Source organism: Bombina bombina, chromosome 4 (assembly GCF_027579735.1).
Source record: "Bombina bombina isolate aBomBom1 chromosome 4, aBomBom1.pri, whole genome shotgun sequence".
Lineage (NCBI taxonomy): Eukaryota > Metazoa > Chordata > Amphibia > Anura > Bombinatoridae > Bombina > Bombina bombina.
This window is the reverse complement of record NC_069502.1, coordinates 501,768,499-501,840,587: the sequence shown is the minus strand read 5'-3', so window position 1 is coordinate 501,840,587 and position 72,089 is coordinate 501,768,499. Positions and strand designations below refer to the sequence as shown.

General features: G+C 39.6%; 1 protein-coding gene across 1 annotated transcript; it reads left to right on the top strand.

Moving 5' to 3' along the window:
• Positions 1-17,156: 17,156 nt before the first annotated feature.
• LGSN (lengsin, lens protein with glutamine synthetase domain) lies at positions 17,157-65,768 on the top strand. The gene is made up of 3 exons (XM_053711978.1): positions 17,157-17,499; positions 26,532-26,722; positions 64,566-65,768. Exons 1-3 carry the CDS (start codon positions 17,157-17,159, stop codon positions 65,766-65,768), a joined length of 1,737 nt encoding a protein of 578 aa, XP_053567953.1.
• Positions 65,769-72,089: the final 6,321 nt, after the last annotated feature.

Below are 72,089 nucleotides of genomic sequence, written 5' to 3'. Positions count from 1 at the left end.
TTTATTTTGAATCTGGTTTTAATGTAATAAATGGTAAGGTAATTAATATTTGCAATAATCTTTAAGCAGAAAACGATGGTTTTGTAGAGTGACTTGGTTATGTATAAAAAAATTATGAACATTCAAATAATTGTGTCTTTTTATCTTGCTAAATTTTTAATTTAGAAAAAGATGGTTGATATGTTGAATAATTTTCCAGAAGTGGTATTGAGAAATACATTAATGGAATCAAAGGCTTTACTGATCAATACTAAATCCTACGTTTTTGTGAGATATATAGGCATTTTAGTTTAGTTTTCATCGGCTATATGAATGTTTGAGTTAAATATGAAAAATGTCCAAGCTTTTTAGAAATCCCTACGATGACAGACATAATTTTTTCAAATTTTTTTAAACATTGCCTCAGTTAAAATTATTTTAAAACATGATAATATTATAAAGAGACTGCATGTAAATATCATTTTAATATTAATGCACCACTTTACCCAAGAACCTAAAAAAAATTAAAAATTGTGGCATGATTATATTGATACAATTTTGTTTCCATAATTGATGATTTAAGTGATGGCAACTAGTGATGTTGCCGACTTAAAATTTTCCATTTACGAATGGCAGACTCAAACGTCCGCAACTGTTCGCGAACAGGCGAACCGCCATTGACTTCAATAGGCAGGCAAATTTTAAAACCCACAGGGACTCTTTCTGGCCACAATAGTGATGGAAAAGTTGTTTCAAGGGGACTAACACCTGGACTGTGGCATGCCGGAGGGGGATCCATGGCAAAACTCCCATGGAAAATTGCATAGTTGATGCAGAGTCTGGTTTTAAGCCATAAAGGTCATAAATCACCTAACATTCCTAAATTGTTTGGAATAACGTGCTTTAAAACATCAAGTATGATGTTGTATCGATCAGGTAGAGTAAGGGTTACGCCCGCTTCACAGTGACAGACCAAACTCCCTGTGTAATGCACCGCAAACAACCGCAAACAGTCCATTTGCACAACCACAAGATAGATAGATTTGATAGATAGATACATAGATTACATAGATCAGTAGATGCAATATACATTTGATAGATACGATTGATAGTTAAGATAGTTTTGATAGATAAATAGATACATTTGATAGATAGATAGATAATTTCCCAGACAGAGAATTACAAGACGTGCGGTCTGGGACCCATGGTAAGGTTCCCAGAGGCAGTTGTGGCACCAGGGGACATGTATATGGCATGGATTTTAGGAACCGGGAGATGGAAAAAGATGCTTGGTCGGTCCTCCTACTTCAAATTTGGGGCACTGCGTGTGCAATCATGGCCGGACTTTTAGCCGTCGGACATTTGTACGACGAACATTTGGCCGAAACACAAGTGGCTGTCACAAAACCGTCCGGCCACGAGATAGATAGATACATAGATTACATAGATCAATAGATGCAATATACATTTGATAGATTTGATAGATACATAGATTACATAGATCAATAGATGCGATATACATTTGATAGATATATTTGATCGATAAATAGATAGATTTGATAAATAAATATATAATTTCCCATACAGAGAATTACAAGACGTGCGGTGTGGGACCCATGGTAAGGTTCCCAGAGGCAGTTGCGGCACCAGGGGACGTGTATATGGCATGGATTTTAGGAACCGGGAGATGGAAAAAGATGCTTGATCAGTCCTCCTACTTCAAATTTGGGCCACTGCGCGTGCAATCTAATGTGCCACCAGATAGGAGTGGTGTGTTAAGTAGTACTATTCCTATCAGTTTAATCCTGTTAAGTGTCTGTCCTTTTTTTGGTTTTGTTTTTGAAGCCACAGTGCAGCACCAGAGGCCAGAAAAATTTGGCATGTACACAAGCCTGAAAAATTAGGTATTGTTGCAGCCGGCTGTAGCAGTGGCCAGAAAAATTGATGTTTGTTTCCCAGGCAGAAAGTGCCCTAAAACATTGCGGCTTGAACCCTAGTTGGTGGCGGATAAGTCACGCAAGTCATCCGGCATTTGAAGATAAAATACAGCAGCGTGTGGACCATTTTTAGCCCAAGGCAGCTCATGTCATCAGGCCTTTTTTACTCGAATGTATCGCCCAATGACAGTCCCCTCGGGATCCATCCCTCATTCATCTTAATAAAGGTGAGGTAATCGACTTTTTTGACCTAGGCGACTTCTCTTCTCAGTGACAATACCTCCTGCTGCACTGAAGGTCCTTTCTGACAGGACACTTGAAGCGGGGCAGGCCACAAGTTCTATGGCAAATTGGGATAGCTCAGACCACAGGTCAAGCCTGCACACCCAGTAGTCAAGGGGTTCATCACTCCTCAGAGTGTCGAGATCTGCAGTTAAGGCGAGGTTGTCTGCTACCTGTCGGTCGAGTCGTTCTCTGAGGGTGGACCCCAAAGGGCTGTGGCGATGCATAGGAGTTAAAAAGCTCCGCATGTCCTCCATCAACAGCAACACATCTGTAAAGTGTCCTGTCCTTGGTGGCGTGGTTGTGGGAGTCGGAGGATTACTTTCAGCTCTTCCCCTGTTAGATTCACGTTGTGCTGTGACATCACCCTTATACGCTGTGTAAAGCATACTTTTTAATTTATTCTGGAAATGCTGCATCCTTTCCGACTTGTTGTAATTCGGTAACATTTCTGGCACTTTATGCTTATGCCGGGGGTCTAGTAGCGTGGACACCCAGTACAGGTAGTTCTCCTTCATCTTTTTTATACGAGTGTTCCTCAACAGGCACGACAGCATGAAAGACCCCATTTGCACAAGGTTGGATGCCGAGCTACTCATGTCCCGTTTCTCATCCTCAGTGATGTCACTGAAGGTATCTTCTTCCCCCCAGCCACGTACAACACCACAGGTACCAGATAGGTGACAACGAGCACCCTGGGATGCCTGTTGTGGTTGGTCTTCCTACTCCTCAAAGCCACATTCCTCCTCTGACTCCTCTTCCTCAAAATCCTCTTCCAGCGTTGCCGCAGGTCCAGCAAGCGATGCTGATAAGGCTGTTTCTGGTGGTGATGGTGACCACAACTCTTCCTCTTCCTCTTTACGCTCATCTACGGCTTGATCCAGCACTCTTCGCAGGGCACGCTCCAGGAAGAAAACAAATGGTATGATGTCGCTGATGGTGCCTTCAGTGCGACTGACTAGGTTTGTCACCTCCTCAAAAGGACGCATGAGCCTACAGGCATTGCGCATGAGCGCCCAGTAATGTGGCAAAAAAATTCCCAGCTCCGCAGAGGCTGTCCTAGCACCCCGGTCATACAAATACTCGTTAACGGCTTTTTCTTGTTGGAGCAGGCGGTCGAACATTAGGAGTGTTGAATTCCAATGTGTCGGGCTGTCGCAAATCAAGCGCCTCACTGGCATGTTGTTTCACCGCTGGATATCGGAAAAGTGCGCCATGGCCATGTAGGAACGCCTCAAATGGCCACACACCTTTCTGGCCTGCTTCAGGATGTCCTGTAAGCCTGGGTACTTATGCACAAAGCGTTGTACGATCAGATTACACACATGTGCCATGCATGGCACATGTGTCAACTTGTCCAATTTCAATGCCGCCACTGATCCACCTGTGCGTTCAGGGCGGACAGGAGTGCTGGTCCGGTGTGACTCTCTGCTTTCAGGCAAGTCAACCCCAAGACGGCGTGACACTGCCATATCCGGGATGTGGAATAGTACCTGTGGAGCTGGGGGGGTGCCGTTGATGTGGAGCAAGACGCAGCAGCAGAAGAAAGAGGACTCAGCTGAGGAGGTTATGGAAGAGGATGGTGTAGGAGGAGTAGAGGAGGTGGCAGCAGGCCTGCCTGCAAGTCGTGGTGGTGTCACCAACTCCTCCTCTGCAGAGCCACGCATTCCATGCTTGGCAGCCGTCAGCAGGTTTACCCAATGCGCAGTGTAGGTGATATACCTGCCCTGACCATGCTTTGCAGACCAGCTATCAGTGGTAATATGGACCCTTGCCCCAACACTGTTTGCCAGACATGCCATTACTTCCTTTCGTACAATCGAGTACAGGTTGGGGATTGCCTTTTGTGAAAAGAAATTTCGGCCGGGTACCTTCCACTGCGGTGTCCCAATAGCTACAAATTTTTTGAATGCCTCCGACTCCACCAACTTGTATGGTAAAAGCTGGCGGGCTAAGAGTTCAGACAGCTGTCAGACGCCGGGCAAGGGAGTGACTTTGTGACATTGGCTTCTTATGCTCAAACATGTCCTTGACAGACACCTGACTGTGGGCAGATGAGCAGGAACTGCTCCAGAAGAGAGACAGAGTGGCGGATGGTTGAGAGGGGGCAAGGAGGACAGCAGTGGTTGATGTGGCTGAAGATGCTGGACCAGGAGGAGGATGGCGGCTTTAAGTTTGTGTGCTGCTTCTACTCATGTGTTGATCCCATAGGCGTTTGTGATGTGCGATCATGTGCCTTCGCAAAGCAGTTGTACCTAAGTGGGTGTTGGACTTCTCACGACTCAGTTTCTTTTGGCACAGGTTGCAAATGGCATCGCTGTTGTCAGAGGCAGACACACAAAAAAAATGCCACACTGCTGAGCTCTGCGATGACGGCATTCTGGTGGTGGCAACAGCATGCGTTGATTGGCGTGCTGTCTGGCTGACCCCGGGTGCCGATGCATGCTGTCTGACTGTGCCACTAGCTCCTTGTGATGACCTCCCCCTGCTTCCAACTCGTCTCCTACTCCTCCTCTCTGTCTCCCCATCTGAACTTCTTCTCTTCTAGCGGGCACCCACGTGACATCCACGGACGCATCGTCATCATCAACTGATTCACTTATATCTGACAAATCAACAAAGGAAGCAGCAGCGGGTACAACATCATCATCACACCATACGTCCATGTCTGTAATGCTGTCTGTAATGCTGCCTGACTGAGACATATCACTGTTATCTACATCCTCTGTCAATGATGGTTGCGCATCACTCATTTCTTCCAACTGATGTGTAAAAAACTCCTCTGACACATCAAGTGAAGCGGCTGTGGTGCTAGTGTTGGTGGTGGCGGCAGGCGGGCAAGTGGTGGTAACTTGAGAGGTGCCCGAAGATGAGCTGGAGGAGGATGGTGCGTCAAGGTTCGAAGCGGAAGCTATAGAAGATTGGGTGTCCTGTGTTAAGTCAATTATGTCCTCCTCAGAACTTTTCAAGTTCATAGGACGTGGCCTCTGAACACTGGGCATTATTCTACGGCCAAAGGGAATCACAGCACCACGACCACGACGGCACCTGCGGGGTGGCCTGCCTCTGCCTGTCATTTTTTTTTAAAATGTACACTTACACTACTATTAAAAAGATATGAGTGGTGGCACTGGGCAAGTGGGCACAGTATACGCTGTGAGCCTGGCACACACGCTGGCAGGCAGGCAACTGCAATTAGATTACACTACCAGACTGATGTTTCACAGTCAAAAAAGTTTTTATTTTTAAATTTACACTACTGTTACAACAGATATGAGTGGTGGCACTAGTTGGCAAGTGGGCCTGGCACACACCCTGGCAGGCAGGCAACTGCAATTAGATTACACTAGCAGACTGATGTTTCACAGTCAAAAAAGTTTTTTTTTTTTTTTTTTTAAATTTACACTACTGTTACAACAGATATGAGTGGTGGCACTAGTTGGCAAGTGGGCCTGGCACACACGCTGGCAGGCAGGCAACTGCAATTAGATTTCACTAGCAGACTGATGTTTCACAGTCAAAGTTTTTTTAAAAAAAAATTACACTACTGTTACAACAGATATCAGTAGAAACAGTTCAAAATCCAGCACTTCAATCCTTGATAGGGTGCATACTGCAATAGGATTACTGCAGAAATCCTCCAAGTAATATAGCACAAAAGTAGCAGTCGCACCACAATATCCTTAATCAGAAGTTATCTTTATTGCCACATACTGGGAGCCAGGAAAACAGAACAACGTTTCGGGCTATAAACCCTTAGTCATGTTCATAACTTGTACATCACACTTAATCACCTTAAATACCTACAACCAGGTAAAACCACACCTCTTTAATTTAACCATTTACAAGGCAAAAAAGGCCTAACATAGTGACCTCTAGTGGTTTACACCTATATAAAAAAATATTTTTTTTCACATTTTTTTAAAACATTTTTTGTAAACAAAAATACAAAGTTAAAAAACTCTAAACAGATGTCATAGCAAGTTTATTATACACAGAATTCAAAATAACAAAAAACAAAAAATCTCACTTAACTCTTAATGTTAATTCCTCTCTTAAAGGAACACACTCAAATCCAATTCTCTATTCATTCCATTGGGAGCTAATGTGTTTAATTTATTTATCCAAAAGGCCTCACATTTTTGCAGAAGTAGTTCTCTATTGCCACCTCGCCTAGGGCTTTGTACAAAATCTATTATTTGAAAACGCAGTTGTGCAATTGTATGGTTACAACTCAGAAAATGATAGGTGCATTTAAATTTTTTGTTCTAATATTGGATTTATGTTGAATAATTCTATTTCTGACCCTCTGAGTCGTCTCGCCAATGTAAATTAGTCCACACGGACATTTAATTAGATAGATTACAAAATTTGCATTACAATTGAAATAGCCCCTGATCTCAATATGGCTTCTAGATGTATCTAGTTTACCCTATCTTGGAGTGAAGAATCTATCAATTTCTTGGACACTAAAGTTTATAAGGATGGTTTCCTGTTAAAAACAGATTTGTATAGGAAAAAAACAGACAGGAATAGCCTTCTACACTTCTCTAGTGCTCATGCTCCTTCCCTAATCCAGTCATTACCATATAGCCAAATGCTTAGGGTTAAACGTATTGTTAAGGATGAAAATCTGGCCCTGCAAAGGTTAGAAGAGATGGGTTTAAGATTTGTTGAGCGAGAGAATCCTTATGATATGATACAGACAACTTGGAAAAAAGTTTTACAGACACCAAAGGATAGGGTCAATATGATGGATGTACAGAAGAAAAAGGACCCTAATAGATTGGTTTTTGTTTCAGAATACAGTGCCCGTAGTGCAGCATAACAAAAAATAGTTCGCAAACATTGGCATGTCCTCAAGGAATGCAATCCAGAAGTCTTAGCATTTCAACAGCCCCCTATGCCAGCATACACTAGATTACCTAGTCTTAGGGATAAATTGATCAAAACAGATGTTGGGTCTAATAAAAAATCAAAACAAGGCTTTATTACTTCAGAAAATAATGGTTGCTTCCCTTGTCTTAATTGTTCAAATTGTAACAACATTATAAAAGGTGATCTTTTCATACATCCCCAAACGGGTCAGAAATTTAGGATCAGGGGCTATTTCAATTGTAATGCAAATTTTGTAATCTATCTAATTAAATGTCCATGTGGGCTAATTTACATTGGCGAGACGACTCAGAGGGTCAGAGATAGAATTATTCAACATAAATCCAATATTAGAACAAAAAATTTAAATGCACCAGTAGCCTATCATTTTCTGAATTGTAACCATACAATTGCACAACTGCGTTTTCAAATAATAGATTTTGTACAAAGCCCTAGGCGAGGTGGCAATAGAGAACTACTTCTGCAAAAACGTGAGCCTTCTTGGATAAATAAATTAAACACATTAGCTCCCAATGGAATGAATAGAGAATTGGATTTGAGTGTGTTCCTTTAAGAGAGGAATTAACATTAAGAGTTATGTGAGATTTTCTGTTTTTTTGTCATTTTGAATTCTGTGTATAATATTCTTGCTATGACATCTGTTTAGAGGTTTTTAACTTTGTATTTTTTTACAAAAAATGTTTTAAAAAAATGTGAAAAAATTATTTTTTGTAAACCACTAGAGGTCACTATGTTAGGCCTTTTTTGCCTTGTAAATAGTTAAATTAAAGAGGTGTGGTTTTACCTGGTTGTAGGTATTTATGGTGATTAAGTGTGATGTACAAGTTATGAACATGACTACTAGGGTTTATAGCCCGAAACGTTGTTCTGTTTTCCTGGCTCCCAGTATGTGGCAATAAAGATAACTTCTGATTAAGGATATTGTGGTGCGACTGCTACTTTTGTGCTATACAACAGATATCAGTGGTGGCACTTAGCAAGTGGGCCTGGCACACACGCTGGCAGGCAAGCAACTGCAATTAGATTACACTAGCAGACTGATGTTTCACAGTCAAAAATTTTTTTTTTTTTTTACAAAATTTATACTACTGTTACAACAGATATGAGTGGTGGCACTAGTTGGCAAGTGGGCCTGGCACACACGCTGGCAGGCAGGCAACTGCTATTAGATTACACTAGCAGACTGATGTTTCACAGTCAGAAAAGTTTTTTTTTTACAAAATTTACACTACTGTTACAACAGATTTGAGTTGTGGCACTGCAGGCAGGCAACTGCAATTAGATTACACTAGCAGACTGATGTTTCACAGTCAAAATTACACAGGCAAAAAAAAAAAGAAAGATGTTCTAGCCCTAAAAAGGGCTTTTTGGGGTGCTGTCCTTACAGCAGAGATCAGATGAGTCCTTCAGGACTGTAGTGGACACTGAATACACTAGCCTAGCTATCAATTTCCCTATAAAATCAGCAGCAGCTACACTATCCCTCCTCTCACTAAGAATGCAGGATCAGAATGAATCTAAAATGGCTGCTGTCCAGGAGCTGGGAGGATCGGGGAGGGAGTGTCTGCGGCTGATTGGCTGAAATGTGTCTGCAGACTCTGAGATACAGGGTCAAAGTTTACTCAATGATGACAAATAGGGGGCGGATTGAACATCGCATATGTTTGCCTGCCGCGGCGAACGCGAACAAGCTATGTTCGCCGGGAAATATTCACCGGCGAATTATTCACGACATCACTTATGGCAACAAAGTTCCAAAGAGACTCAAAGCTTAACCCCTGTACGTTGCATGTTTCAAGGGGCTTCTAGGGGTATTGCCTAAAAAATGCAGAAATATTGCGGTCTTGTTGCTGTCTGCGAGAACTGCCCTATTACACCCTTGAAGAGCAATAGACAGCTGACATATAGGGTATGATGGCTGTTGTTAAGGGGTTTAAAATGACATAGAAGTCAAAATTAAACCTTCATACCTCAGAGCATACAATTAAAATATATATTTTTTCCATTTTACTTCTGTTATCAAATTCACCTCTTTCTCTTGATATATATGAATGAAACTTGTTCCTTCTCCATAAGTGCATAGAAAAGTAGACTCAGGAGTGTGCACATGTCTTTAGCAGTATAGTGTAGCAATTTTATACAAGAAACCTGTAGAGGGAGCTTTAGACTACAGTAGTTTCAGCCATTCTATAGTAAAACCTTATGTTAAGCTAGTGCTTTATAATTAGTGATAATTTAGTTATTAGCTTCACAAGGCATTTTAATTTGTGTTCTTCATTGAAATCCCAAAAATAGTGTATTTTTATTTACTTATCACCAGGTACTTCAGATGTGATGTCGCAATTAAATAAAAATATGGTTATGGGGCAAGGTACGATCCAAAATACCAAATCATTATCCCATGTGTATCCAAGAACACAGAGGTGCCACCAAAGTGATAATGCTTCAGAGGTCACACAAAGTTCCTGGTCTAATGAGGAAACTTGCTCTGTACAGCCAAATTTCACTGAACCAGTTTCAACAACGAGACAACTGTTCTCACCAAAACTACAACAGAAGGATACTGGATTAAAAGATATGGCAATGGAAGAAAATGAAGATCAAACAGAAGAAAAAATAATTCATAATACAAGCATACAACGGCCATTGAGATTGCAAGGTAATTTGGTAAATTTGGTGAATTTGATGAACAGTAGAATACCACTTAATCAAAGCTGCGAAAATGACCATGAGATCAGAATATAAATAAAGTAGAAATATAGGTGTGGACAAAAATGGATAAAGTAAAAGGAAATGTTTGATAACTGCAGCAGAGTTAAACAAAATTGATTCTTTTTTTAATAAACAGTGTTAGAGAAGAAAGCTCATGGTTGGACTAATTTTCTAAAAGATTTACTCTTACTTTGATACTGTTGACCATCGTCTCTTGATCCAATCCTTCAAAAATTTGCAACACAGCCCTCTTGTGGTTCTCTTTCTACCTGTCTAACCATACCTTTAATGTGTAGCCCTCTCTAGTGCATCCTCTGCCCCTTTACCACTTTCTGTTGAGGCACTACAAATCTTTGCCCTAGGTCCCCTTTTCACAATCTATACAACATCATTAAGTTCCTTAATAAAGTCCCACGGGTTTCAATATAATTTGCATGCTCATGACACCCACATTTACCTCTCTGCACTTCTCTTATCCCCTTCCTTGCTAACTTGTGTCACTAACTGTCTTTCTTATATTTCATTCGATGTGCCCTCACTACATTAAGCTAAATCGCTCCAAAACTGGGCCCATTATTGTCCCCCTTCTTCCAAAATCTCTTCCGCCATCTTTATACAACTGTTAATAATAACATCATTACACCAACCCCGAATGCCCAATGTCTTGGGGTCACACCTTATTCAGATCTTTCACTCCACACATCAAGTCTTTGGCCAATTCTTGTCGTTTCCACCTTAAAAACAATGCCACAATTTTGACACTAACTCACACAAGACACGACTAAGAGTTTAATCTACTCTCTCATGAATTCCTGCCTTGACTGTTGCAACTCCATGCTCTCTCCCTAGTCTCCATAGCTGCCGTCTAGCTCATTTACAATTCATAATGAATGTCTCTGCCAGGCTGACCTTCCTTACACTTTGATCCTCATCTGCTGAACCTCTTTGCCAATCCCTTCACTGGCTTCCTCTAGCCTCCAGAATTAAACACAAAATCCTGACTCTGACATTCAAGGACCTCAATAACACTGCTTTCCCTTATATCTCAGAGCTCTCTCCTGTCCCCTTCTCTCTGCTCATGATCTCTTGCTCTCCTCCTCTATTGTTACCTCCTCACATTCCTTTCTACAGTACTTCTTCAGAATGACCCCTATTTTGTGGAACTCTCTGCCTCACTCCACAAACTCTCCCCTAATTTTGAAAGTTTCAAGCACTCCTTAAAGACGCTTCTGTTTAGGGATGCATGCAATATACACTAACCATTTCTAACCTCAGTTCCTTTCCTCCTTTTGACATCTCTGTTATGGGTGTTATGTTTAGCTTTTATGCAACTCTATGATTTATTTCTATTGCACTTGTTTCCTGTTTGGCATTTCCTGTTCCTGTTAGTTCTCTGCTAAGATCATGGCTTCTGTACTCTAATGCTTGTACTGTCATTATTTACACCACATAAAACATGGTGTCAGAAGTATCTGAATCTGTGATGTTTCTATACATCTGATGCTAAGAACTTGCCAGTCTTGCAGTGAGAGACTTTAGAGCTGATTGTGCCTTCTGTAGCAATTACAGTCCTGTGCTGAAAGCTGAGCACTGAAAACAAGAAAACCAGCACCATGGCAGCTGCTAACAGCATTTCACTGCCTGAGGCAATGAGGGTGAGTGGGGATTGCAGCAGTAACTGGGACAACTTCAGAGCTGAGTTTGGTGGATTACTCCCTAGCCACAGGGTTAAATGAGAAACCTGCAGCAGTGCAAGCAGCCACACTGAGGAGTGTGATGGTCAGTGAATGCCACCATGTTTATAAGCATAATTTAAACCTCACAGAGGAGCAGAAGAGTGACACTAAAGCCATCCTAGATGCATTAGAAGCTTTTTTCAGACCTTCTAAAAATGTCATATATGAAAGACATCTATTTGGCAGCTGCAAGCAAGAAGAAGGTGAAGCAATAGACAACTTTGTCACACGGCTAAGAGAAAAGGCTGCAAGCTGTGAGTATGGCTTTCTGAGAGATGAACTTATTTGTGACAAAATAGTTCTAGGTATTAATAGTGAAAGCACACGCCGCCTATTGAGGGAACATGATTTAAACCTACAAGCAGCAATTGAGATATGTCGCACTGCAGAACTTACTGACAAACATATGAGAGCTATGGAGCAGGATAAACAGTCTGACAGTATCAATGCAGCCTCCAAGCAACAGCTAAGCTTGAAGAACCACCAGCACAAGCTTCAGCACAAAAATCACCTACGCAACTCACCTATGAGCAAGCCTGCATCCTGCAAGTACTGTGGCAGTGTGCATGTACGAGAGAATGAACAGTGCCCTGCTTATGGGAAAATCTGTAGAGCATGTGGTAGACTAAATCATTTTGCTGGAGTATGTCTGTCAAGTAGAATGGAAGCAAGAAAGATGCACACAATTGAGAAAATGTCAGATTCTGAGCATGCACATTTACATAGCACTGAGGTGGTTTACTCAAAAGAATGCATTGGTGCTGTAAAATCTAAGGGCCAAAAATGGTTTGTAAATCTCAGACTAAATAATATATGCCAACCCTGCCAGCTGGACTCAGGTGCAACATGTGATGTCATGAGTTTAAAAGACAAGATGAAACTGGCACCTAGGGTACCTCTTCAGCCAAGTAGCACTAAATTGAAGTTATATTCAGGGGAACTAATGGATTCATTGGGACTTTTCCAAACAGAATGCAGCATACTTGAACATATTCACAAACTTGAGTTTGAGATTGTTGAGACCAATCAGAAACCACTATTGTCTGGTTCAACATGTGAGCGCCTGGGTCTGATGCAGTTCACCATTCCTGCTGAACTACACAATGTTGATAATCAGCCAGCAAAATCCCTGACTAGGCCACTGACAAAACAGCAAATCCTAAGTGTCTATAATGATGTGTTTGATGGCCCAGTAGTATCTGTTCCAGGAGAGGTACATTTTGAACTTGATCCTAGCATTCCACCAGTACAATGTGCCCCACGCAATGTGCCAGTAGCCATTAAGCCGCAGGTCAAAGCACAACTGGATAAGTATGAAGCTGAAGGACATCTTACTTCAGTATCAGAGACTACGGATTGGATAAGCAACATGGTAGTTATTAGGAAGCCTGAGAAGATCAGAATTTGCATTGATCCCAAGTTTCTGAACATGGCCCTGGAACGGTCACACTACTTAATGCCAACACTTGACGACGTTTTGCAGAAACTACCCAAAGCACGGGTTTTTACACTTGTTGATGGAAGAGATGCCTTTTTACAGTGCAAACTGGATGAAAAGAGTAGCTACATGACCACCTTCTGGACTCCTTGGGGCAGAAAGAGATGGCTGAAACTGCCATTTGGAGTCTCTGTAGCACCGGAGGTGTATCAGCGAAAGCAGCATGAACTATTATGTGGGCTCCACGGAATTGAGCCAAATGCCGATGACATTCTTATAGTTGGCTGTGGTAATACAGATGAAGAAGCTGAGCATGACCATGATGAGAATCTAAAAGCGCTAATGGATTGTTGCAGGCAGGTGATGCTGAGACTCAGCGTAAAGAAATTGCAGTTCAAGGGGCAAGAAGTTAGTTTCCATGGACATATCCTGTCCTCACAAGGCTTAAAAGCTTACCCAGATAAGATTAGAGCCATTGTAGACTTGCCACACCCTGATGACACCAAAGTGGTACAGCGTTTTATTGGCTTTGTCACATACCTAGCAAAATTCATGCCGCACTTGTCTGAGGTGTGTCAGCCATTGAGAAGACTTCTGGACAAAGATGAAGTTTGGCACTGGCTTCCCAAGCATGACCAGGCAGTGAAGGAGATAAAGCGCTTGGTCACCGCTGCCCCAGTGTTGAAATATTATGATGTCACAAAACCTGTCGTAATGCAAAGTGACTCAAGCAAAAATGTCCTAGGATGTTGTCTATTGCAAGAAGGTCAGCCAGTTGCATATGTGTCCAGAGCTCTTTCGTCAGCCGAGCAGAATTATGTTCAAATTGAAAAGGAATGTTTAAGCATTGTTTGCTTGCCAGCGTTTTCATCATTATCTTTATGGCCGGGATACAATCAGAGCTGAAACTGATCACAAACCGCTAATAGCCATATTCAAAAAGCCCCTTTTATGTGCTCCCAAGCGTTTGCAGAGCATGATGCTTACATTGCAGCATTACAACCTCAATGTTGTCTACAAGCCAGGATGTGAAATGTATATCAGTGATACCCTGAGCAGAGCTACAACGGATCATGTGGCACCCGGAGGTGAGCATGAGAATCATACAGGTTAGGAGATGGAACTAGCGCCTACTCTGTGCCCTTGGCTCGGGGGAGGGGTGTAACCTAGTGACCACCAATAGAAGTCAAGTAAGAAAGGGGACCCCCCAAGCGCCTACCAAACCGGAGGCAAAAGGGGATAGCACTACAAGTGTACTAAAATTAATAAATTTAATAACAGTTTAAAAACATACAATACATATCATGGATCCATGAGAAATAATGACAGATAAAAACAGTAAATCAAGATATACAAACAATGTGCAAAATTATCAACAACAGATAATCAGCAACCGATAATCACAGGTGCTAGACTGAGGTTGCACGGGAATGGGTAATGGGTGTTAAACCATATAAATCCAAATGACTAATGTCCAGAAATGTTCAATAGTGCAAAAAATCCAAAATTAAACATAAAAATAAAAATCCAAAATCAACGTGGAAAAATCATGTGTGTCTTTGAAAAATGTGTCTTTAAAAAATGGTGAATTGCAATTCTGTGGCGAACAAAGCACAAATGAAAAAGGAATATGCAGTGTAGACAAAGTGAAAAATAGTAAAAAATAGTAAAAAATAGTCACCCAAACCTAAATGGATATTCCTTGTAGTGGTCCCACAGTGTAGATATATCCTTGAGGGTGTGAGAAGAAGATTTTAATTCACACCTATTTGTACACATAGCTTGCAAGTGAGCTACAATCGATACATACAAAAAAAGTGAAATTTAAATTTTTCTTTTTAGTAGATATGTTAGGTCTGTCCGTATTTAATAGATATAAGATAAATATGTCCTTCTCTGTATAACCCGGAACTGACATGTTTGTCTCATATTAATCCTCTGTATCACCTTAGCCTATCACGTCTATCCTTAGGAGTAAGAACGGACCGGAAATAACCTCACAATTCAGCGAAACCGGAAGTACGACTCCGGGGACATTCCGGAACCGGAAATGACGTCACATTTTGCCGTTACCGGAAATAATACTCCGTGGGCAATTTTCAACACTCCATATAGTAGAATCACACTCTAAAATTATTATCCATGACTCAATCTGGCTAGATGAATCACTATAGCCAGATTCTGGCACAATAAGTCGGGTGTTTTAGAATTGTGCTAAATTTTGCTATATTATATGCAGATACACCAAAAGTGACATCCGTGTCCTTATCAACCGGAAGTCAAAATCCGGTATTAACCCTGATATTAAGTAACTACACACATGCAACAGATATCATGTAGATTACCTTCCTTATCTAAGCACACACAGATTAGTTGGTTAGGACCAATATAGGAATAATATTGGAGGAAATGCCCATACTACGAATACAATGCCCATACCCACAATGCAGTTAACAGGAAGTGGGCGGAGCTTAAAGTTTTGGTACAAAAATTAAATTTGATCATTGGCTGCAATACCCTTTATAAGGACACATTTTCCTAAATAAACTCAGTCTTGATAAAGGCCTTACTGGGGCCGAAACGCATCGACTGAGTATTGGTAAGCCTATTCCCTTTTATGCATTATTGTGTGAACTTACCTGCACCATATTTTTCTTTATAATTTTAGGTGGATATCGTTTTTTGGGCCAATCTGGTTCAGACTTTGATCCTGTTTTTTCACTCCTGCGGACACTGCTTCTCCTCTTCTCACACCCTCAAGGATATATCTACACTGTGGCACAACTACAAGGAATATCCATTTAGGTTTGGGTGACTATTTTTTACTATTTTTTATTATTTTTTTACTATTTCTCACTTTGTCTACACTGCATATTCCTTTTTCATTTGTGCTTTGTTCGCCACAGAATTGCAATTCACCATTTTTTAAAGACACATTTTTCAAAGACACACATGATTTCTCCACGTTGATTTTGGATTTTTATTTTTATGTTTAATTTTGGATTTTTTAATTTTGGATTTTTTGCACCATTGAACATTTCTGGACATTAGTCATTTGGATTTATATGGTTTAACACCCATTACCCATTCCCGTGCAACCTCAGTCTAGCACCTGTGATTATCGGTTGCTGATTATCTGTTGTTGATAATTTTGCACATTGTTTGTATATCTTGATTTACTGTTTTTATCTGTCATTATTTCTCATGGATCCATGATATGTATTGTATGTTTTTAAACTGTTATTAAATTTTTATTATTTTATTAATTTTAGTACACTTGTAGTGCTATCCCCTTTCTTACATGAGCATCATACAGTTTGTTTGCTGCAACAGAAACAAACTTTCTTTGCTGAAGTCAATCAAGCGGACTATCTAAATGTCACAGATCAGCGGCTACATCAGCTCATACAGCACACAGACAGAGATGCAACTTTACAAGCACTGAAGTCTATTGTTCTGATTGGGTGGCCAGATGAAAAGGATGCAGCACCTGCAATTGTGAAAGAATATTGGTCCTTCAGAAATAAGATCAGCATAGAAAATTGTATCTTATACAAAGGTCCAAGAGTCATAATACCAAAGTCACTTAGAGCAGAGATGTTATTATGCCTACACTCAAGTCACATTGGGGGTGAGGCATGCTGCAGACAACCTTGTGATACTCTTTACTGGCCCAACATGCAAGGTGAAATCAAAGACTTTGTCAGCAATTGTCCCACTTGCAATGAATATGCACATTGGCAACAAAAAGAAACCATGATGTCACATGAGATACCTACACGTCCTTGGCAGATCGTCAGTATAGACTTATTCAACTATGCAGGAAAAGAATATCTGATATTAGTTGATCATTACTCAGACTTCTGGGAAATTGAACTTCTTCCTGACTTATCCACTGAAACTACAGTTAAGAGGTGCAAGGCTCAGTTTGCACGTCATGGACAACCAGATAAAGTGATCTCTGATAACGTCCCTCAGTTTGCAAGCTTACAATTCAGTAAATTTGCCACTGAATGGGAGTTTGAGCATGTGACTTCTTCACCACGTCATCCACAGGCTAACGGCAAAGCTGAATCTGCTGTGAAGATTGTTAAAAATTTATGCAAGAAAGCACAAAGTGATGGTAAAGACCCGTGGAAGGCCATCTTACATTGGAGAAACACTCCAACCGAGGGCATGGATAGTAGTCCGGCACAGAGACTGATGTCAAGGAGATTAAAGACCTCCTTACCAGTTGCCAACAAGCTACTTGAACCCTCTGTGATACATGGTATACCAGAAAAGTTACGACTTAAGAGGCAAGTGTTCAAGGCACGATATGACACATCTGCCAGAGATTTGCCTGAATTGAATATTGGGGAACGAATCCGTATACAGACTAATATTAATGACAGTCCTGAGCAAGCAGGTATACCTCATGGCAGTCAAGCACAGAGCATGCCAGTAAGTATTGAAAAGAGCCCATTAACCTCAGAGAGGGCTAAGAAACTCTTTGTACAAGGAGGGCCAGTCTTCACCCGTAGTGGCAGACATTCACAACCGCCCAAGAGACTTAACCTGTAGAATGTGTTATTACAAGGACTCATCCAAATTTCACAATGTTGATTTATTAACACTAAAAGAGGGAGATGTTATGGGTGTTATGTTTAGCTTTTATGCAACTCTATGATTTATTTCTATTGCACTTGTTTCCTGTTTGGCATTTCCTGTTCCTGTTAGTTCTCTGCTAAGATCATGGCTTCTGTACACTAATGCTTGTACTGTCATTATTTACACCACATGAAACAATCTCCTTTAACCCTCTTAGCACGGAAGCCTACAAGCCCAGCTGTTTAGTAGATCACCTTCATGAGAGCTGATTTACAGAAGTGGCAAGGCCCGCTACCCATTTGTCCCCTATAAATGCTATCTTGCATATCATACCTATGTTTAAAGCACTGTGGAATTTGTTGGCTCTCTACAAATAACAATATTTGGTTCATCATACTTTCAGTTGAAGTTTGTGGTTACAATTAACAATGACCAACTCTTCTCAATTTGTACAGACAGTTTGTGAATCACTTGTCTCTTTCTGCAAGCTGTGAATACCGTGTATAGTTTTTGGTCTCTCTCTGGTTATGGGCCCAATGATCTAAAGCTCTCTGGTCTTGCAAGATTATGAAAGTCTCATCAGTATTATGAGATCCATTAAAGTATTTTAGGAAGGCAAACATTTGAGAGATGTACAGTGTTCTGCATGTGCAAGAGAGCATCTGCATTACAATATAATGCTCAAAAAACCACCTTAAAGATTTTGGTTATTTTCCCTCAATGCTGATGAGGTTTTGACCATCAGGCCCTATGAATCAGCATTTAAGCTGGTTATTGTGTTATTCAGTATGTTTAGTGTTACCTAATTCAGCTCATATGGAGCTAGCAAGTTCATTAGCTATGTTTGTATAGCAATCTTTTATTAACCATTTATATTTAACTAATTTAGGGCTTTGATTTAAATTACTTGTTATTGGATATTGATGAAAATGATTGTTCTTTACAATTCTAATAGTGCTGCAGTGGTTTGTTTGTGATACATATGGTATTCTAAGTTAATAGTGCCTTTTATATTATGCATTCTCTGAGTAATAGTCACCTTAGCAAGCCTTGGTATGTCTTTTGCATAATTGTTAATGCATGCCTTAACAAAAGCTTGATGGGTCTTTTCATTGCACTTTTGTTATAGACTGTGTGATTGTAACCTTCTTATTTGAATCTTCACATATGTAAATATATGTATAGTACATTGGGATATAATGCATTCAAACAAATAATTTTTCTAAACAAATACAAACTAACAAATGTTTCCTCTTAGAGACTTGGTTGTTTACTCTTTTGGAATTGTTGTGTAAAAAGTACCTGCTTTGGATCTCTCAATGTTTCTAGAAGCCTTAATACTTCATGTAGTCTTATGTACAAAAGTACATTTCTACTGGTGCACATTAAATACCGACAACAAAGTTCCTGCACCTGGGAACTTTTTTTAAAACACCAGCACCTAAGCCCTCTTCCAGTTAAATCCACAATTTTTAAAAACACAATTTCTCCCCTAGAGGTGTTATGTGTTGTGATAGTTTAACTACCTTGAGGGTGTTTTATGTATAATGGCAGCAATGCACTGCTGCAAAAGCAATAACCTATGCTGTACTCAACTCAAAAATTCAGCTATGGCAACCTTGGGTAAAACTCCCAAATATCTTACCCACCCTTTTTAAAACACTGTTCACTTAAACCCTTTGTCACATTAGTGCACTTATAAAAACCACAGCATTAATTGGAGTGAAGAGCATGAATGTAGGTAGAGTTAGACAGAAATGGAGTGGAGAAAGGATAGCCAGGAAAGTCATGGGATCTAAGGTAGAAGGAATTGCCAGGAGAAATAGTCCAGAAGGGCCAAATGAGGAAGAACATTTAAGGGGCTTTCAGACTCAGGTACACAATCTCCTGAGAGAGTTTGTCACTGGACAAAGGTTGAAGAAAAGATAAAGGCCTAGATTACGAGTTTTGCATTAGAGGCTGTGCGGTGCTAACGAGCAGTTTATGCTCACCGCTCACTTACAGACAGCACTGGTATTACAGGCTTTTACAAACCCGGCGTTAACCGCAAAAAAGTGAGCGTAGAGCAAAATTTAGCTCCACATCTCACCTCAATACCAGCGCTACTTACGTTAGCAGTGAGCTGGTTGTACGTGCTTGTGCACGATTTCCCCATATGAATCAATGGGGGAGAGCCGGCTGAAAAAAAACCTAACACCTGCAAAAAAGCAGCGTAAAGCTCCTAACGCAGCCCCATTGATTCCTATGGGGAAATAAGTTATGTCTACACCTAACACCCTAACATGAACCCAGAGTCTAAACACTCCTAATCTTACAATTATTAACCCCTAATCTGCCGCTCCGGACACCGCTGCCACCTACATTATACTTATGAACCCCTAATCTGCTGCCCCCAACATCGCCGACACCTACATTATATTTATTAATCCCTAATCTGCTGCCCCAATGTCGCCGCAACCTAACTACATTTATTAACCCCTAATCTGCTGCCCCAACGTCGCCGCCACTATAATAAATATATTAACCCCTAAACCACCGCACTCCTGCCTCGCAAACACTAGTTACATTTTATTAACCCCTAATCTGCCGTCCCTAACATCGCCGCCACCTACCTAAATTTATTAACCCTTAATCTGCCGCCCCTGTTATTAACCCCTAAACCTAAGTCTAACCCTAACCCCCTTAATTTAAATATAATATAAATAAATCTAAATAAAATTACTACAATTAACTAAAAAATTCCAATTTAAAACTAAATACTTACCTAGAAAATAAACCCTAAGCTAGCTACAATATAACTAATAGTTACATTGTATCTAGCTTAGGGTTTATTTTTATTTTACAGTCAAGTTTGTATTTATTTTAACTAGGTAGAATAGTTATTAAATAGTTATTAACTATTTAATAACTGCCTAGTTAAAATAAAGACAAATTTACCTGTAAAATAAAACCTAACCTACCGGGAGACGTCTTCACCCAACTGGGCCGAAGTACTCAACAAAGCCGGGAGAAGTCTTCATCCAAGCCGGGCGAAGTGGTCCTCCAGACGGGCAGAAGTCTTCATCCAGACAGCATCTTCTATCTTCATCCATCCGGCGTGGAGCGGGTCCATCTTCAAGACATCTGACGCGGAGCATCCTCTTCTTCTGACGGCTAAACACAGAATGAAGGTTCCTTTAAATCACGTCATCCAAGATGGCGTCCCTTCAATTCCGATTGGCTGATAGAATTCTATCAGCCAATCGGAATTAAGGTAGAAAAAATCCTATTGACTGATGCAATCAGCCAATAGGATTGAAGTTCAATCCTATTGGCTGATCCAATCAGCCAATAGGATTGAGCTGGCATTCTATTGGCTGTTCCAATCAGCCAATAGAATGCCAGTTCAATCCTATTGGCTGATTGCATCTACCTTAATTCCGATTGGCTGATAGAATTCTATCAGCCAATCGGAATTGAAGGGACGCCATCTTGGATGACGTCATTTAAAGGACCCTTCATTCTGTGTTTAGCCGTCGGAAGAAGAGGATGCTCTGCGTCGGATGTCTTGAAGATGGACCCGCTCCGCGCCGGATGGATGAAGATAGAAGATGCCGTCTGGATGAAGACTTCTGCCCGTCTGGAGTACCGCTTCGCCTGGCTTGGATGAAGACTTCTCCCGGCTTCGTTGAGGACTTCGGCCCGGTTGGGTGAAGACGTCTCCTGGTAAGGTGATCTTCAGGGGGTTAGTGTTAGGTTTTTTTAAGGGGTGGGTTTTAGAGTAGGGTTGGTTGTGTGGGTGGTGGGTTTTAATGTTGGCGGGGGAATTGTAATTTTTTTCAGGTAAAGGAGCTGATTCCCCACAAAAGGCCCTTTTAAGGGCTATTTGTAATTTAGTGTAGGGAAGGGCTTTTTATTTTGGGGGGGCTTTTTTATTTTGTTAGGGGGATTAGATAAGGTGTAATTAGTTTAAAAATCTTGTAATTTCTTTATTTTCTGTTATTTAGTGTTTTTTTTTTTTGTACTTTAGATAATTTTATTCAATTGTAATTAGTTGTATTTAATTTAGGTAATTAATTTAATTGTAGTGTAGTGTTAGGTGTAATTGTAACTTAGGTTAGGTTTTATGTTACAGGTAAATTTGTCTTTATTTTAACTAGATAGTTATTAAATAGTTAATAACTATTTAATAACTATTGTACCTAGTTAAAATAAATACAAACTTGCCTGTAAAATAAAAATAAACCCTAAGCTAGATACAATGTAACTATTAGTTATATTGTAGCTAGCTTAGAGTTTATTTTATAGGTAAGTATTTAGTTTTAAATAGGAATTATTTAGTTAATTGTAGTAATTTTATTTAGATTTATTTAAATTATATTTAAATTAGGTGGGGTTAGGGTTAAGGTTAGGGTTAGACTTAGGTTTAGGGGTTAATAACTTTATTATAGTGGCGGCGATTGGGACGGCAGATTAGGAGTTAATAAATGTAGGTAGGTGGCGGCGATGTTAGGGACGGCAGATTAGGGGTTAATAAAATGTAACTAGTGTTTGCGATCCGGGAGTGCGGTGGTTTAGGGGTTAATATATTTATTATAGTGGCGGCGATGTCCGGTTTGGCAGATAAGGGGTTAAAATATTTATTTTAGTGTTTGCGATGTGGGAGGGCCTCGGTTTAGGGATTAATAGGTAGTTTATGGGTGTTAGTGTACTTTTTAGCACTTTAGTTAAGAGTTTTATGCTACGACGTTGTAGTGTAAAACTCTTAACTACTGACTTTTAAATGCGGTACCAGTCTTGACAGGAGAGGGTCTACCGCTCTCATTTTGTCAGACTCGTAATACCGGCACTATGCAAGTCCCATTGAAAATATAGAATACGCAATTGACGTAAGTGGATTTGCAGTATTTCCGAGTCTGGCCAAAAAAGTGAGCGGTACACCTGTACCTGCAAAGCTCGTAATACCAACGGGTGTTAAAAAGCAGCGTTGGGACCGGCCAACGCTGCTTTTTAAACCTAACGCAAAACTCATAATCCTAGCTGAAAATTAATATACCATTTCACAAGCCCTATAATAAACATTGAGGCTCACAATAACACATAAGAAAAAAAGATTGTAATAAACAAAATTATGCACCCTGAGGAATTTAATAAAAATGAACATGCATGGAAGTTATTCCAGCTTCTGTTCTATCTCATGGAGTGCTGTTCTCTCTCTTTCGATTTTTATGCAAATTATACTTGGGTCACCCTAAGAGTAATGGGGAAACCAGACGTGGACTCCATGCACACTTGCCCTTAGAGAGATACAACTGCACCTCACTGACGAGGCCCATAGGAGGCCGAAACGATCGTCTGGGGTTGTTGCTTCCCTTGTTCAGAGAAGAATTGCCTGGTATTTCGGCGCTGGACTGTCATTGGGCAGGGTCAGACTGATATGCTTCAGGATATTTTTTCTCTGTGAAGGGGCATAGTGTGCAAAAAGAACGTGCACCCTGAGGAATTTAATAAAAATGAACATGCATGGAAGTTATTCCAGCTTCTGTTCTATCTCATGGAGTGCTGTTCTCTCTCTTTCGATTTTTAACGCTGCTTTTTAAGCCTAACGCAAAACTCATAATCCTAGCTGAAAATTAATATACCATTTCACAAGCCCTATAATAAACATTGAGGCTCACAATAACACATAAGAAAAAAAGATTGTAATAAACAAAATGATGCTCTTATTCTAATCATATGTATTGATTTTTTTTTTATAAATGAATCTGTATTCTGGACTTGGGAAATTGTTTATTGTGTTTATTTTTGTATTAATTGTATTTAAAAACATCACAAAGCTGCAAACAATAATCTTATCTTAATTCTTTTAATTTTTGTGATATCTTTAACCCCTTAACGACTGAGGACGTGCAGGGTACGTCCTCAGAAAAAAGGCAGTTAACGCCTGAGAACGTACCCTGCACGTCCTCAGTGTGGAAAGCAGCTGGAAGCGATCCTGATCACTTCCAGCTGTTTTCCGGTTATTGCAGGATGCCTCGATATTGAGGCATCCTGCAATAACATTTTTTACCCCTCCGGTGCAGAGAGAGCCACTCTGTGGCCCTCTCTGCACCGGACATCGATGGCCGCATTCGTTGGTGGGTGGGAGCTGAAGTGGGAGGTGGGTGGGCGGCCATCGATGGCTTCTTGGTCAGAGAGGGGGGCGGGATCGCCGGGGGCGCGCACGGGCGCGCGCGCGTGCACGGGGGGTGGTGGGCGGGCGCGTGCACGGGGAGGGAGCGGGTGGGAACCACTTACACTACAGAAACGTTTTTTTTATTATGGGGAGAAAGGAGGGATAAAATCCCTGATTAAAGTCATCTAAGGGATCTGGGAGGGGGTGGGGGATTAGTCTTGGGGGGCGGAAGCTACACTGCAGAAAAACCAAAAATAAAAAAAAATAAAGACATTTTTACATGCAAACTGGGTACTGGCAGACAGCTGCCAGTACCCAAGATGGCCCCCAATAAGGCAGAGGGGGAGGGTTAGAGAGCTGTTTTGGGGGGGGGTCAGGGAGGTTGGGGGCTAAGGGGGGGAATCTTACACAGCAGCATATGTAAATATGCTATATATAAAAAAAGGATACCTTTTATTTTAGTACTGGCAGACTTTCTGCCAGTACTTAAGATGGCGGGGACAATTTTTGGGGTGGGGGAGGAAAGAGAGCTCTTTGGGAGGGATCAGGGGGTCTGATGTGTCAGGTGGGAAGCTGATCTCTACACTAAAGCTAAAATTAACCCTGCAAACTCCATACAAGCTACCTAATTAACCCCTTCATTGCTGGGCATAATTCACGTGTTGTGCGCAGTGGCATTTAGCGGCCTTCTAATTACCAAAAAGCAACACCAAATCCATATATGTCTGCTATTTTTGAACAAAGGAGACCCCAGAGAAGCATTTACAACCATTTGTGCCATAATTGCACAAAATGTTTGTAAATGATTTCAGTGAGAAATCTAAAATTTTAAAAAATTTAACGTTTTTCTTAATTTGATCGCGTTTGGCGGTGAAATGGTGGCATGAAATATACCAAAATGGGCGTAGATCAATACTTTGGGTTGTCTACTACACTACACTAAAGCTAAAATTACCCCAAAAAGCTCCCTACATGCTCCCTTATTAACCCCTTCCCTGCATAATACACGCATGGTGCGCAGTGGCATTTAGCGGCCTTCTAATTACCAAAAAGCAACGTCAAAGCCATATATGTCTGCTATTTCTGAACAAAGGGGATTCCAGAGAAAAATTTACAACCATTTATGCCATAATTGCACAAGCTGTTTGTAAATAATTTCAGTGAGAATCCTAAAGTTTGTGAAAAAATGTGTGAAAAAGTGAACAATTTTTTTTATTTGATCACATTTGGTGGTGAAATGGTGGCATGAAATATACCAAAATGGGCCTAGATCAATACTTTGGGATGTCTTCTAAAAAAAAATATATACATGTCAAGGGATATTCAGGTATTCCTGACAGATATCAGGGTTCCAATGTAACTAGCGCTCATTTTGAAAAAAAGTGGTTTGGAAATAGCAAAGTGCTACTTATATTTATTGCCCTATAACTTGCAAAAAAAAGCAAAGAACGTGTAAACATTGAGTATTTCTAAACTCTGGACAAAATTTAGAAATTATTTAGCATGGGTGTTTTTTGGTGGTTGTAGATGTAGTGTAACAGATTTTGGGGGACAAAGTTAGAAAAAGTGTGTTTTTTTCCATTTTTTCCTCATATTTTATATTTTTTTTTATAGTAAATGATAAGATATGATGAAAATAATGGTATCTTTAGAAAGTCCATTTAATGGCGAGAAAAACGGTATATAATATGTGTGGGTACAGTAAAAGAGTAAGAGGAAAATTACAGCTAAACACAAACACTGCAAAAATATGAAAATAGCCTTGGTCCCAAATGGACAGAAAATGGAAAAGTGCTGTGGTCATTAAGGGGTTAAATAATTGGCAGGTAAAATGAAATATACTGTAATATTTACAAAAATACATGCATTGAGTTAATAATAAATATAAAAATGTAAACATAACATTAAATAAAACTTTCTTGCAAGAATGATCAAAGCTAATTATGAAGTAAAAGTTTCAACGTCACATGAAGAAACTGTAATCCACAACCAAATGGACACTTATGACAATGTTGAAGTAAACTAGGAGGGATGAGAATACAAAGCTTTCCCATGGGCTTACTATTTATCAAAACATTAGAGATCCTTAGATTTTTCCCCTGAATCACAAATCAAAATAAAGTGTTGTGAAATATCGTTATATGAAGAAATAATATATTTAAGGGACACTGAACCCAAATATTTTCTTTTGTGATTCAGATAGAGCATGCAATTTTAAGCAACTATCTAATTTACTGCTATTATGAATTTTTCTTCGTTCTCTTGATATCTTTATTTGAAAAACAAGGCATCTAAGCTTTTATTTGGTTCAGACTCTGGACAGCACTTTTTTATTGGTGGATGAATTTATCCACCAATCAGCAAGAACAACCCAGGTTGTTCACCAAAATTGGGCCGGCATCTAAACTTACATTCTTGCATTTCAAATAAAGATACCAAGAGAATGAAGAAAATTTGATAATAGGAGAAAATTAGACAGTTGCTTAAAATTTCATGCTCTATCTGAATCACGAAAGAAAGAATTTGGGTTTAGTGTCCCTTCAGTTGAAGAATTGAACAAAGTTATTTCTTATAATGTCAGCACATCATTTTACAAAGTTTAAAAGGGGGAAAATAAAAAAAAACAAAGATTCTGAAGTCGAGTCAAAAAACATCATGTAGTACAAATAATAGACGCCGTACTGGCTATGTGAAAAGTAGTTGTTTTTCCCCCTGATAATAAAGATAAAAAAAGATTGTGCAAGAGGTGTTTGAATTGACCAAACTAGATATTGTTATAATTTTTAAGACCATATTTTCTATTTCAGATTCTTCTCATACTATCAATGAAGAAATTTATCCAGCAAGCACTGAAATTCCAAATACTCTTCAAATAATTTCTCATGTTGAATATATTAAGCAGCAAATGGCAAGAGAAGACATACGCTTTGTTCGATTTGAAGCAGCTGACCTTCATGGAGTGTCGAGGTCAAAGACCATTCCTGCACGTTTTTTCCATGTAAGTCTGCTCAACAAAACATTTCAGTTATGTTCATACTTGTCTACAAAACACAACCCATTAAAAGTAAATTGGTTTTAAAAATAAGAACTTAGCAATCATTCAAATATTTTTAGTGCTGTAACTTTTGCATTCTATTGACACCTAATAATTTTAGTCACAGTTTAACATTGTGATCATACAAACAAGTAAGGTTCACAGCATTAATTATATTCTGATGTTCCTAGTTTCATAGATTTTTTTTCTGTTTATATTTATGTTAGGCTCATAAAAGATTGTATAACAGCCATAACTAATTAGCTCTAGCTACCTTTAGGGGTAATTAAAAGCTATCACTCTAAAAAGCAATAGATAAATGTATAAATTAATCAGAGAAAAAAAAGGGTATAAATACTGATGCAATAACAAAATAAAATCAAAATTTTAGACCACCATAAATCTGGTAAATTATAATATTACCAAAACAGGGTCCAGTATAAAACGCAGAGTCTGATGCAGCTTTTTCACCAAATGTATCATTCAAGCCAAATGGAGCAGGGTAGAAGCTTCACTCTGAAAAAAGAAACAAGATTCAAGTACAGTATTAGAAATAACATACATAAGCGCTATAATATTGCACTTTCAATGTAAAAACTTTATTTTCACAAAAGAAACAAAGACAGAAAAGTCCTCCCCTTCTCCAAACGGCCGGCGATCCTTTATAGTGCTCACAAGTGTCAAGGTTACTTAAAATTATTCAAAAAGATGCTGTCATGCCGCCTGGCCGCCACTTTGTTCGTTTCCATGGAAGCTGCAGTGAGCTTCGGGTGCCGGCGATGACGTCATCGCTGCGTGCCTCTCTTCCTAATGCCGGTCTGGATTCCTCCTGTGGCGTTAATCCGGCAGCTATGTAAGTACCTCACTTACATTCACCTGTGCCCAAGTATAGTTGTTGTTTCTTGTGCTCCTGGGTGCTGTGTTACTTTATGCTGGATTGCCATACTGTTATTGAACTCTGCCTGTCTGACCACTCTGCTTGCTTAACCCCTGAACTGCAGGATTGATATACTGTTATTGAACTCTGCCTGTCTGACCACTCTGCTTGCTTAACCCCTGAACTGCTGGATTACCATACTGTTATTGAACTCTGCTTGTCGGACCATTCTTTTGGTTTACCCCTGAACTGCTACACTGCTGGATTGCTTTCCTGTCTTGACCATTATCTGCCTTCTTTTTATTGCCCTGGAATCCCCTGTCTACCGTGAGTACTGCTTGGATTCTAAACTAGGGGCTATATCTGATATGCTCTACTCCTTTGCAGAAAAGAACGCTACTCCTTTTGTTGCACAGCCAGTCCCAGGTGCCAGTGCTGCAACATCTTTCCCTGCTTCTGGAAGTATACCCCGGATACCTTTACCTGACAAGTATGATGGTACTACTGATTGTAGGGGTTTTCTTAACCAGTGCAGGCTGCACTTTCGCAATGATCCTCACACCTTTCAGTCTCATCAGTCAAAGATTACTTTTATAATTTCTTTATTAAAAGACAAGGCCCTGACCTGGGTCTCTCCCCTTTTGGAACAGAGCGCTCAACTTCTGAACAATGCTGATGCCTTAATTTCTGCATTATCTTCTGTGTTTGGGACTTTTGGCCATGCTTCTGCTGCAGAGTACTCTCACTTGGATCTCCACCAGAGCAATAGAACTGTGGCACAATACGCCATCGAGTTTCGCACCTTGGCACTTGGCAGCAGTTGGGATGGCAGTGCTCTTAAGGCAACCTTTAGGAGAGGCTTGCATGAGCACATCAAGGAAGAGCTTACTTATCATGATGTTCCTGCTTCCCTGGATGAATTCATAACACTTTGTATCAGTCTGCATTCTCGCTTTCAGGAGAGACAAGCTGAGAGAGACAGAACTCATAGAATCCCTCCCTCTCGTCCTCCTACCCGTCCGGTCTGTAGACTACCCTCTACCCCTTCAGCACCTCCAGTTTCCTCTGTAGAGGAACCCATGAATCTCTCCTCCCTCAAACCCACAGAGTCTGAAAGGCAGAGAAGAAGGAGATTGAGACTGTGTTTCTATTGTGGTTCTAACTCACACCAACTTAAGAATTGTGATATTCTGCCCGAAAAAGCCAATGCTTAGAGGATAAAACTGGGGTATCTCTAAGCGTGGTTACTACTAAATCCCCTCACTCTTCGTGGATCCTTGTACCTACTACCCTTACCTTTCTTCAGAATTCTGTCCACACTCAAGCCTTTATTGATTCAGGGGCAGCTGAAATTTTCTTGATCACCGTTTTATGATTCAGGCAGGCTTGCCTCATCTGGAGAAAAAACAATTTCTCAAAATAACTAGCACCCCTAACCCTGCCTGTGGGAGTCCTTCATACCGAACAGTTGCAGTTCAATGTCATTCATTCTCCAGCACATCCTGTCATCCTTGGTTTTCCTTGGCTTCGTATACACAATCCACAGTTCGACTGGGCTGAGGGACAGTTGGCCTTCTGGGGTACATCCTGCTTCCACTCCTGCCTTGCTAAGGTTACTCCTCTGCACTGCATCCCCATAGACAGTCTACAGACCCCTTCAAGCCTTCCCTCAGTATATGCAGATTTTACAGATGTGTTTGAAAAGAAAGCAGCTGATGTGCTGCCACCCCACCATCCTTACGACTGTAAAATTGACCTTTTTCCTGGAGCCCCACTTCCTAAAGGGAGAACTTATCCACTCTCCAAAGCTGAAACCAAGGCCATGGAGGACTATATTCAAGAGAACCTAGCTAAAGGGTTTATTCGCCCTTCCTCTTCTCCTGCTGGGGCTGGCTTCTTTTTTGTCAGTAAGAAGGATGGTGCGCTCAGACCCTGTATTGACTACAGAGTCCTAAACAATATCACTATCAAGAATTGCTATCCCATTCCTTTGATCACTGAACTTTACGATTCGCTCCAAAATGCTCGCTACTTCACTAAGTTGGAGCTACGTGGGGCGTACAATCTTATTTGTATCTTCCCAGGGCATGAATGGAAGACTGCCTTCAACACGAGATCAGGGCATTACGAATACCTCATAATGCCTTTTGGGCTGTGTAATGCCCCTGCAGTCTTTCAAGCATTTGTCAACAATCTCTTTCGTGACCTCTTCAATTGGACTGTCATCGTCTATCTGGATGACATCCTTATTTTCTTCTCCACCCTTGAGGAGCATCATGAACACGTAAGACAGGTACTTCTTTGCCTCTGAGACAATTCTCTGGTAGCCAAACTGGAGAAATGTGAGTTTGATCAAGTTCAGATCCAGTTCCTTGGTTATGTTATCTCAAAGGAGGGTTTTGCCATGGATCCTTCTAAGCTAAACGCAGTTCTGGAATGGCCTCAACCCACCTCATTAAAAGAACTAGAGAGATTCTTGGGGTTCTCCAATTATTACCGCAAGTTTACAAAGAATTTCTCCCAAGAAGTGGCTCCACTCACTGAGTTGACAAAATGGAACAGAGACTGCAAGAATTAGCCTCCTGAAGCTGTGGGTGCCCTCTATCATCTGAAAAATGCATTTTGTTTTGCTCCTGTGCTCCTCCATCCTGATCCTGACCTGCAGTTCACTTTAGAGGTGGATGCCTCCGAGATAGGAGCTGGAGCAGTCTTAACCCAAAGGGATCCTCTAAACTCCAAATTGCACCCTGTAGCCTTTTTCTGCAAACTCTTTACTGCTGCAGAGAGGAATTACAATGTGGGTAATTGTGAACTCTTAGCCATTAAGATGGCCCTGACTGAATGGCATCATTGACTAGAAGGTACTGCCAACCCCATTCAAATTCTCACTGACCACAAGAATCTGACGTATCTAGAGACTGCTCATCAATATATTTTCCCGTTTTAACTTTGTAGTCTCTTATCTTCCTGCAACTAAGAATAAAAAGGCTGATGCCCTTTTCCATCAGTTTTCTCAGTCTAGTGACTGTCCTGAAGCTCCTATTGAACACATCATATCCCCTTCCTGTGTGGTTGCTTAACTTAACACCACTCTACTTCAAAGACTGCAACGTGCTCAGTCTAGAAAGACTCCTGAAGCCCCCGTGGCTCCTGATATCTTCTTTATACCTCTGAACCTACGCACCCCTGTGCTATCCTGGGCTCATGATAGCAAACTATCAGGACATCCTGGTTTGACAAGAACTTTTAAGCTTCTTTCCCGACATGTATGGTGGCTTACCATGAAGTCTGACTCTCAGGATTATGTAAAGGCCTGCATGACTTGTGCTGCCAATTAAGACTCCCTGATCCTTGCCTCCTTGCTTGCTCCAACCGTTATCTATTCCCAAACAACCTTGGACATACATAACAATGGATTTCATTGTAGATCTCCCTTCTTCTGACCATCATACGGTTATCTGGGTTGTGGTGGATCGGTTCTCCAGTCTTGCTCATTATATACCCTTAAACAAGCTACCCTCTGCCCAAGAATTATCACCTTTTTTTTGTTACATGTGGTACGACTTCATGGCATTCCCATGAATATTGTTTCTGACAGGATCCTCAATTCATCACTACCTTTTGGAAAGCTTTTTGCAAATTGATTGGAACCACTGTTTCCTTGTCTTCTGGTTACCATCCCCAGACTAATGGGCTGATGGAGAGAGCTTATGTTAATTATTTTCATACCAATTGGTCTGAATTGTTGCCCTTAGCTGAACTGGCAAAGAACACTCATTGGCACTCTTCTCTATGATGTTCTCCATTTCAAGCCGCAGCAGGCTACCAACCTTGTGTCTTTCCTCTTTCTGCTCAGTAAACAGGGGTTCCTGCTGCAGACCGACATGTTACTAACCTCACTACTCATTGGCAATGTATTCGCTCTCAGTTACGTTCAGCTGTCTCCAGATACAAGAGGTTTGCTGATCAACAATGAGCTACTGTTCATGCCTTTTCAATAGGTGAACGTGTCTGGGTCTCTCATGTTTTCTACGTAAACCCAGTCATAAATTAGGGCCTAGGTATATCAGCCCTTACAAAGTCCTTAAAAGACTGTCTCCTGTTGCCTACAAAGTGGCCTTGCCCACAACCCTACATCAAGAACAGATATTCTCAACTCCGACCTCCTCTTCCTCCACTCTTGGTTCATGTTGACCCTGAGTATGAGGTTGCTGAGATCCTGGACTCCAGATACAGGCACAGGCAACTGCAGGACCTCGTGCATTGGAAGGGTTACTCTGTGGCAGATCGTTCCTGGGTTCCTGCCCATGATGTGCATGCTCCATCTTTGGTCTCCAGGTTCCATGCTGCTCATCCTTTGAAACTAACTCTGGTTCCCAGAGGGAATCCTTGAGTGGGGGGCTATGTCACGCCGCCCGGCCACCACTTCTTCTGTTGCCATGGCCGTTGCCATGGACGCTGCAGCGAACTTCGTGTGCCGGTGATGACATCATCGCCGTGCGCCTCTCTTCCTGATGCCAGTCCGGATTCCTCCTGTATTGTGAATCCAGCAGCTATACAAGTACCTCACTTACATTCACCTGTGCCCAAGTATAGGTGTTGCTTCATGTGTTCCTGGGTGCTGTGGCTCTTTATGCTGGCTTGCCATACTGTTATTGAACTCTGCCTGTCTGACCACTCTGCTTGCTTAACCCCTGAACTGCTGTATTGCCATACTGTTATTGAACTCTGCCTGTCTGACCACTCTGCTTGCTTAACCCCTGAACTGCTGGATTACCATACTGTTATTGAACTCTGCTTTACCCCTGAACTGCTACACTGCTGGATTGCTTTCCTGTTGCCGGACTCAGCCTGTCTTGACCATTCTCTGCCTTCTTCTTATTGCCCGTCTACCGTGAGTACTTCTAAGAATGATCAATCACATTTGTACTGTTCTGGCTGGACCCCTGTCCCAGACAAGTGCATCTGAATTAGAAACATCTTTCCCTTACAAATTATGCCAGAACCAGGTGTAATTAGGTGAAGATAATATAGTATCCAAGTATTTTCAAAAAGACAAACATAAATAGGTTTGGTCATTCCAGTAATTCCACAACAATCCTCATCTGCTGTCATACTATTTCCATGACAGACTATTGCAAAACATTCCTAACTGGCTCTCACGATAGCTTCTATCAGCAATCCATTCTCTTTTGTCCGCCTGTTTTATTTGTACTCATTCATGATCTTATCTGATGTTCAAAGTCTTCTAAGATTATATTTAAATGCATTATTTCCACTTTTAAGACTTTCATTAATACTGCCCTCTAACAGCAAGATTATAAGTAGCGCGTTATGACTTTTCCGCTCGTGATGTGATCTTTTTGCAATCAATTTCCCTTTCACAGGTATTACAAGTCTTGACAAAAGGTGATTGCGTGCACGCATTCGCCTTTTATGCAACAGTCCTTTCCGAGCTCGAAGAGCTGTACTTAACAGCTTTGCGCAACTAAAAAGTTTTGCGAAACACTTCAAAAATACATTGCAAAGTACAATTACACTCATATTATCATTGTCTAATAAAAATTATGTAAAAAGAATATTGCACACAAAAGTTATAAGGGCTCAAAGATATGAGATCTCGGGTGTTAGAAAAAAAAAAGCCAACGCAGGAATTTTACATTGACATAGAGAAACAGATTTATATGTATAGACATATGTTTAACTATGGAGATAATGAAAATCCCCTCAAAATAACTCAACACACAGCCATTAATGAACCAAAAAAAGAGGGAGAGACCTCTCTAAAGACTGCACATATAGCACTCTGTGTCTGGACTTGTAGTGGAGAAATTGGGAATGTTAAAATATAACTTTTATTTAATACATTAAAATTAAACACTCAATTAAAAACAACCTAAGAGTAGTAGGCCTATTCCTTAATCCTCTGTAAGCCTTTGATATATCTTAAGTGCTTAGAAGGAATTTGTGTAGGCGGGAAGTTATATATAAGACCACTCTATTCAGTAATTATCTGGATAATAAAGGGTTAATATTCTTATATCAGATATACACATGTATAGGTATCTTAATAGGCTTATGTTCTGTCCTTGGATATTGGAGTTGGGTTCAATGCTAGTGGCACTCAGTGAACTCAGAAATAAAAATAGAAGTTGTTTGAATACTTCACTTTATTAATATATGCAACTTTATTTTGTGTTATACTTGAGTATAGGATGATGAGATTTTCAAAATATTCAGATTACACGTAACAGTTTGTGAATCTGTTTATTCTGGTTGTATCTTTGAAATTCAAATGTATGTTATAAATCTCCTGAAGTCAAATAATTTCCACTATACATTTATTTGTCATCAAAATAAATGATTTAAAATCTCTATGTGGACTAGTTGGTTTATTTGCCTTTGAAAAAGCCCGATACGGGCGAAACCGGTCAGGGGGTTATAGAGCGTATGGGAGCTCTATATATTTTTTAAATTACCAAGAGTTGTTGGCCTGTTTAGGCGGGTTTGACTTTACCCATTTAACACTAATGTATGACTAACGGTCACATTTAGCTTCTTTATTAAGTTATTATTTTGACCACAATACAATATAATTTAACAAAGGGTTACTTGTAATAGGCTACTTACAAGGAGGTAACTTTAGGATATCGCACTGGGGGAATTTTTATGCTCAGTTGTACTCACAGCCAGAGAAACCATTTTAACGGTTAACTCTCTAACGTTTGTTGCTACATTAGACAACTTAACATCTCTAGCTGCTATTTCAATAATGCATTAACTAAAATCATATTACTATAGTTAATGGTGCATGTATGCCAAAACCAAATTTATGTAATTAACTATAGCGAATCTATTTGTGTGCTTGTGATAAATTAACTCTAAAAAATAAGTGAATCACATGAGATATCAAACAACTACAAGAGTGAACAAAGTATATGCATAACATTGCAGTAAGAGGGGCAAGTAGAGTGTAATACCGCTATAGCTGTATAATAGAGCGGATACATACTAACAAAAAAAGTTAGTTACTTATTTGTGTAATCCCAAAAAAACACAATTATTACGGTTACCTCTATATGAAGAAACAATAAGATAGCAATTTATATGTAACATTGGTGTATTTTATTATCTCAATAGTTACTAATACATAGCAAATTTATACTGGCTGAGTCATTAATCACAAGAAATCTATTACACCTAGCTACTTATAAGTGCACACTAATATCATAAGTATTGGATGCAATAGAAGGAGTACATATATTCCTTCTTTTAAATAATTTCATCCAACAGGTATTTCACATGTGAGTGTGGTGCTTAGATAATATGGTAACAACCTTAATGCTAGGTACAGGATCTTTGGTATCCTAGACGCAAGACAAGCCATCAAATAGAAATAAATTAACATCACACTACTGTGTCAACAGTCTATATGCAAATAAACCAACTAGTCCACATAGAGATTTTAAATAATTTATTTTGATGACAAATAAATGTATAGTGGAAATTATTTGACTTCAGGAGATTTATAACATACATTTGAATTTCAAAGATACAACCAGAATAAACAGATTCACAAACTGTTACGTGTAATCTGAATATTTTGAAAATCTCATCATCCTATACTCAAGTATAACACAAAATAAAGTTGCATATATTAATAAAGTGAAGTATTCAAACAACTTCTATTTTTATTTCTGAGTTCACTGAGTGCCACTAGCATTGAACCCAACTCCAATATCCAAGGACAGAACATAAGCCTATTAAGATACCTATACATGTGTATATCTGATATAAGAATATTAACCCTTTATTATCCAGATAATTACTGAATAGAGTGGTCTTATATATAACTTCCCGCCTACACAAATTCCTTCTAAGCACTTAAGATATATCAAAGGCTTACAGAGGATTAAGGAATAGGCCTACTACTCTTAGGTTGTTTTTAATTGAGTGTTTAATTTTAATGTATTAAATAAAAGTTATATTTTAACATTCCCAATTTCTCCACTACAAGTCCAGGCACAGAGTGCTATATGTGCAGTCTTTAGAGAGGTCTCTCCCTCTTTTTTTGGTTCAGTAAATTGTACAACTGCACAGCACCACCTTTTTTGCTACTATAAGTATAGAAACATTAACAGACGGCTAGATTTGGAGTTTTGACGGTAACGACCCGAAAAACTAACGCCGGCTTTTTTCTGGCCGCACCATAAAAATAACTCTGGTATTGAGAGACCACATAAAGGCTGCGTTAGTCTCCAAAAAAGGAGCGTAGAGCATTTTTAACGCAGCTTCAACTCTCGATACCAGAGTTGCTTACGGACGCGGCCAGCCTCAAAAACGTGCTCGTGCACGATTCCCCCATAGGAAACAATGGGCTGTTTGAGCTGAAAAAAAACCAAACACCTGCAAAAAAGCCGCGTTCAGCTCCTAACGCAGCCCCATTGTTTGCTATGCGGTAACCCTTCCTACGTCTGCACTTAACACTCTAACATGTACCCCGAGTCTAAACACCCCTAACCTTACACTTATTAACCCCTAATCTACCGCCCCCGCTATCGCTGACCCCTGCATATTATTATTAACCCCTAATCTGCCGCTCCGTAAACCGCCGCTACTTACATTATCCCTATGTACCCCTAATCTGCTGCCCTAACATCGCCGACCCCTATATTATATTTATTAACCCCTAATCTGCCCCCACAACGTCGCCTCCACCTGCCTACACTTATTAACCCCTAATCTGCCGACCGTACCTGAGCGCTACTATAATAAAGTTATTAACCCCTAATCCGCCTCACTAACCCTATCATAAATAGTATTAACCCCTAATCTGCCCTCCCTAACATCGCCGACACCTAACTTCAAACATTAACCCCTAATCTGCCGACTGGAGCTCACCGCTATTCTAATAAATGTATTAACCCCTAAAGCTAAGTCTAACCCTAACACTAACACCCCCCTAAGTTAAATATAATTTAAATCTAACGAAATTAATTAACTCTTATTAAATAAATTATTCCTATTTAAAGCTAAATACTTACCTGTAAAATAAATCCTAATATAGCTACAATATAAATTATAATTATATTATAGCTATTTTAGGATTTATATTTATTTTACAGGTAACTTTGTATTTATTTTAACCAGGGGCAATAGCTATTAAATAGTTAAGAACTATTTAATAGCTAAACTAGTAAAAATAATTACAAATTTACCTGTAAAAGAAATCCTAACCTAAGTTACAATTAAACCTAACACTAGACTATCAATAAATTAATTAAATAAACTACCTACAATTACCTACAATTAACCTAACACTACACTATCAATAAATTAATTAAATACAATTGCTACAAATAAATACAATTAAATAAACTAGCTAAAGTACAAAAAATAAAAAAGAACTAAGTTACAAAAAATAAAAAAATATTTACAAACATAAGAAAAATATTACAACAATTTTAAACTAATTACACCTACTCTAAGCCCCCTAATAAAATAACAAAGCCCCCCAAAATAAAAAAATGCCCTATTCTATTCTAAATTACTAAAGTTCAAAGCTCTTTTACCTTACCAGCCCTGAACAGGGCCCTTTGCGGGGCATGCCCCAAGAAATACATCTCTTTTGTCTGTAAAAAAAAACATACAATACCCAAGCCCCCCAACATTACAACCCACCACCCACATACCCCTAATCTAACCCAAACCCCCCTTAAATAAACCTAACACTAAGCCCCTGAAGATCATCCTACCTTGTCTTCACCTCACCGGGTATCACACCGATCCGTCCAGAAGAGCTCCTCCGATGTCCTGATCCAAGCCCAAGCGGGGGGCTGAAGAGGTCCATGATCCGGCTGAAGTCATCATCCAAGTGGGGCAGAAGAGGTCTTCCATCCGATTGAAGTCTTCATCCAAGCGGCATCCATCCGGAGCAAAGCGGCAGCATCCTGAAGACCTCCACCGCGGAACATCCATCCTGGCCGACGACTGAACGACGAATGACGGTTCCTTTAAATGACGTCATCCAAGATGGCGTCCCTCAAATTCCGATTGGCTGATAGGATTCTATCAGCCAATCGGAATTAAGGTAGGAATATTCTGATTGGCTGATGGAATCAGCCAATCAGAATCAAGTTCAATCCGATTGGCTGATCCAATCAGCCAATCAGATTGAGCTTGCATTCTATTGGCTGATCGGAACAGCCAATAGAATAGAATAGATCGGATCAGCCAATCGGATTGAACTTGATTCTGATTGGCTGATTCCATCAGCCAATCAGAATATTTCTACCTTAATTCCGATTGGCTGATAGAATCCTATCAGCCAATCGGAATTCAAGGGACGCCATCTTGGATGACGTCATTTAAAGGAACCGTCATTCGTCGTTCAGTCGTCGGCCAGGATGGATGTTCCGCGGTGGAGGTCTTCAGGATTCTGCCGCTTCACTCCGGATGGATGCCGCTTGGATGAGGACTTCAATCGGATGGAAGACCTCTTCTGCCCCGATTGGATGAAGACTTCAGCCGGATCATGGACCTCTTCAGCCCCCCGCTTGGGCTTGGATCAGGACATCGGAGGAGCTCTTCTGGACGGATCGGTGTGATACCCGGTGAGGTGAAGACAAGGTAGGATGATCTTCAGGGGCTTAGTGTTAGGTTTATTTAAGGGGGGTTTGGGTTAGATTAGGGGTATGTGGGTGGTGGGTTGTAATGTTGGGGGGCTTGGGTATTGTATGTTTTTTTTTACAGGCAAAAGAGCTGTATTTCTTGGGGCATGCCCCGCAAAGGGCCCTGTTCAGGGCTGGTAAGGTAAAAGAGCTTTGAACTTTAGTAATTTAGAATAGGGTAGGGCATTTTTTTATTTTGGGGGGCTTTGTTATTTTATTAGGGGGCTTAGAGTAGGTGTAATTAGTTTAAAATTGTTGTAATATTTTTCTTATGTTTGTAAATATTTTTTTATTTTTTGTAACTTAGTTCTTTTTAATTTTTTGTACTTTAGCTAGTTTATTTAATTGTATTTATTTGTAGCAATTGTATTTAATTAATTAATTTATTGATAGTGTAGTGTTAGGTTAATTGTAGGTAATTGTAGGTAGTTTATTTAATTAATTTATTGATAGTGTAGTGTTAGGTTAATTGTAGATAATTGTAGGTAGTTTATTTAATTAATTTATTGATAGTCTAGTGTTAGGTTTAATTGTAACTTAGGTTAGGATTTCTTTTACAGGTAAATTTGTAATTATTTTAACTATTTTAGCTATTAAATAGTTCTTAACTATTTAATAGCTATTGTACCTGGTTAAAATAAATACAAAGTTACCTGTAAAATAAATATAAATCCTAAAATAGCTATAATATAATTATAATTTATATTGTAGCTATATTAGGATTTATTTTACAGGTAAGTATTTAGCTTTAAATAGGAATAATTTATTTAATAAGAGTTAATTAATTTCGTTAGATTTAAATTATATTTAACTTAGGGGGGTGTTAGTGTTAGGGTTAGACTTAGCTTTAGGGGTTAATACATTTATTAGAATAGCGGTGAGCTCCGGTCGGCAGATTAGGGGTTAATAATTGAAGTTAGGTGTCGGGGATGTTAGGGAGGGCAGATTAGGGGTTAATACTATTTATTATAGGGTTAGTGAGACGGATTAGGGGTTAATAACTTTATTATAGTAGCGCTCAGGTCCGGTCAGCAGATTAGGGGTTAATAAGTGTAGGCAGGTGGAGGAGACGTTGAGGGGGCAGATTAGGGGTTAATAAATATAATATAGGGGTCGGCGGTGTTAGGGGCAGCAGATTAGGGGTACATAAGGATAACGTAGGTGGCGGCGCTTTGCGGTCGGCAGATTAGGGGTTAATAAGTGTAGGTAGGTGGCGGCGACGTTGAGGGGGGCAGATTAGGGGTTAATAAATATAATACAGGGGTCAGCGGTGTTAGGGGCAGCAGATTAGGGGTACATAAGGATAACGTAGGTGGCGGTCGGCAGATTAGGGGTTAAAAAAAATTATTCGAGTGTCGGCGATGTGGGGGGACCTCGGTTTAGGGGTACATAGGTAGTTTATGGGTGTTAGTGTACTTTAGAGTACAGTAGTTAAGAGCTTTATAAACCGGCGTTAGCCCAGAAAGCTCTTAACTACTGACTTTTTTCCTGCGGCTGGAGTTTTGTCGTTAGATGTCTAACGCTCACTTCAGACACGACTCTAAATACCGGAGTTAGAAAGATCCCATTGAAAAGATAGGATACGCAATTTACGTAAGGGGATCTGCGGTATGGAAAAGTCGTGGCTGAAAAGTGAGCGTTAGACCCTATTTTGAGTGACTCCAAATACCGGCGGTAGCCTAAAACCAGCGTTAGGAGCCTCTAACGCTGGTTTTCACGGCTAACGCCAAACTCCAAATCTAGGTCTTAGTGTTTTGTTACTCACTGCAATTATAGAAAAGGCTGCCGTTGTGGTGCCACTGTATATATGTTGTGGTAAAGACACAGCCATTAATGTCTAAACGGTTGGCAACAAAAGTGAGTACACCCCTAAGTGGAAATGTTCAAATTGGGCCCAAAGTGTAAATATTTTGTATGGCCATCATTATTTTCCTGCACTGCCTTAACCCCCTTGGGCATGGACTTCACCAGAGCTTCACAGGTTGCCACTGGAGTCCTCTTCCACTCCTCCATTGCGACATCACAGAGCTGGTGGATGCTAGAGATCTTGCGCTCCCCCGCCTGCTGTTTGAGGATGCCCCACATATGCTCAATATGGTTTAGGTCTGGAGACATGTTTGGCCAGTTCATCACCTTTACCCTCAGCTTCTTTAGCAAGGCAGTAGTCGTGTGTTTATCATGTTCGAATAGTGCCCTGCGGCCCAGTCTCTGAAGGGAGGGGATCATACTCTGTTTCAGTATGTCACAGTACATGTTGGCATTCGTGGTTCCCTCAATGAACTGTAGCTCCCCAGTGCCGGCAGCACTCATGCAGGCCCAGACCATGACATTCCCACCACCATGCTTCACTGTAGGCAAGACACACTTGTCTTTGTACTCCTCACCTGGTTGCCGCCACACATGCTTGACACCATCTGAACCAAATAAGTTTATCTTGGTCTCATCGGACCAAAGGACATGGTTTCAGTAATCCATGTCCTTAGTCTGTTTGTCTTCAACAAACTGTTTGAGGGCTTTCTTGTGCATCATCTTTAGAAGAGGCTTCCTTCTTGGGATGACAGCCATGCAGACCAATTCGATGCAATGTGCGGCGTATAGTCTCAGCACTGACAGGCTGACCGCCCACCTCTTCAACCCCTGCAGCAATGCTGGCAGCACTCATACGTCTATTTCTCAAAGACAACCACTGGATATGATGCTGAGCGGGTGCACAAAACTTCTTTGGTCAACTATGGCGATGCATGTTCTGAGTGGAACCTTTCCTATGAAACCACTATATGGTCTTGCCCACCATGCTGCAGCTCAGTTTCAGGGTCTTGGCAATCTTCTTATAGCCTAGGCCATCTTTATGAAGAGCAACAATTCTTTTTTTCAGATTCTCAGAGAGTTATTTGCCATGAGGTGCCATGTTATACTTCCAGTTACCAGTATGCGAGAGTGTGAGAGCGATAACACCAAATTTAACATACCTGCTCCCCATTCACACCTGAGACCTTGTAACACTAACGAGTCACATGACACCGGAGAGGGAAAATGGCTAATTGGGCCCAATTTGGACATTTACACCTAGAGGTGTACACACTTTTGTTGTAAACGGTTTAGACATTAATGGCTGTTTGTTAAGTTATTTTGAGGGGTCAGTAAATTTACACTGTTATACAGGCTGTACACTCACTACTTTACATTGTAGCAAAGTGTCATTTCTTTGGTGTTAATATAAAAAGAGATAGAGATGCACTCAGCTGAGACAGACCAAAAGCTAGAAAAACTTCCTTGTCTGTTCATTTTAGGGTGCCACTCAGGGTGCATACTCTTTTAGCACACTATGCCCCTTCACAGAGAAAAAATATCCTGTAGCATATCAGTCTGACCCTGCCCAATGACAGTCCAGCACCGAAATACCAGGCAATTCTTCTCTGAATAAGAGAAACAACAACCCCAGATGATCATTTCGGCCTTCTGTGGGCCTCTTCAGTGAGGGGCAGTCGCATCTCTCTAAGGGCATGTGTGCAAGGAGTCCACGTCTGGTTTCTCCTTTTACTCTTATGGAGACCCAAGAGCAATTTGCATAAATATAAAAAGAGAGAGAGAGATGCACTCAGCTGAGACAGAACAAAAGCTAGAAAAACTTCTGTGCCTGTTCATTTTACGGTGCCACTCAGGGTGCATACTCTTTTAGCATACTATGCCCCTTCACAGAGAAAAAATATCCTGTAGCATATCTGTCTGACCCTGCCCAATGACAGTCCAGCACCGAAATATAAAGGCAATTCTTCTCTGAACAAGAGAAACAACAACCCCAGACAATTGTTTCGGCCTTCTGTGAGCCTCGTCAGTGAGATGCAGTCACATCTCTCTAAGAGCATGTATGCAAGGAGTCTACGTCTGGTTTCCCCTTTTACTCTTAGGGAGACCCAAGAGCAATTTGCATAAATATAAAAAGAGCGAGAGATGCACCTAGCTGAGACAGAACAGACGATCGTTTCGGCCTTCTATGAGCCTCGTCAGTGAGGTGCAGTTGCATCTCTCCAAGGGCATGTGTGCAAGGAGTCCACGTCTGGTTTCCCCTTTTACTCTTAGGGAGACCCAAAAGCAATTTGCATAACTATAAAAAGAGAGAGAGAGATGCACTCAGCTGAGACAGAACAAAAGCTAGAAAAACTTCCATGCCTGTTCATTTTAGGGTGCCACTAAGGGTGCATACTCTTTTAGCACACTATGCCCCTTCACAGAGAAAAAATATCCTGTAGCATATCAGTCTGACCCTGCCCAATGACAGTCCAGCACTGAAATACCAGACAATTCTTCTCTGAACAAGAGAAACAACAACCCCAGATGATCGTTTCGGCCTTCTGTGGGCCTCGTCAGTGAGGTGCAGTCGCATCTATCTAAGAGTATGTGTGCAAGGAATCCACGTCTCAGAGAAGAATTGCCTGGTATTTCGGTGCTGGACTGTCATTGGGCAGGGTCAGACTGATATGCTACAGGATATTTTTTCTCTGTGAAGTGGCATAGTGTGCTAAAAGAGTATGCACCCTGAGTGGCACCCTAAAATGAACAGGCACGGAAGTTTTTCTAGTTTTTGTTCTGTCTCAGCTGAGTGCCAAATACATTTTACCTGACCCTACTGTACTCAACTACTAGTACTTGTCATACCTCATATACACTCTTTTACTCAAGCATATTACACATACATAAAAACATCAAAACATCAAAAATTACTTAATGTTTAGCTCTTTTGAGCTGTTCTGTCATTATACTGAAATATTTGCTTTATATTGTATCTCATTTTTTTAAAATAATAGTTGTAAGTTAATCTTTCTTTTTGCATGCACAAAAAGGATAGAACCAGGGAATAATGCATACATTTGGGGTTGCCAGGTCTCTTGTTTATAGTGGGATTATCTCTTATTGAAGGACTCAACGTTGCTTTTTAGGGTGGTCAAAGCTGATGCATACTGCATGAAAATTTCTCACTGGGGAATACACATTCTGATCAAAAAGAGGCTGCTCCTGGGGTGTTGACTATCCATAGAACACATTATTATTTTATGTCTATGCTATTTATTACTCTTGGAGTTCAGTCTCTGTAAGGGTAATGGCAGTAAACTAGATTTGGTCCTGTTGCTAAATGTGTCTGGGAAGATATGGCTGTGACTCGCTAACAAGACCCATTAAAGTCTAAAATCTACTGGCTTCTCTCTTTTTGTTTTGTTCCTGGCCTTACGTATTGCATCGCCTGTATAGCTCTGAGAAATATGCTAGTAAAATATAAATAAATTGCACATGTAATAATAACAAAAATAATATATATATATATATATATATATATATATATATATATATATATATATATATATATTATCGTCACATGAGAAAACCCTTATTTTTAATGCTAGTTTTTAATTTTAAAAATAAGCACATAAAAAGGTTTATGTTTTTTATTAACCCTTTGAGTGCTAAGCAATTTCCCACCTGAGTACTAAGCTGGGTTTGAGTTTTTTTATTTTTTCATTTTTTTTAAATATCTATTTTTTTTTTACTTTTTTTTTTTCTCCAGATCCTCAAGACTTATACCGTTTGAAAGGTGATTACCTTTTCAACGGTGGGTCTTGGGGGTCTGTAGCTGCTTAGATGCCTGAGATACAGGCTTAAGCAGCATGCCCCATTTCCCTATACCAGAGCTTCCCAAACTTTTCATGTTGGTGACACTTTTTAATCCTATATAATTTTGCGACACAGTAATTCAGTTGTACTAGCAAACAGGAGGTTAAACTAACTTGTTTTAAGAGATACGGACACAAACATAAATTATATAATAACAAAATATATTTACAAGTAAAAGTATGTAGGTGCAAGAATTAAAAAAAAGTTTAATACCACCAATAGCTACTTACTATTTTAATGGGCTGTATGAGGTTGATGGGATGAACACCGTTTCTGAATATTTAGAGGAATATTAGATAAAGACACTCACATTTCATCATCAAGCATTTTTAAGCTTCCACTTCCTATCTATATATCAAGAGCAGGAGCAGCAATGCACTACTGGGAGCTAGCTGGAAAAAAATAAAAAAACTTTGATTTCTGACTTCAGCTCATCGTTTAAGCTGCCGCCCTCAGGGCTCTGCGTGCCCGACTGACTACTGCCCGTGCTGCAAACACATTGCTGTGCCACTCACTGAATACACGTGCAGTCAAGAGCCGATTGAGGAGACTACACGTGCAGTCAGGAGCCAATGTGCCGCCAATGGGAATAGTTTCAGTTCCCGCTGAGCTGCGCCAATTGGTTAAGATGATCTGTGACCCACTAGGTATCAATCACATGTTAACCACATGATATGCGTAGCAGGCAGGTGGAAAGTCAGAAACCAAAAAAAAAATAAAAAATGTTAAATTCTAAAAAATGTGTGCTGAAGCAGGGACACACCTACACACTGCTGCCGACACACTAATGTGTCACAACACACAGTTTGGAAAGCACTGGCTTAGGGGAAAGTTAAAGTTCTCACTCAATACATACAATACATTTTGGGTTTCATATCCCTTTAATGCTCACAAAACACCCCAAAGATTTTGTGTAATTTCTCTGCATATGAAACCGAAAATGTATTGTATGTATTAACATAGTAACATAGTAACATAGTAGATAAGGTTGAAAAAAGACTGAAGTCCATCGAGTTCAACCTATACAAATCTAAAATACTTTCAAAAAGCTCCAGTTAAGCTTAAATAACCCCATTGAAATGTGACCCATTTAATACTAGCAATCATATCCATGAATTTTGTTTATATACAGAAATTTATCCAGACTATTTTTAAATGTATCTATGGTATTGGCATTCACTACCTCCTTTGGTAACGAGTTCCACAATTTTATTGCTCTTACAGTGAAAAAACGTTTCCGTTGCAGGAGATTAAATCTCCTTTCCTCCAACCTTAAATTATGACCTCTTGTCAGAAACAATTTTCTTGGAATAAACAGAGCTTCTGCCATCTCTGTATATGGGCCTTGAATATATTTATATAAAGTAATCATGTCACCTCTCAAGCGCCTTTTTTTAAAGAAAACAGACCCAGTTTGGCTAGCCTCTCCTCATAGGTTAATTTCTCCAATCCCCTTATTAGCTTTGTGGCCCTTCTCTGAACTTTTTCTAGTTCTGCAATATCTTTTTTAGCAATCGGTCCCCAGAACTGCACTCCAAACGCAAGGTGAGGTCTTACCAGGGCTTTATATAATGACAGAATTATGCTTTCCTCCCTTGAATCAATACCTCTTTTAATACATGCTAGTATCTTATTAGCCTTTTAAGCCGCTGCCCTGCATTGTGCACCCATCTTTAGCTTGTTATCTATTACTACTCCCAAATCCCTTTCCTCCTGTGTTTGGCTAAGTCTTGATCCATTTTAAATAATACGTAGCCTGCTTATTTTTACTTCCAAAATGTAGAACCTTGCATTTTTCCATATTAAATATCATTTTCCATTCACTTGCCCATAGTTCTAATTTTAGCAAATCCCTTTGTAAAGAGAGTTCGTCCTGCTCTGACCTAATGACCTTACTTAGTATCATCTGCAAAAATAGAGATGTTGCTATTTAATCCTTGCTCCAAGTCATTTATAAAAATATTAAAAAGAACAGGGCCCAGTACTGATCCCTGGGGGACGCCACTGATTACCTTTGTCCAATCTGAGTATGATCCATTTACTACTACTCGTTGCTCCCTATCTTTTATCCAGTTATTTATCCATGAGCTAACATTTTCAGCTATTCCCAGTCCCTTAATTTTGTGCATTAATCTCTCATGTGGCACTGTATCAAATGCCTTTGCAAAATCTAAGTATATCACATCAACTGATTCCCCTTTATCTATATTTTTACTTACTTCCTCATAGAATATAATTAGATTAGTTTGACATGATCTATTTCTCCTAAAGCCATGCTGATTAGAACTCATAATCTTGTTTACACAAATATGATCATCAATATAATCCCTTATAATCCCTTCAAATATCTTCCCCACTATTGATGTCAGACTAACTGGTCAATAGCTTCCTGGATCATCCCTGCATCCCTTTTTGAAGAGTGGCACCACATCAGCTTTACGCCAATCCTGGGGTACCATGCCTGAGGATAATGAGTCTTGAAAAATTAAGAGTAAAGGTTTGTCTATAGCAGTGCTAAATTCCCTTAACACCTTTGGGTGTATTCCATCTGGGCCTGGAGTTTTATTTACCTTAATATTTTCCAGTTTTTCCTGATATCCTCTAAACAAAACCCAGTTAGTGGTATGGACTGGCATGTTCTATTCTGTTCCAAAGTATCATTCAAGGGTTCCTCTCTTGTGTATACTGAAGAAAAAAACTGGTTTAGTACCTCAGCCTTCTCCCTGTCATTATTTATCATGCTACCCTCCACTCATTTTAATGTACCTATATTATCCTTTCTTAGATTTTTTGCTATTTATGTACTTAAAGAACCTTTTAGGGTTAGACTTAGAATCCTTGGCAATTAATTTTTCATTTTCAATTTTGGCTAATTTGATTGCTTTTTTGCATGCTTTGTTACATTCCTTATAAATATTGTATGCTGAGTCTGTACTATTTTCTTTTAATAATTTAAATGCCCTACGTTTTTTCCTAATTTCTCTTAACACATTTTTATTTAGCCATAACGGCTTTGTTTTTTTATTTTTATTTTTATAACCATATGGTATGTGTTGATATGTATATTTATTTAACACATTTTTAAATATTATCCATTTATCCTCTGTATTTTTATTAGAAAATACATTGTCCCAATTTATATTATTTAATGATTTCCTTAAATCGTTGAATTTTGCTTTCTTGAAATTAAAAGTCTTACGCCTAGATTTAGAGTTTTGTCGGTAACGACCCGCGTAGCTAAGGCATGCTTTTTTTCCCCCGCACCTTTTAAATACCGCTGGTATTTAGAGTTCACAGAATGGCTGCGTTAGGCTCCAAAAAGGGAGCGTAGAGCATAATTTACCGCCACTGCAACTCTCAATACCAGCGGTGCTTACGGATGCGGCCAGCTTCAAAAACGTGCTCGTGCACGATTCCCCCATAGAAAACAATGGGGCAGTTTGAGCTGAAAAAAACCTAACACCTGCAAAAAAAGCAGCGTTAAGCTCCTAACGCAGCCCCATTGTTTCCTATGGGGAAACACTTCCTAAGTCTGCACCTAACACTCTAACATGTCCCCGAGTCTAAACACCCCTAGCATTACACTTATTAACCCCTAATCTGCCGCCCCCGCTATCGCTGACACCTGCATATTTTTTAACCCCTAATCTGCCGCTCCGTACACCGCCGCAACCTACATTATACATATGTACCCCTAATCTGCTGCCCCTAACACCGCCGACCCCTATATTATATTTATTAACCCCTAATCTGCCACCCCCAACGTCGCCTCCACCTATCTACAATAATTAACCCCTAATCTGCCGACCGGACCTCACCGCTACTATAATAAATGTATTAACCCCTAATGCTAAGTCTAACCCTAACACTAACACCCCCCTAACTTAAATATAATTTAAATCTAACAAAATAAATTAACTCTTATTAAATAAATTATTCCTATTTAAAGCTAAATACTTACCTGTAAAATAAATCCTAACCTAAGTTACAATTAAACCTAACACTACACTATCAATAAATTAATTAAATACAATACCTACAAATAAATACAATGAAATAAACTAACTAAAGTACAAAAAATAAAAAAGAACTAAGTTACAAAAAATAATAAAATATTTACAAACATTAGAAAAATATTACAACAATTTTAAACTAATTACACCTACTCTAAGCTCCCTAATAAAATAACAAAGACCCCCAAAATAAAAAAATGCCCTACCCTATTCTAAAATTAAAATAGAAAAGCTCTTTTACCTTACCAGCCCTGAAAAGGGCCCTTTGCGGGGCATGCCCCAAAGAATTCAGCTCTTTTGCCTGTAAAAAAAAAACATACAATACCCCCCCCAACATTACAACCCACCACCCACATACCCCTAATCTAACCCAAACCCCCCTTAAATAAACCTAACACTAAGCCCCTGAAGATCTCCCTACCTTGTCTTCACCACACCGGGTTCACCGATCGGTCCAGAAGAGCCTCTGATGTCTTGATCCAAGCCCAAGCGGGGGGCTGAAGATGTCCATGATCCGGCTGAAGTCTTCATCCAAGCGGGAGCTGAAGCGGTCCATGATCCGGCTGAAGTCTTCATCCAAGCGGGAGCTGAAGCGGTCCATGATCCGACTGAAGTCTTCATCCAAGCGGGAGCTGAAGAGGTCCATGATCCGGCTGAAGTCTTCCATCAAGCGGCATCTTCAATCTTCTTTCTTCCGGATCCATGTTCATCCCTCCGACGCGGAACATCCATCTTCACCGACGACTTCCCAACGAATGACGGTTCCTTTAAGGGACGTCATCCAAGATGGCGTCCCTCGAATTCCGATTGGCTGATAGGATTCTATCAGCCAATCGGAATTAAGGTAGGACAATTCTGATTGGCTGATGGAATCAGCCAATCAGATTGAAGTTCAATCCGATTGGCTGATCCAATCAGCCAATCAGATTGAGCTCGCATTCTATTGGCTGTTCCGATCAGCCAATAGAATGCAAGCTCAATCTGATTGGCTGATCGGATCAGCCAATCGGATTGAACTTCAATCTGATTGGCTGATTCCATCAGCCAATCAGAATTTTCCTGCCTTAATTCCGATTGGCTGATAGAATCCTATCAGCCAATCGGAATTCGAGGGACACCATCTTGGATGACGTCTCTTAAAGGAACCGTCATTCGTCGGGAAGTCGTCGGTGAAGATGGATGTTCCGCGTCGGCGGGATGAACATGGATCCGGAAGAAAGAAGATTGAAGATGCCGCTTGATAGAAGACTTCAGCCGGATCATGGACCTCTTCAGCTCCCGCTTGGATGAAGACTTCAGTCGGATCATGGACCGCTTCAGCTCCCGCTTGGATGAAGACTTCAGCCGGATCTTCAGCCCCCCGCTTGGGCTTGGATCAAGACATCGGAGGCTCTTCTGGACCGATCGGTGAACCCGGTGTGGTGAAGACAAGGTAGGGAGATCTTCAGGGGCTTAGTGTTAGGTTTATTTAAGGGGGGTTTGGGTTAGATTAGGGGTATGTGGGTGGTGGGTTGTAATGTTGGGGGGGGGGGATTGTATGTTTTTTTTTTACAGGCAAAAGAGCTGAATTCTTTGGGGCATGCCCCGCAAAGGGCCCTTTTCAGGGCTGGTAAGGTAAAAGAGCTTTTCTATTTTAATTTTAGAATAGGGTAGGGCATTTTTTTATTTTGGGGGTCTTTGTTATTTTATTAGGGGGCTTAGAGTAGGTGTAATTAGTTTAAAATTGTTGTAATATTTTTCTAATGTTTGTAAATATTTTTTTATTTTTTGTAACTTAGTTCTTTTTTATTTTTTGTACTTTAGTTAGTTTATTTCATTGTATTTATTTGTAGGTATTGTATTTAATTAATTTATTGATAGTGTAGTGTTAGGTTTAATTGTAGGTAATTGTAGGTATTTTATTTAATCAATTTATTGATAGTGTAGTGTTAGGTTTAATTGTAACTTAGGTTAGGATTTATTTTACAGGTAATTTTGTAATTATTTTAACTAGGTAACTATTAAATAGTTATTAACTATTTAATAGCTATTGTACCTGGTTAAAATAATTACAAAGTTGCCTGTAAAATAAATATTAATCCTAAAATAGCTACAATATAATTATAATTTATATTGTAGCTATATTAGGGTTTATTTTACAGGTAAGTATTTAGCTTTAAATAGGAATACTTTATTTAATAAGAGTTAATTTATTTTGTTAGATTTAAATTATATTTAATTTAGGGGGGTGTTAGGGTTAGGGTTAGAATTAGCTTTAGGGGTTAAAAAATTTATTAGAGTAGCGGTGAGGTCCGGTCGGCAGATTAGGGGTTAATACTTGAAGTTAGGTGTCGGCGATGTTAGGGAGGGCAGATTAGGGGTTAATACTATTTATTATAGGGTTATTGAGGCGGGAGTGAGGCGGATTAGGGGTTAATACATTTATTATAGTGGCGATGAGGTCCGGTCGGCAGATTAGGGGTTAATAATTGTAGGTAGGTGGAGGCGACGTTGGGGGCGGCAGATTAGGGGTTAATAAATATAATATAGGGGTCGGCGGTGTTAGGGGCAGCAGATTAGAGGTACATAGGGATAACGTAGGTTGCGGCGGTGTGCGGTCGGCAGATTAGGGGTTCAAAAATTTTAATAGAGTGGCGGCGATGTGGGGGGACCTCGGTTTAGGGGTACATAGGTAGTTTATGGGTGTTAGTGTACTTTAGAGCACAGTAGTTAAGAGCTTTATAAACCGGAGTTAGCCCAGAAAGCTCTTAACTACTGACTTTTTTCTGCGGCTGGAGTTTTGTCGTTAGATTTCTAACGCTCACTTTAGCCACGACTCTAAATACCGGCGTTAGAAAGATCCCATTAAAAAGATAGGATACGCAAATGGCATAGGGGGATCTGCGGTATGGAAAAGTCGCAGCTGCAAAGTGAGCGTTAGACCCTTACCTACAAGACTCTAAATACCAGCGGTAGCCCAAAACCAGCATTAGGAGCCTCTAACGCTGGTTTTGACGGCTAACGCCAAACTCTAAATCTAGCCGTAAGTTAAGCCTTTAAAACACTGCATATGAAAAGAGATTTCAAATGTGACTATGTTATGATCACTGTTACCCAAATGTTCTTTAACTTCTATGTTTGATATTATATCTGTATTGTTTGATAGCACTAAATCCAATATAGCTTTACTCCTAGTTGGCTCCTCTATTAATTGTGACAAGAAGTTATCCCTGAGAACATTTAAAAATGTATCCCCCTTAGCTGAATTACTAGTTTTATTGGCCCAGTTTATATCAGGGTAGTTAAAATCTCCCATAATTACAGCACTATTGAGTGAGAACTTTAACTTTCCCCTAAAAGCACACATTTTGTTATCATGTATACATGACTGAGTGGTCTATTGCTGCCCCCCAGTGGTAAATTACAGTTATGACCATATTTTTGCACAGAAGCTTTTTATGTTTTTCCACTTAACGGTGAGATTATTGTTGTTATTTGTAATGCACCAACAGATTCCACAACACAATTTATGGGAAACAATAAATAGATTAGAAAGTGAAGGCAGATTGTGACAGAAGGATTATAGGACCTTGCTAAAGAGCTTATAATCTAAGTGGTATCTGGAGGAAAATGTTGGATTTGAAAGTTTTTAGTTAAATATGTGCTTGTCTTCATATTAGAAGGGAATTAATACTATGCAATCAGAGATACTGTACTATGCAACTTTTCTCCCCTTAATGTGTTACAAATGACTTGATATACATACAGCAGAGTATTAAATGTATGATAAATGATTCCTTCATCTTTGTTTTTGTATTTAACGTATGTGGTTTTGCTTTTACAATTATCACCTGTTGTTCTCAAGGACATGTCCATTACATGGGCTGAGGCTGCAGGTTAAACAGACCTGTTAATGTTATCGGTTACTGAACACACAGCCTAATAGTTAGGAATCGAAATGTTAATTATAACTGGGGATTTCAATGAGCACAACCAGCTATATCACATAAAAAAAATTCTTCTCTTATACCGCCATTGGAAAATTAATTCGTTCTTTTATCTCTTGTCCGACTCGAGCATTAATTGCGCTAGATGTAAAAAATGTTGCGCTTGTCAGGTTTCGCTTACATTATGAGTCGAAAGTAAATCGTTTTCGCCCTTGTACTAACCCGACGAGCGCAAAAATCTGAAGATAGAATATTGTGTGCGCATTCACGTATTCCCCCATAGAACTCAATGGAGAAAAAAAGTTGAAGAAACACTGGATCACATACTCTCATTTGCGCTAACCTGACATGAAAATATGAATATTTCACATTCCAATGTTCTTCACATAAAAGAATATCTTCTATTTATTCATAAATAAAGAAAAATAAAATATTTCTACATATATCTGATGATATTTTGGTACAATATATATCTATACCTATATATATATTTGTATATATATATATATATATATATATATATGATTATATATACAGTAGGTATAGATATATATACAGATATACAGTATCTCACAAAAGTGAGTACACCCCTCACATTTTATTATACCCTTTCATGTGACAACACTGAAGAAATGATACTTTGCTACAATGTAAAGTAGTGAGTGTACAGCCTGTATAACAGTGTACATTTGCTGTCCCCTCAAAATAACTCAACACACAGCCATTAATGTCTAAGCCGTTGGCAACAAAAGTGAGTACTCCAATAAGTGGAAATGTCCATATTGGGCCCAAAGTGTCAATATTTTGTGTGGCCACCATTATTTTCCAGCACTGCCTTAACCCTCTTGGGCATGAAGTTCACCAGAGCTTCTCAGGTTGCCACTGGAGTCCTCTTCCACTCCTCCATGATGACGACATGGAGCTGGTGGATGTTAGAGACCTTGCGCTCCCCCACCTTCCATTTGAGGATGCCCCACAGATGCTCAATAGGGTTTAGGTCTGGAGACATGCTTGGCCAGTCCATCACCTTTACCCTCAGCTTCTTTAGCAAGGCAGTGGTCGTCTTGGAGGTGTGTTTGGGGTCGTTATCATGTTGGAATACTGCCCTGCGGCCCAGTCTCCGAAGGGATGGGATCATGCTCTGCTTCAGTATGTCACAGTACATGTTGGCATTTATAGTTCCCTTAATGAACTGTCAGCAGCACTCATACAGGCCCAGACCATGACACTCCCACCACCATGCTTTACTGTAGGCAAGATACACTTTTCTTTGTACTCCTCACCTGGTTGCCGCCACACACTCTTGACACTATCTAAACCAAATAAGTTTATCTTGGTCTCATCGGACCACAGGACATGGTTCCAGTAATCCATGTCCTTAGTCTGCTTGTCTTTAGCAAACTGTTTGCAGGCTTTCTTGTGCATCATCTTTAGAATAGGCTTCCTTCTGGGACGACAGCCATGCAGACCAATTTGATGCAGTGTGTGGCGTATGGTCTGAGCACTGACAGGCTGACCCCCCACCCCCTCAACCCCTGCAGCAATGCTGGCAGCACTCATATGTCTATTTCCCAAAGACAACCTCGGGATATGAGGCTGAGCCCACCATGCTGCAGCTCAGTTTCAGGATCTTGGCAATCTTCTTATAGCCTATGCCATCTTTAAGTAGAGCAACAATTCTTTTTTTCAGATCCTCAGAGATTTCTTTGCCATGAGGTGCCATGTTGAACTTCCAGTAACCAGTATGATAGAGTGTCAAAGCGATAACACCAAATTTACTACACCTGCTCCCCATTCACACCTGTGACCTTGTAACACTAACGAGTCACATGACACCGGGGAGGAAAAATGGCTAATTGGGCCCAATTTAGACATTTCCACTTAGGTGTGTACTCACTTTTGTTGTCACAGTTTAGACATTAATGGCTGTGTGTTGAGGTATTTTGAGGGGACAGCAAATTTACACTGTTATACAGGCTGTACACTCACTACTTTACATTGTAGCAAAGTGACATTTCTTTAGCATTGTCTCATGAAAAGATATAATAAAATATTTACAGAAATGTGAGGGGTGTATACACTTTTGTGAGATACTGTATATAGGAATATATATTTAAAAATACATAGAACATATTCTGCTATGTGCAGAACATTGGAATGTGATATATTTGCACTAAATATACACTATAACACTTTATTAAAAATTAATATTGCATACATATGTTTTTACATGTTTTCATCTACTTAACTGCAAAGGGTTCCAATGCACTTATACACTGTATTTGTCTATATATGTATACATTTGTATTTTTGTGTATATATGTCTGTAAAATACATATATACACATATAAATACATAAGTACATATGTACACATATATACAGATATATACACATTTTTAAACATGTATATTTATGTATCTCAAATTTAAAGTCCTTTGCCTGCCTTTTTTTCTAGCACCTGAGACCTCATATCTTTGAGCCCTTATGACTTTTTTGTGCAATATTTTTCTAAATAATTTTTATTAGATGGTGTTATTATGAGTGTAAATATACTTTGTAATGTATTTTTTGCGACACTTTTTTGTTTCACAAAACAGTTAACCAGAGCTCTGAGAACTAGGTAATCATTCTAGCATTAATTGCGATTGTGCTCAAGCGTTCACGTTTACTTTCAACTCGTAAATACGAGCGATAAGCCCGAGTGCAAACATCCGCAATAAACCCCTTATTGCTCACACGCAAATGTTTGCACTCTACTCGCAATCTGGCCCTATATCTTTGTTATTTATATTTTCAGTGAAGGTGGTGATTTATATATCCAAATGTAGCTATTTCAAATAGCAAAATAAAGCTAAATTAAATTTTTGCAGACACTTTAATACACTCCAGCAAGTAAAATGGACCATTGGAAACACATTAACCCCTTGATCCATATGGACGTAGGTACTATGTCACACAGTACTTTGCCCAGCATAATGTGTTGATGTAGTACCTACGTCCAACACTCTGGTGCAGGTTGCGGTCTCACTTACAGCTTTGCCAGTGGGAATTGCTACTGGGGGACAGAAAGCATATGCTTTCATATAGTAAGGGAGCACTGATCATACTTCGTTACCATATGAAGGCAGATCTAATCTAGTGTCACTATCTGTATCAAACACTGACATTGCAGTTGGAAGGGGAGGATTGGAGGCAGGTGGGCAGTGATTGTGGGAGAGGGGTGGTTCCCTAGGTTAAATAATGGGACGATAACTAAGGGAAGAGTGAGTGAGGGATGGGCCCTTAAACTACAGAAAAAAGGAATGGGATCCCTAAGCATTACTGTCTGACAATGATTATTCTATCACCAGGGTACATCTTTGTGGATACTAATTATGTATCTTGAATCATGTGACACGAATATATACTTTATGAAAAACAAAAAAAATTTCATAGCAATTTTATCTGAATCATACTCAATTATTTATGTAGGTCACTAAAGGGCCGATCCTTACAGGGGCTGCCCTGGTGGAATTATCTTAAAAAGTGGTGAGATATCTCCTATAGAAAGCAATGGAGCTAGCTGGAAATGGAAGTTAGCAGTGTGCAAGGGTCGCACTTTAAACATTAAATCTTGTATTAAAAAATAAACACATTGATATTGTTAGGGTATTAAGTATTTTGCATATTTTGTCACAACCTCACCACCTTTTAGTTTGTGAGAAAAAACAGAGATCTGTAAGGCAGAAATGTTTAGATAATTTCGCTTTAATTTGAGACAAAATTTCATACACACCCATGGAACACTCACGTTCTGCCCATTTTAAGATGAAACAACAATTACGCTTTGTATTTTGTACTTATGAGTACGAAATTCTATGTGTGTTTTGCACATCCCGTGTACTTATATTATGATTTACGCTGTGCATATTTAATATGATTCATTCCTGTGAAATTTACATACAAATTTGTAGGTTTTTTGATGAAATACGATTTTTGGTGAAAAATTTTAAAAATTTTAATGCACCTTGAAAATTCAATCTTTTCCTGGGTATTTATGTGTGAATGGTACATTTACTGATTTTTTTTTAAATTACGATTTTCATTGTGCACTTTTGTAATGTATGCATCTCCCTCCCGTACAGAAATTTAATATACACCCCTTAGTGAGACACCCTGTTTTTAGGATAAAAAGTGGCTTTTTTAGGGAAACAGAAGTACTGATGAGCATTCTTAAATAATCCTGCCAGGCCGGAGATCATTAGATAAGTAGGCCTTAAGTGATAGGGGTATCTGACAGCTGGTGACTATTTCCAGCCACCCAAGGTGCTTAAGAAACCATTTGCTATAGCACTGGTTAGTATGTGTTTAGGTGCCCATGTTATAGTTAATTAAACCTAACCCTAACACTTTCACCAGATTCCTATCCTCCATGCTCCAAGCCCTTAGCACAGTTGATCTTTAACCGCCAATGTCCCACTGTAAAAAAAATCTAGCCTCAAACCTCCCAGCAAAATATTCTGACCTGTCACCAAACCCCTAAATAAACCTTTACTGGCACAAAATAGCTGATCTCCTAACTTCAATTATTTCCAGTTATTGCATAGTATCGCAGCTCCAAATATCTTTCCATCAAAATTAACCTGATTCACTCCCATTTCAACTTCCTCAACTCTTCTAACAGCCCCTAACATTATTCCTGAAGTATGTTTCTGCTTCAGCCTCTTCTGGTTGCTCTGTAAAACAGGAGGTAGGGTGCCACATAGCATAACCCGTAGACACTGTAATCACTCCAGATCTATTTGATTGTAGTATGTACAGCTAAATTAACCCCAGACTCACAGCAAAAACTTGAACGATGATGTTTATTAAAATTATCAAAGTGAATAAAAGTTAATCTTTACAATAAAACCCCCCCATATATATATAATTTGCTAATTTCTCAGCCTTTTTTGAGCATTTATATGGCTGTTTCATCATGTGAAAACTGGTTGTTATCATAACTGTCCTCTTCCTTCAGTTCTTTCTTACATTCTGATTTATTAAAGGGGTTCATCCTCTAGTTATAGAATTTTTTTTTTTTTTAAATAAGTTTTTTATTGAGGTAATGAGCATTAACATAGAAACAGTACATATGTCCAGATACAAATCAGACTTGGAAAAAACATCTTTACAATTCTAAAGTAGGAAATAGGCTAAGTCTAAAGCAATAAGGTGCCAGTGATATAGTTATTAATGCCATGTCAAACCTACAGCTATACTAAGTACCTGCGATTGAGAGCTTGAACTGTACAAAATAACAAAACAGCAAGTCTAGCAATGAGAATAGAGGTTCTGGCCAAAATTATAAAAGTATGTCTGGGATGTGGATTATAAAGTGTAAAATATATAGGGTTAAAAGTAAAAAGAAAAGACTTGTGTATGGCAGAGATTACTAACTGGAACATATAATACAGAAACCTCATTTTATAACCTTTGACTTAATACGGGTAAAAAATTGTCCCCAAATTACTGTGTAGACCTTAGAATAATTTATCTATTCAGAGTGTATTGTGGTAAGATGGGGGTTAGTATCATGGTTTTTATTTTTTGGTGGGGGGGGGAGATTCAGCGGGCAAGAGCCGCTGTGGTTAAAAAAAAAAGGGGAAAAAGAGGGGGCGTGTCCGGGTGTTTGGGGGATATAGTGTAGTTGTTATGATATGGGTTACTAGGATCTCTATTGAGCTCATTATAAACTTAATGGGATGGGCAAAAGGACGGCTGAGGCAAAAATTCCTCCTAAAGTATCTAAAGCCACTCTTAGGCCTCACCAGACTTATGAACTGAATATAGGGAGATTAGCATATGAAGCGGTCATTAATTGGACCAGGGAGAGATTGGTTGGAGAATAGCTACTGATATAATAGGCAAAATATATAGTAAGTAATATATAGTGTTCAAGAACTATATAATGATAAACCTTCAATAAATATATATGTTGGCAATGATACAGAAAGCTCATAAACAGGCGATAATAACCAAGGCTATACTATATATAAATTCCCAAAGGAGCCCCCACAAAGGGTCGGTATCTGGGCCTCTCACTAATAGGATCAGCGGATATAAAGTTATCTTTCAGGCTAAAAATAATATGGAAGGTCTCTATTTTAACATGCTTGCGATGACAAGGATAAATGGCAACTTATATGATCTCTTACTTAGATAAAAGGATAATGTGACCTGCCTTACTTGTCACTGGTAGAATGAGCCGCAATACGCATATAACACAGAGACATTAGGTGAGTTTGGAGCGTTAGCTGAACTGTGGTGATAGTCTCATCTCAATTAAAAGTAGTATGGCTATGTGGTCTAGTGCTACTTAATGTAGGACAGTGTGCTTGTGGGGAGGAACAGAACTACTTCTAAGTCCAAACATGTCTTGAGGAGATCTATATGAATTAGGACTAGGAGGCTAGTTGCTTACATATCTCTAGTATTTAAAAGGCAGCATTAGACAGAGCCGAGTATGTAAAGGTATATAGGCCCAAGGTGGAGTATACTTCAACGCATATATAGAGATTCTCTCTCAGTGTGAGAACATAGCCTTTGAGTAGTGTAAGAGCAAGTATAATAAACCACAATATGAGGTCTGTGGGCAATTACCCGGAGTTACTGTATATAGCCTCAGTATGATCAATTCTATTGGCACATAAAGGGGTAGAATGTCTGGGGTAAAGTGTAAACTCAGGGAAGAGGCACAAAGAAGACTTCAGCATAAGCCCTATACCCATGCTACAAACTAGTGGGCACCTGGGCATTTGGGATTAAATATAAGCAAATATTACAAAAATAATATAGTATGTACCTCCTTCTCAGTTGAAAAATATAGTACAATGCAACATGCAAAACAGACAATAAGTACATAGTACACTAAACAGTATAAACCTTATCAGATACTAAGCTATTATGTGGTTAATCCCACTAGTAAATCCCACTAGTAAACAACAAGGAAAACTTTGACGAAAAAAGTTTGTGTCATAAGGGAGATCTGCTATATGTCCCGAGATCAGTGTTCAGTCCTTTGAAAGAAGAAGTCTGACTTGGTGCTTGCCTCGTGGGGACAGTGGAAAAGAACCACTAATTGGAGCCCACATTTGTCTGATGTATGGACAGGCTCAGAGATTGCTGCAGTATGGGCTTTTACCCTAGCCTACACCTGCACAGGACCAAATCTGTGTGCTGCAGGAGAAAGTCCCATGATATGAGGTGGGAGGCGATGGAGCATTAGCTTTAAAAGTCCATGAATAGACTGCATGGGCTGCAGGTGAAGGCCTTATTCCGGACAACGATACCCGGGCTAGACTCAGGTGCAGGGTAAGTTGAATGGGCTTTTGGGCGGTTTCAAGTGGAGGTGTTGAGGATTTAGATATATTGCGGTAAGAAAGCTTAAGTTGTCCCAGGTCCATTACTCCGCTATCGAGATCGTCCAGTCCGCTTTATTGGAGGTCGCAGGGAACTGAAATGTGCCGGTAACCACTCTCTCGATCGTTATAGCCTGAGGTCTGAACCGAGTACTCTTCATAGGACATGGAGGAGTTCTGCAATTGTTGCGGTACATGAGTAAGGTCACTATTTTCAGTGATTAACAGGAGCGGGACGGCCGCCAACACCTCCATCTCCACCATCTTTGTAGCAGGGATATCCTCACGCTTGGTAAGAGACTTGAGCAAAGTCGTCAGATCGTAAAATTGATTTGTCATCCGGTGTGAATGTATTTTGTTATCAAAGTCCTCCATTGTAGAAATCTTGCTTGCCCAGAGAAGGTATAATGATCTCTACATACCCGGTTGACCGGGGAGGGGTGCAGGGACGGAGCCGTCTAGAGATCTGTAGAAAGTTTCAGTAGTCCGGATCAGAAGCTTTTTTTTATATGCACTATATGTGCCATTCAGTGTGTTAGGGTACCCTCTTATGCTGGACGGCTGAAATCTGTACTGGATGGTTTGAAAAAAGTCAGATTTCTTGGTAGATTGTAGATCCTAAAAGGAGAGTTCCCAAAAACGCAGCCATCTTAGGTGCTGGCCGGACACGCCCCTAGTTATAGAATTTTTAACAAACCTGACTGGTTAATCATATTAACTCATCCATATTTTTAATGGGGAGGGGGGAGGGTAACTATCATAACTAAGCACACTTCCCAGCCCCTTTCACTGACAAAACTATTCTCATTCCTCTGCACTGCCCCTGTCATAGGCTGTGCTCCTTTCATATCACACAATAAGTTCAAGAATGTAACTTGGAAATGAATGAACTGCCTGTTTTGTTTTTATAGTGTCATAACTAGCAGAATTGGTGACAGATGTCCAGTTGACTCATTTAGGGCTAGATTACAAGTAGCGCAGAGTTTTATTTACTTTGCAATCGCGAAAGCTCTGCTAGAGTTAATCTTTTTGCACAAGTTGGGTTGCGTTCGTATTACAAATTTAAAACAAAATATATTTTGCGCTAGCGGTAACCCAAATTGCGCTTAAAGTCGAAAATCGCGATCGCGTTTTCTCAATCCCCCATAGAAGTCAAAGGAGAAAAAGAAGTGGAAAAAAACCCACTCTCTCACGCAAACACTATTGCATTTTTGCAATTGCGCTAAGTCGACATGAAAATATGAATGTTTTATATTCCAATGTTCTTAACATAACGGAATATGTTCTATTTATTCATAAATACACATTTCTACATATATATGATGGGTTTTTAAACAAATATATATATATATATATATATATATATATATATATATATAGGTATAGATATATACAGTATATAGGAATATCTATTAAAAAATACATGGAACATATTTTGCTATGTGCAAAATATTGGAGTGTGAAATATTTGCAGTAAATATATAGTTAAACATATCTATATACATACAAATACATATTTAGCAATGTATCTGTATGTATCTCTGTGTTAAAGGGACAGTCTAATCCAAAACAAACTTTCAGGATTCAGATAGGGCATGCAATTTTAAACTACTTTCCAATTTACTTTTATCACCAATCTTGCTTTGTTATCTTGATATTCTTAGTTGAAAGCTAAACCTAGGTAGGCTCATATGCTAATTTCTTAGACCTTGAAGGCCGCCTCTTATCTGAATTCATTTTGACGGTTTTTCACCACTAGAGGGGGTTATTTCATGTGTGTCATATAGATACAATTGTGCTCACACACGTGGAGTTACCTAGGAGTCAGCACCGATTGGCTAAAATGCATGTCTGTCAAAAGAACTGAAATAAGGGGGCAGTTTGCAGAGGCTTAGATACAAGGTAATCACAGAGATACAAAGTATATTAATATAAACATGTTGGTTATGCAAAACTGGGGAATATGTAATAAAGGGATTATCTATCTTTTAAAACAATAAACATTCTGGTGTATACTGTCCCTTTATAGTACTTTGGTGCCTTTTTTTTTCTAGCAACCGAGATCTCATATCTTTGAGCCCTTATAAAATTTTTGAGCAATAGTTTTTTTTTTTTTAATGTATTTTTGATGTGTTTTGTGACACTTTTTATTTTCGGAAAACAGTCAACTACAGCTCTGAGATCGCGATAAGGATTAAAGCATAAATTCGCTCAACTTGTAATATCAGCAAAATTAAAAATGCTATGCGAAAAGTCGATTTAACTTGTGCAAAACCGTTTGCACCTCACTTGTAATCTAACCCGTAATATGATTAAGAGTCAGTAATGTATGAAAAAATATTTTCTAAATTCTTATACATATTTTCAAAGTTAGCTAAGGGTTTTCTAATGTAGTTAATGCCCAGTCATGTTTTGTATGTTTTGTTTAATTATCAACAAGGACAAAATGTTTTTTTTTTTAATGATGCCAAAGTAGTTTAAATGTAAAAGTCTAAAAGTACTGTGATAAATTGCTCAAAAAAGTGTTTTCTGATAGATTGGGATAACACAGCTGAGCTGTCTCCTTGACAAAACCACATAAATAACACACATTAACTACATTCTAAATGCCTTTGAATGTTATCACCATTCAAGCCAATTCACATAGTTGTTTGATTAATTAGAATACTTGCCAAGCAGCCATGCTGAACTACTTAAAATAATATAATTAACTAGCATATTTGCATTCCACCTAGGCTTGATGAACATTGAATAATAAATATTACCCAAAATGCATTTTTTTTTTATAAAACGTCATAATACCTAGTCACATGGTATTTAATTTGTAGGCATGCTACTTATCTATCCCTTAAATAAACATGACAATAGAGGTCTTGCCTAACCCTCTAGTGTTTCATGTATTGTGGTTTCACGTATCTTGTTACTATCCTAATAACTTCACAAATACTTGCAATATGTATATTCAGACCCCTCAGAAAACACCTTTTAGACAGAGTTGTGCATGAGTCTTGAGATTTCAGATTCAAGAGTATTGTTCTGTATCAAGCTACATTTCTTGGCTGTTCACCAGGGGCGTATTTAGGTTTTCTGCTGCCCTAGGCACTCAGAATCCTGCTGTCTGCTACAATCTAGAGCATACAGATTCAGTAAAAGTGTAAGATAGTGATACTGTATAAACACATCCAGGTTGTTAGTAGTACTGTTGTGAGATCTCTGTAACAACAGCCTATAACATCCTGTCTGAGCAAAGGGTGAAAGTGCTTTCATTTAATCCTTATTTCATCTATTAAACAACCCCGTAACATAAATCTAAGTTTGTTCTAGGGCTTAATTAAAAGCACTAAAAACAAATCACTGTAAATCCAACACTCTGTGCACCCATTACTTTCATATCTTTTGAATTCCTAAGTAGTATATAAAATTAAGCTTTTTCATTATTTGGCCACCTTTTTTTTCTGCCCTGATTTTAAATAAATTACTTTTCATGAACAAAGTTTTATAAATTTATATTTTCTTTTAGTCTATCACTAAACAGCTGTGACTTCAGTAAGAACAAAGTAATTAGAAGAAGTCAAGAACCTTTCAGATGTTCTGCGTCATGAGCTAAAAATATTTCTCTTTTTTTGTGCTTATTTTGATGTTGTGGCAGTGGCGGTGTGCAAATATTGTTTTTTTTTGTTTTCTTTCTAACATTGCACTTCTTGCTTGCAATTTCAGAGCTATCATGGTAGTAGTAGTGAGAGACTGAGAGTCTGACTGTCAGACTCTCAGTCTCTCACTACCATTACTATGATAGCTCTGAAATTGTAAGCAAGTGCAACGAGTGACTCTGTGGAAGAGACTGTGCCCTACCTAAGTTAAAGCCAGTTCGTTGTCGCCCCGCTGAGCCGCTCCAGTCCTCACTGGATCCACCCCTCCACTGATCACAGTGTGGGTCTCCTCCTGATCTCTCCCGGGACCGGCATGCAGAACACACAGAAGCTGGCTGGTTGAAAACGTCACGTGACCTCAGTGAAAAAACGGTCACGTGACCGCTCGGTAGTAATCCGCCCGTTTAGAATTAAAACTTGTTTTTCAAAGCAGGCAGACATATTTAAGTGTGCAGTGCAGTAGAAAGTGCCCCCCCAAACAATTTGTCGCCCTAGGCACCGGGCTTGTTGGCCTATCCATAAATACGCCCCTGCTGCTCACTGTTTTTTGTTAATTAGCAAGATTATTCCCAGTTTTTAATAACATTTTTAAACTTAAGTGGATAGTAAAGTCAAAATTATTTTTTCATGATTCAGTTCGAGCATACAGTTTTAAACACCTTCCAATGTACTTCTATAATGATTTCTTCTACATTATCTATGTAAGCTTAGGAGGGTACATGTGTTCAGAGCACAATTTGGAAGCAGTGTTTGTAAAAATGTTTGTTTTTTTAACTATGTTGGGCACAAGTGTTTGCAGCAGTGTATAACATTGTTACAATCATTGTTGCAAACCTTACAACCATATAGTGCTAAAGACGTGCATGCTCGTAAACCTATATAGATATGCTCTTCAAGAGAAAAGTAAAATACATAATAGAAGTAAACTGGAAAGTTGTTTAAAATTGTACTCTCACTCTGAATCATGAGAGTTCAATTTTGACTTTTATTTCCCTATAATGTATGGTCACCATGGAATATTTAGATAAATATTTAACACTTCTTAATATACAATTTTATAAAACTGTAGCTTTCACATTTGTATTAAACTTACATTAATGTTTATTTAAAAGCCTTTGGGGCCTATTTATTATGTGTCTGTCCGACATGATCTGATCAGCGGATCAGGTCCGACAGACATCGCTGAATGCGGAGAGCAATACGCTCTCCGCATTCAGCATCGCACCAGCAGCTCTTGTGAACTGCTGGTGCAACGCTGCCCCCTGCTGATTCGTTTACAAATCGGCCACTAGCAGGGGGGTGTCAATCAACCCGATCATATTCGATAGGGTTGAATTGCGGCGATGTCTGTTCGACCTCCTCAGTGCAGGTAGACATACCTCTGTACGATTATGAAAAATGCTTATTAACAGTGACCTATATATTTCACCTATAATTTGATTTCAGGAACAATATTAAAGCTAAACTGTTAAATTAGTTCCACTGATTAATAATGCAGGAACAATGTATCCATATTTAATTGATATACCATAAATATAAAAAATAGCTAATGACAAGAATATTATTACATGATATATTATTTTGTTTCAATAACAATTAATTGTGACTGTTCTTCTCATTCTAGGAAAAAGCATGTAGTGGTATTTACATGCCAAGAAGTTACCTTGAATTAACCGTAAACCCAAAGGATAATGAAGTAGACCATATACATGGAGCAGATTGCAATAGTGATATTGTTCTGAAGCCAGATTTATCAACATTTAAAGTTTTACCATGGGCAGAGAAAACTGGAAGAGTGATTTGTGACTCATATACCATTATGAATGAGCCTCTTTTGACCTCACCTAGGTATATAGCCAAACAGTTGCTCAATCAACTTAATGAAATGGGTATTTTATTTCATTCTGCTTTTACTTATGAATTTAGTGTTTTTGGAATTGCTGAAATTATAAATTCTAAGACAATTGCATTCCCTGCTGCAACGTTACTAACAGATCAGGACCAATTGTTCATGCAAGAGTTTTTTGACAGCATGTATTATTTAGGTGGTAGTATTGAGAGCTTTTCGTCTTCCAGTGGGCCTGGTCAAATGGAGATTTCCTTTCAGCCTAATCATGGTCTTATTGCTGCAGACATTGCATTTACATTTAGGACTGGTATAAAAGAGGTAGCCAAAAAACACAGTTATATTGCAAGCTTTTATACTGATACAGAAGAGATTCATAATTCTGGAGTTTTATCACACAGCCTTTGGGATGTCAATGGTAATAAAAACTTGTTCTTTACTGAATCTCAAAATCAAGAACTAACAGACACTGGCAGAAAATGGTTGTCTGGTCTCCTTTTCCATTCAGCAGCTCTAAGTTGCTTAGTTGCGCCTGGGGTTAGCTGTCGTAAGCATTTTTCAAAGGATGGTAAGGAGTCACAAGAAAGCATTCATGCAACCTGGGGATTCAATGATAATAGTTGTGCTTATAATATAAAATGTCATGGGGCTAATAATACCTACATAGAAAACAAGCTAAGTTCAGCCATGGCAAATCCATATCTAGTTCTCGCCGCTACCGTAGCAGCAGGATTGGATGGAATAAGAAGGAATCTTGACTTTTTTAGTGATACAAGCAACAAGCCTGACCTTCAAAATGTAAAGATAGCGTTAATTCCACTGAAACTGGAAGATGCTCTTGCTTCCCTAGAAGAGGATAAATATATCAGAACTGCCTTAGGTGATTCATTTGTTAAATATTTCATTGCAATGAAACAGTATGAGTTGGAGACAGAGGAACTGGATTCTGAAAGAAATAAATTTCTTGAGTATTTTATCTAGGTTTCTAAATTCGATTTAAAAAGATTTCCCTAGATTCCATGATTTCCAATAGCTTTGTTCTGGGTTTTGAATATATAAACATCAGCCTTAGAAAATGTTTTTCATTTTTAATTTGACATATGTATTTTTATATTATTATTATACTCCCAATAAAACCCTCAGAATTTTGTTTAAACCTATGACATTTTTGCAGACCATGGGGCCTATTTAACAAAGGTCTGTCGGACCTGATCCTACAGACCTCGCTGAACGCCGCCCCCTGCAGATTCGCGGCCAATCTGCCGCCAGCAGGGGGGTGTCAATCAACCCGATCGTACTCGATCGGGTTGAATTGCGGCGATGTCTGTCCGCCTGCTCAGAGCAGGTGGACAGCTTATGGAGCAGCGGTCTTTAGACTGCTGCTTTCTAACTGGTGTTTCTGGCGAGCCTACAGGCTCGCCAGAAACACAGGCCCTCAAGCTCCATCCGGAGCTTGATAAATGGGCCCCTTTGTCTAAGTTTATTGTTTTCAAATTATTAGTGTGTACTTTGTACTTTTGCTGCTCCTTCAACAAAGGACCCTGAGAAAATGAAGTGAATTTGATAACTAAAGTTAATTGAAAAGTTGTTTAAAATGTTATGCTCTATCTGAATCATGAACTAAAAAATTCCGATTATCCTAATATTTTGAAGGTATAATCTAGATTTTATTAAAGACACAGAGACGAGTATTTTTGCATTCTCTTTCTTTACTACTCAATGCAGCTTTTAAAAGTAACAGAAAGACATAACATAACATATTAAAACAGCATAGAAAACAGATAACCACAATAAGTAGCTAAAGTAAGAGCTAACTTATAACTCCAAGAAAAAAGTGACCAATCAGAGAAGGAATAGTGTCCATAAACTGTCCAATAAGCAGCCAATCCTCCTCTTTCTTGGTTGATGCTCACAAAAGGAAAATTTTTTAGAACTATCAACAGTCCAAAAAGTCCCAAACAAATCCAAACAAATGTATAACTGTTGAAAATTTGATTGAAGAGAAACTTGGAAAATAAGAACTTGATTGCAGAAGATGACTTGGATCCAGGTGAACTTGCGAGATGAACATTCTCTTGAATAGAAGGCAAAAATCCCGACACCAGAAAGGGATTTCTCTCAGATGGAAACTGTTGAAACAAGAAAAATAAGCAATAATAGTATAAAATTCTTAACGGGAGGGTATCATATATATTTGAGGTGGGAAAATACTCGTCTCTGTGTCTTTAATAAAATCTAGATTATACCTTCAAAATATTAGGATAATCGGAATTTTATTACAAGACCAGAGACTCCTATTTTTGCAAGTTTAAAGCATATTAAAAAAATAAACCAAACTATTCAAGAAAATAAGTTAAGCGAGGCATGTTGAATGGGTCTGAAATAAAATTGCTTAAAAGTAGAGTCTGAAGACCAATCTGCCGCATCCAAAATCCGCTGAAGCGGGGCAGATTTCAAAAAGGCTTTGGAAGCTGCAGAACCTCTAACTGAATGAGATGAGAAAGAAATATCAACCCCAGCTTCCTTCATAACCCATTTAACCCATCTCGCTATGAAAGTAGAGGATACAGCAGCATGAGGAGGAACGAAAGATATTAGAAGTTGATTGTTAGAAGGTTTCCTAAAAGGTAAAGTTTTGGATTCGTAAGATTTCAAACATTCCACCACACAGAGGGAAGGTTCAGAGGGAAGGTAAGGATAGAAGATAGATGTGGAAAAGGTTTTCGTTCTTCGTGAGATGAAAAAGGTAACACCCTCTGGAGAGAAACGTTTAGCATTCCAATCCAGGGCTTTAACATCAGAAACCCTTCTGAAAGAGATTAGACAAAGAAGAGTGGCAAGTTTAGCTGTGAGTTGTTTAAAAGATAATGAATCATTATGTGGCCAAGATTTAAATAGGGAAAAAATTAAATCCACATCCCAGAAAAATTAATGTTTGGGGACTGGAGGTCGTTTTAGCCTCATGGCTTTGAGGATCCTACAAACTAAAGGATGTTTACCAACTGGAACATTATTAATCAAATTATGTCTCGCAGAAATAGCCGAACGATGGACATTTATAGTTCTATAAGCTAAATCTAAATCAAAAAGGTGGGATAAATAATTAATAATGTCAGTTAAATCTGAAGAAAAGGGATCCAGATTCCTTTGCAAGCACCAGCTAGACCATTTAGACCAGGCAGCAAAGTAGCATCTACGAGTACCTGGGGCCCAAGATTCCTGAATGAGGGATCTTGCTCCAGCCGAAAGGCCTCGGAGAGCCCAGGGTCCCCTGATATCGTCCAAGCTATTAGGAGTAGAGAACCTTGAAGGACTAGATCGTGATGATTGCCCTCCGGATCTGTGAGAAGATGGGGAAGACAAGGAAGAAGAATTGGGAGATCGATGGACATTTCCAAAAGGGATGGGTACCATGACTGTGTCGGCCAAAAGGGAGTCATGATCATTAGGCGAAGGAGATCCCTGCGGACAATAGAAATTGTCCTCGGAATCATCGAAAATGGGGGAAACGCATAATTCCCCTGACGTGGCCATGGATGGAGAAAAGCATCTATGGCCGCTGCTTCTGGGTCCGGACGCCAGCTGAAGTAAGGAAGGACCTGAAAATTGGTCCTGGATGCAAATAGATCCAAACAAAAGGGACATCTGAGAGATTGGAGGTAGAGAAAAAGACTCCTGTCCAATTTCCAATCGATGAAGTCCGTCAAATGACGAGATCCCCAGTCCACGACCGCAACAAGCTCCCCAGCCTGAAAGACTGGCGTCGGATTCGATGATGAAATCCGGAGTTTTGCCAAAAATGGCTCTTCCATTCCAGGCATCTAAGTGAGAAAGCCACCAAGAAAGTTCTTCTTTCGCTTCTGGGGAAATGGGAATCAAATGAGAGTAAGAAAAACCTTTTCTCAAATGAAGGATTTTCAATCTTTGAAGTTCGCGATAATGAAGAGGGGCAGGAAATATAGCCTGAATAGAGGATGAAAGTAACCCTACTATCCTGGCTATAGTTCTGATGGGAACTCATTCTTTGGATAAGGTTTTGGAAATCTCTTTCTTTATATTCTTCACTTTGTCTAATGGGAGACTCAAAGTGGAAAGAGTTGTATCTATCTTGAAACCTAAGAAAACGAAAGATTTGGTAGGAGATAAAACTGATTTCTGTTTGTTTATTAAGAAACCTAGAGATTCCAAAAGGGAGATTGTGGAAGACAAATGATTTTGGAGTGAGACAAAATTCTGGTCCATAATAAGGATGTCGTCCAGATAGATTATTAGACGGACACCACAAAGTCTTAACCAAGCTATCACAGGTTTGAGTAATTTTGTGAAAATCCAAGGAGCAGAGGAAAGACCGAAGGGAAGGCAGGTGAAATTCCAAAATTGATCTTCCCAACGAAAGGTTAAGAATCTCCAGTGCTCCTGAGCGATTGGCACGGTTAAATAAGCGTCTGTGAGATCTAAACGGACAAGCCAATCGTTTTCTCTTAGGCATTCTCTTAACAAATGAATACCCTCCATCTTGAAGTGATGGTAAACTACGCAAGCATTCAAGGATTTTAGATTTATAACAGGCCTGAATTGGTTGTTTTTCTTTTTGACAAGGAAAAGATTGCTTAAATAACAATTTTTTAGTTGAGGGACTGGAAGGATAGCTTTTTTGAAAAAAAAAGTGAGGAAATTTCGTTTTGAACCAGAATTTTGTCTTTTTGGGAAAAATGAATTGGTTGTGGAAGTTTTATTTGAATGGGAAGGGAAATAAATTCTATGTAAACTCCTGACACCGCTTGAAGAACCCAAGGGTCGGAAGTGATTGAAGTCCAATTTTGGGCAAACAAAGCAATTCTGCCACCAATTTTGTTTTGGGAAGAAAGAATCTGAGAAGGAACCAATAATCTTACCTGGAGCTTGTCTTGCTCTTGATCTACCCCTGAAGCCTCTTTGGTTCCAAGCGCGTCCCCTTGCTGGGAAGAAAGTTGCTGAGGTAGAAGGTTCTTGGAAGCCTCTGTTGAATTGAGACTGATATTGGGTAGAATAATAGGGTTGATGGGATTGGTTATAATGAGACCTGGATAGGAATGGTTGACGGCCGGGAAAGCGGCCTCTGCCTCTCCCGGCCCTGTCAGAGAAACTCTGATTGGGGTAGAAAATCTTTTTTACAGAAGTTTTCACTTTGTTGAGGTTTGAAAAGGTATTTACGTATTGATTAAGCTCTTTTATTATTATTATTTATTATTATTCTTTATTTATAAAGCGCCAACAGATTCCACAGCGCTGTCCATGGGTACAAAGATAAAAGTACAGTACAATACAATATAGAAGACACCAAAGTTTAACAAAACAAATACAGGGGGAATTGAGGGCCCTGTTCCCGTGGGAACTTACAATCTAGATGGTAGGAGGGTGAGAAACAGGAGGTGGGGACTGCAAAGGTGAGAATGATGTTAGTGTGGAGTTAGATGGGGCAGCAGTTAGGCAGGTAGAATTCATTTTTTACTGATTTAGAGATAGGCTTCCATGAACAGAAAGGTCTTTAGGGAGCATTTAAAGGAGGAAAGGTTAGGGGAAAGTCTAACAGCTCTGGGAAGTGCATTCCAGATGGTTGGTGCTGCACGAGAGAAGTCCTGTAGCCTGGCATGGGAGGAGGTGATGGTAGAAGATGCAAGGAGCAGGTCATTGTTGGATCTTAGGGGGCGGGCTGGGGTATATTTCTTGATGAGTGAGGACAGGTAGGGGGGGGCTACGTTGGTAAGGGCTTTGTAGTTCAGGATGAGAATTTTGAATTTAATTCTGCTGTGGATGGGTAGCCAGTGAAGGGACTCGCAGAGAGGTGCAGCAGATACAGAGCGTCGGGAGAGGTGGATTAGCCTAGCAGAGGCATTTAGGATGGATTGAAGAGGGGAGAGGCGGGAGAGAGGGAGGCCAGTTAGTAGGTTATTACAGTAGTCAAGTCGGGAGATTACCAAGGAGTGGATTAGCTGTTTAGTAGTTTCAGCACTCAGAAATGGACGGATTTTGGAGATATTGCGTAGATGGTTGCGACAGGAGGAAGAGAGCAATTGGATGAGGGGAATGAAGGACAGATTGGAGTCAAGTGTAACTCCTAGGACACGGACTTCGGATGATGGGGAGATAGTGGTATCACCAACAGTGATTGAAAAGTTAGGAACCGGGGTAGAATTAGAGGGGGGGATTAGAAGGAGCTCAGTCTTGGACATATTGATTTTTAGGTCGTGAGAGGCCATCCAAGAAGAAATGCCAGATAAGCAGACACCGATGTGAGCAAGGACAGAAGGAGAGAGTGAAGGGGCGGATAGGTAGATCTGGGTATCATCAGCATAGAGGTGGTAGTTGAAGCCATAGCTACTGATAAGTTTTCCCAGTGAGGATGTATAAATAGAGAAGAGTAGGGGACCCAGAACAGAGCCTTGAGGTACTCCAACAGACAGAGGCAATGGAGAGGAGTCGCCGCCAGCAAAGGAGACAGAAAAGGACCTATTAGAGAGATAAGAGTGGATCCAGGAAAGGGCTGTGTCAGAGAGCCCAAAGGAGCTGAGAGTCCGTAGGAGAAGGGGATGGTCAACTGTGTCAAAGGCAGCAGACAGATCAAGTGAGATAAGTATTGAGTAGTGGCCATTTTTTTTAGCAGAAAGAAGATCAATAGTAACTTTGGTGAGGGCTGTCTCAGTTGAGTGTTGGGAACGGAAGCCAGATTGTAAGGGGTCAAGCAGTGAGTTGGAGGACAAGAAGTGGGTTAAGCGATCGAAGATTAGTTTTTCCAGGACTTTTGAAGCTAGAGGAAGCAGTGATATGGGGCGGTAGTTTGCAGGAGAATTGGGGTCGAGGGAGGGTTTTTTGAGGATGGGGGTGACCTTTGCATGTTTGAAGGAAGATGGGAATGAACCGATAGTAAGGGATAGGTTAAATATGTGAGTAAGAGCTGGAGTGAGGGTAGAAGACAGAGACGGTATTAGATGTGAAGGGATAGGGTCAAGTGGGCAGGTAGTGAGGTGTGAGGAAGACAATAGGGAACTCACTTCATTCTCAGAGGTAGGGGGGAAGGTGCTGAGAGTGGTGGAGGGTGTCCGGGGGCGGAGATGGAAGGTTGCAGACTTGTGTTGGGATATTACTTTGGATAGTAATTGTTTTGTTGAAAAAGTAGTCTGCCAGGTCTTGAGCACTAAAGGCAGATGAAGGGGGTGGTGAAGGTGGGTAAAGGAGAGAGTTGAAAATGGAGAAGAGACGTTTAGGGTTTGTGGAGTGAGTAGATATAAGAAAAGAGAAGTAGGTTTGCTTGGCTAAGTGAAG

Coding starts and splice junctions, on each gene's coding strand:
- LGSN (XM_053711978.1), top strand. CDS start 17,157: ATGGATAGTAGTCCGGCACAGAGACTGATGTCAAGGAGATTAAAGACC. Junction 17,500..26,531: donor AGGAGGGCCAGTCTTCACCC/GTAGTGGCAGAC, acceptor TTTCTATTTCAG/ATTCTTCTCATACTATCAAT. Junction 26,723..64,565: donor TTCCTGCACGTTTTTTCCAT/GTAAGTCTGCTC, acceptor TTCTCATTCTAG/GAAAAAGCATGTAGTGGTAT.